Below are 60948 nucleotides of genomic sequence, written 5' to 3'. Positions count from 1 at the left end.
GAGGTTGTGACACATTGCCTGATATCCTTATTAGTATGAGGCTTGCATTTACACACAAACCCAGTCAATTTAAAGCCATCTTTGTTTTTTGTTAGGAGTCATAAATCATCCCGGACAGCAAATGTAATGAAACCACTCGCCTCACTGAATATGTAAAGCAGTGCTTGGCTTTTGTACCTGTTAGACAAAATGAGTTATTAGCTTTTGGGTTTAACACTTTAAAAATGCTAAATCATTGTGGTGACCTTATTGTTAAGGATTGGTCTAAAACAACCAAGTCATAACACCCACAAGTAGGCTACAGCAAGGTTTATATAACATGTAAAATTAATGTAAACTCAATTATTGCATAACACTGATTTGCATAAGCCCCTCCCTCTTGGCCTTTTTTTCTCCCTTTTCCAAGAACCATCAAAAGCTCTCTGGATTTTCCAAGAACTAAAAGTCTTTGTGAGACAACTTTCTTTAAAATCCCGTGGTAGGGAGTGTAACATTTTGCAAGTATTCATCACCTTGACACACCTTGCAACGTGCTCGCTTGTCGGCCAATACCAGAAATGTCAACATGGTCCTCCACACCCCCTCCTCACTGTATGACTATTGAATATCAGATCTGGCAGGACGGTACTGTGTGAAAGTGTTCAGTATAAACAAGCCTGGTGAGTTTCCTATAGAGGGATATGCTGAAATACTCTGTAGCTGTCACATTGAAATGTGTTGCTGTGGGAACACATAGTAACCATACTAAATTACCCATATAAGGATTTCCATATTACTTTCCTTTGTGTTTGTCTTAAAACTAAAAAATGTTCTGCTTTCTATTTCCCAGCAAGCTATCTCAGACTTCCTCTAGTGCATTTCTGAGTGATTATTGATGACATTTGAATCTGTGACATGCTCACCTACAGTGTAGTGCAGGATCAATGACTGCAGATGGGAATTCAATAAGACATCAACAGCTAGCTTGAGATGTAACATTAATCACTCTGGCTCTTCTTCTATTACTGTATATCAACATAGACAGCAGATGAACTCTTCAACCTTTGACTAAGGCTTAGCTTTCACGTCCTGACATGTTTTCGATTGGAGTGTTAAATGACATCATAAAATCCTTTTATTTCAGCACTGGTTAGTAATAAACTATCAAGCAATCCATGAATAATTCTTTTAGGTTAATGTAGTGTATTTGGGTTAATGTAACTAGGCTACATAATCACCACTTAGTCAATTCTATTAGCACAATGGCTTAGTACTGTTTAAAATAAGAGTAAATAAACCTATTGTTTTTTATTCACCTCAATGCTAGACAGGTCACCAAGGGGTCACTAAATTGGAGACCTTTTTGTTAAGAAATAAACCTGCCTTATCTTGCCTAATCTGACACACTATTATATTCTTGACCTTTATTAAATTATTGCTCATTGTCTATTAGAAATAAATAGGGTTATCTACATATTATAGATTGTTAAGCTATAGTAAATATAGACTTTTGACTCAATGTTATTCGTGGCTGATTATATTTTTACTCTGCAGCTTAAAATAAATGTATAAAACTCTGTGCAAGGCACAATGAATTAGAGTTAGAAAAAATCTGATTTGATGTGTCTTGATAACAACAAAGAAAAGTCAATGTGTCTTTAAAGATAACACGTCACTGGCATAGGTGGGGCTGTGCACATGGTCTCATTTATAATTACGCTGTATGAATAGGTCTTATTATAACATACTGTACAAAACATTCTATACTCAAGGTGACACCTGCACTAAACCCATGCCAAAGAGAATGAAAAAGTGATATCGTGAGATATGAGAGAGAGAGAGAGAGAGAGAGAGAGAGAGAGAGAGAGAGAGAGAGAGAGAGAGAGAGAGAGAGAGAGAGAGAGAGAGAGAGAGAGATTGCTGATGATAACCCATCCCTTACGAAAATTAACCATGGTTTTACTACAGTTAAAACCAAAAGACCATGGTTACTGTAGTAAAACCATAGTAACTACAAAATAACCATAGTTTTGACAATCATGGTTTTCAAAAACCATAGTTAAACCATAGTAAAACCATAGTAATCAATACACCAAAAAACCATGGTTACTACACTTTTACCACAATAAAACCATGGTTAATTTTCGTAAGGGATAGTCAGGCACTGGGGATTGTATGTATGTATGTATGTATGTATGTATGTATGTATGTATGTATGTACATACATATAATATGTTTATATATTACCTGTTGAAATTCGTACAAGAAAACTATTTACATGGTACTTACTAACTAACATCCTAAAACAAATAAATAAGACAAAACAGAACAAAATGTACTTAATTAAAATTATACTTAATTATAAAGTTAATTATTGTGATATTACTGTTGTAACCATGAATAAAAAATATATATATTTTCTAAATGGCCAAAATAATTTATGAAGTGAGCGCACGCCATCTAGCGTTAAAAACGAAAATATCCAAATGATTCGTCCTTTTAGTTACGTAAATATTTGTTATTTATGTTTAAAATCGTTAAATTATATGTTTAACGTTATATATAAATATAAGTATATATATTATAATTTTTTAATGTGTGTAATTTATACATACACGTTTATTTTAATCAGGCACATGTAGGACAGTCCTCACGTCTTTCCTCCATGTGTTCGAGGACCCCTTAAGATGTCCATGCTTGCCGAGCGTGAGTTAACAGTTTAAATAGTATTTTATTGTACAATGTAATTGTGTAATTGAACATATTTGTGATCGGATTTGTTATAATATCAATGGGAGTCAATGTTTGAATCGTATTAATGTAATTCTAGGATTCCTGAGTATGAGTTGTTTAGCATGTTTGCTAACAGGGTGCTATCATGGCTCTTTAAAATCAAGAAGACTCATGTTTCAAAAGCTTTCCTCTTATGCTGTACTATAGTTGAGACAAAACTTTAGTGAGCTCAAATTAAGCTTAATGTATTTAGAAAACTTAAAAATAAAAGCAGTCGTCTTATATATCAAGGACGTTAACTCAATTTACTTCTCATTGTTTTATATTTCGTTAGCTCGTCGTAAACAGAAGTGGTCTGTAGACCCCAGAAACAGTGCATGGAGCAACGATGAGTCGAAATTTGGGCAGAAGATGCTGGAACGCATGGGGTGGTCCAAAGGAAAGGTAAACAGACTTAAGTAACTTGCCTGTTTCTTGGCAGTAAACATGTTTACCCACACACCTACAGTTTAATTAGTCTACTTGTCAGCAAACCGTTAAAAAACTGGTGTTTCCATTACATTTGTGACATTTGCATATAATATTGACGAGTCCTTTCTGCATTGTTTACCTGCAAGGGTCTCGGCAAAAGTGAACAGGGGTCTACAGAACACATAAAGGTTAAAGTCAAAAACAACAGCCTGGGTCTGGGCACTTCAGTTAATAATGAGGTGAAGAACCATTCATAATTTTTCTGATTACTTATGCAGTTTCAAAATCCTAACATACATTGTTGATGATGGTATGGTTTGTGTTGTTAGGACAACTGGATTGCCCATCAGGATGATTTTAACCAGCTCCTTGCTGAGCTTAACAGCTGTCATGGACAGAACCACACTGACGGTAAGAATTTTATTTTGAAATTTAATTAAAAAAAACAATAGAGCATAGAAGTATTCATGACAGCTTTTAAATGTTTTAGTTCTTTTAATCTACACTAGGTGGTGCTGTAATGACATTTATGGTAAAATGACGTAAACCTAACTGGTCATGTTGTGGTTTTCATGTCTGTCATGAAAACAATTTAGTTGCATGTTTTGCACTGTAAATAATGTTTGAGAAAGAAAAAAAACTACTGAACATATTTCACTCCACTGCACCATTTTTAATATAAATAAATACGTTATATATTGTTTGCTAACTGCAGTTTTCCTTTTTGTTGACATGGTGTTATGATATTTAAAATTCTTATGCATCAAAATAATTTAATTGTGTGGTTGCCATTTTGCTTTGATTTTTTGTGACATGTCTTTGTTTGCATTCAGAGCCTGCGCAGGAACAAATACAGAGTTTCAGTTTGGAAGAAAAATCCAAGACATCCAAAAAAAGGGTCCATTACATGAAATTCACCAAGGGTGAGTTTACAGTGTCACCATCTGCAATGTGCATACTTACACTTACATTTATGCATTTGACAGACGCTTTTATCCAAAGTGACTAGTACGTTTTGTTAGTATGTGTTTCCTGGCAATCGCACCCACAACCTTTTGCGCTGCTAATGCAATGCTCTCCCAGTTGAGCTACAGGAACATTAGTACTCCAGTTGATCTCTACATGGTAAATCTTGTCAAAGTGCGATGGTGATTTATTTTTTTTGCATAAAGTACATGTTGTGTTCTGTAAAGGGTTTGTACAGCACAAAAACATTTTTGTTCTTGTGTATTTTTAAATTTCCTTTATAAATGAACCCCCACTCAGTCCCGATCCATCTCTTCCTGTGTTCAGTAACTGAACGTTGTATGCTTTGGCATATGTACCAGCAGCTCATGGGTCACTGCTGCAGTAGATCAACGTGATAAAATTGTTCGGTCAGCTTAACCAGAAGTCTGGGCTGCCCCCAAAACAGGGGGGAGTCACTCATAAAGCTAGCTTTTGGCATATTGTCTACATGTTAGTCACAAACCTGATCAAATAACCTGTTAAAGTAAAAGACTGCTGAGTTTGAGCTGATATTTATAGTATATATTTTTCAGTGCAGTTTCCCTTCTCTCCAGAATGAGAATCAGGGCAGCGTGATGTTGTTGATGGTCTCTTATGTAAAAGGAATTTATTAGGAATTATATCTAAACTTTAATAACTTTAATTTTCCATGTTGGATGTTTATAAAAAATGCCAGGAATGTGGGGCAAAAACCTTTCGTCTCTTATCACCTGAGAGGACAGCGTAGCATGCTGTTCCTAAAAGCTTGACTTCCTGTTTCCTGTGAGGAGCACAGCCATTGCGTTTACTTCTCGAAATGGCTTCAATCAGCACCTGATGAGTCCCAGAGATAACACAGCATCCAGAACAATGTTGTTGTCGTCTTTTTTAAAAAAAATGTTTAATCTTCACCTACAAAAGAGGCAATGCGCTATTGCATACATGAGCACGGATGTGTACAGATATCTTAAGGACATCCCACTCAAGATCTCTTTGGCACCTCCTTGGTAATTGGACAACCCCACTAACCCCATGTTCATGACCTCGGCTTAACTCTAATTGGTTATATGTTGCCCTCTGGCTCAATAAGTCACATTTTATGTCTTCCTGGGTTGAAAAGCCATTAGTCAAGCTCATTAATGGGAGAGATTTTTTCTGTTTTTGGTTTGAATGACATGACATTGTAAAACCTCGACCCTTTAGCCCATCACAGGTTTACATGTTGTGTTTGGTTAGTACTGTTTAGTATTTTTAGTGTTATTTAAGTGTTTCTGTATAGCTTAACTGTTGGAACATTGTATTACAGCAGCGCAAATACTGTGGATTTGAATTCCAGGGAAAAATACTTTGACTGTAATGATAACATTTTATGTTTCACTTTTTTAAAATTATGACAGTCGGGTTATAACCGTACCTATGAATTTTAGACAGATATATGATCTATGTAATTTGATCCAGAAGAAGATTGAAGGCTTGTGTTACCATGTCTGAAAGTGGAACTAAGCCGTGTAACCGTCTTTTAAATGTCAAACGTGACGTTAGTTGTTACAACTGCTAATGTGCTCGTGCTTTGTTGTCATGCCAATTGACTCGTCGTGTCGATGCATAAGGGTCCCGCCCATGTCCCCTGGGGCGGCTTTGCTGATTGGATCACCTTTTGCTGATTTTAGTTGCTGTGTAACCAACAGAAAGCCTCACCTTTTGTCCGTTTCCTGGGTACGCCCGACTAAAGCCGTTGCTAGGATAAGGCCTGTAATGGATTTAGTTTTATCACGTGTTTAAAAGTGAACGTCTTTACTAAAGCTAAAATATGTTATTTTTGTTGTTGGTAGGAAATACTAAGCATTCAGGGAGATAAACTTAAGTTTTATAAACTAATAATAAAGCATCTCAGGATTCACCTCATGAAGTTGGTTGAGCAAATACACAGATTATATCTTCGAAAAATCTTTGCAAAGTAGGGAACAACACACATTTTAATAAAATGCATCTTAAATGCAATGTAAAGAGCTGGTTTTTGCACGGTCTAACCAAGGGGCAATGTTCCGGTTTCTATTGTGAAGCCAATATGAAAGTAACTTAAACTTTAATTCAACATCTGGCCGCTAGAGACTGACTCCAAAAGAGACTCAATCCCACATAGACCACCCATGTTAAAATGCCCAACTTTACAGCAGAAATAAATAAGATCATTACAACCTGGTTGTATATCATCCATTTAAATTATATTAAAGGGGACATATCATGAGAATCTGACTCTTTCCATGTTTAAATGTTATTAATGGGTCCCCAGTGCTTTTATCAACATAGAAAATGAACAACCCAGTAATGTTGCTTTGGTAAACCATTCTTAGCAAGCATGTGAAAAATTAGGTAAATCAAATTTGGCTCCCTTTTGATGTCAGAAAGGGATAATACTGCCCCTTAAATTTTCCCCTACCAGTGTTTAAAAAAAAAAAAAGCTGCAAGCCAGTGACAGCATTTTTATGGTGTTCACAAAAGTTGAATGCCTTCCAGAAATTGTTCTTCTTTAAATATATAAACATCCAATATATCAAATGAAAGACTAAACCCTTTGCTTTCAAACAAAAAACCTTTTTTGTTCTCTTTTTATCACCCTGTGAAATATGGGGAGGTTTCTTCAAAAATGCAAAATTTTGTTCCTAAGGGAATACTTCCGGGTTTTATAAGTTGGGTATGAGTGCCACCAGATTGGAAAACTTGTCGTTGGCAGGGAAGGGGTTTCTCTTAATTGACGAGTTAACTTGTCAATGGCGGGGAAAGAGTTAATCTGCACTATCCAACCATGGCACTGGCATTTATTGCAGAGATCAGCTCATTTCAGCGCTGCCAAGATGGTGACAACAGGCTCCGCCAACTATTGGCTTCAAAAATGCTCTTCACAAACTTATGGGTGACATCACAGAAACTACGTCAATATTTTTTACTGTCTATGATTCAAGGTTCTCACAGGTCCTTGAAATCCTTGAAAGTTTGTGAATCTGGGCTGGGGGGAAAAATTCAAGGCTCTGGGAAGTTTTTGAAAATATATATATACATAGATTCAGGTCATTGAAAGTGCTTTTTTATGGCAGAAGTTTTCTGAAAAAAAAAAATCCATGTTATTCCCTGTGTAGTGTTGGATAAGAAATGCTTATATCTTCTGTATGCGAATGTTGATTCATACCAAAATGCTTTTTTGCATAGTTGTGTTTGACACATGAAAACATCTCTGGTTACGTATGTAACTGTTCTTCGCTGAGAAGGGAACGAGACGCTGCATCTCCCTTGCCATACTTCCTGCGTCCCTGTAGCATCGTCTTTGGCAATATTTCAGATAGCGAGATACTTTCTGGCTCCCATGTCACCCTGTCATTGTCATAAAGTCTCACCATTGGTTGAATTTGATGAACACATTCAGATGCACGTACCCCTGGAGGCGTCCCCAAAGTGTCACCGCAGTGATGCAGCGCGAGTTCCCTCGAAGGGGAACTGTAACAATGTATCTTAAAAGGTAAACTTAAAAGATGTAACCTTGCTCTCACTTGAAATGTGCCCCCACATTTAGTCGTTGAATTTGAGGTTATTGGACCTGGAAAGTCATTGAAAGGTCCTTGAATTTGAAGTTAACTAAGGTGTGGGAACCCTGATGATTCTAACGCATAGCCTTGCAAACCATAGTTTGACTATGTAGTATTCGTACACAAGGCGTTACATGCACATCTCCTGACCTACTTGCCACATACAAAGTAAGGGTGTTTACAAAAATCCGGCAGTATGCAGACCCTCACGTTCATTTTATAACTGAACTTTGTTTGGTTTGAATTCATATATGTAAATTTAGATGACCTTTAGTATAATAAATGTGAATGGTAATGAATGTAGAGAATGAGTATGTGTATTAAGGAAATTTGTCTGTATAGTATTTATTTAAACATTTTATATATTTTTAGATTGAGTTTGCTGTATAGTAGCTTGTTTTAAAGATTGATGATTTTTTAACCAGGAGAAAGGCACCAGCGTCTCCGATGCCCATCTTGCGCACAAGCAGTGTAAACCAGTAACCCAGATTTAATTGGCTGCCCATTTATCAACTGATCCAGGATTTTTTTGATATAAGTTTAACTGCAAGCACTACATCATGTGTGTGTAAATGAGTGGGTCAAGCTGTTATAGATACAGATTCATGAATAATTAACTATACTTCTTTTGAGAGACCAAACAAGCGTGATATTTCAGTTTTTTGCTCAGGCTGTTAAAAGATCATCTCCACTTACTGATCTGTTGTTTTTGTCCCTATTTGTTCCTGTACAAACAGAAAAGCTTATCCAGGTGTCTTGTGAGGCAGTCAGTTAGCATTTCGCCTGTCGGCTTAGCAAGCCAATCCGAGAAAGCTGCTGTGATTTAGAAATCTGGTTTGGCCAGAGTCCCATCGCATTCGTTGCCATCTCTACGGTGACGTTGCGGCATTTCATAACTCTGTGCATCAGCTGCTTTTAGACAAGTTTGAAAAGCTCAATCTTCAGAAGTATTTACAACCAAAGCCTCTGTTGGTTGATAGATCAGTGTGCCAAATGTGAAGAGGTCATTTTTGGGCTCCAATTGATGTCCACTGTGATCAGTTTTTTGTTTAGACTGCTTACAGGATACTTTAGTTACTTGAAGGCAAGGCCTCCCCTTTGAAAGCCACGCTGAAAAGAGCCTAGAGCAATAAATAAGTGAGCGTTATCAGGAGCGGCTTGGAGGAAGAGGATGCAGCTGGAAGAACAGGACTTAAGGCTGAGACGGGCGCCCAGGCGCTCCCGGAGCCTTTGAGCTGCTGGAAAACGGGAGGCGCAAGGCGGGGTCGCCCCTGCATCGTTTGTTTTTCCTCGCCTGTTTCATCCTCTTCATCCACGCAACGTGCCCTCTATTACCTTTCAACCTTTCCTCTCGGCAGGAGTTTAAAACTGTGACCTTTATCCTTTTAAATCAATAATTATAATAGTTCAGTGGTGCTGGAAAAATATCGGTTTGTCAACCGGTTACAACCAGAAGCCGTTTCTTTTCATCTCTCCGAAATTTTGCAAAATGCATGCTTCCCATCGTTTTAAGTTTTTCATACAGCAGGAGGATCGGTAAATGTTTATCAGGAAGCGCATGTGTTGGTTAGACAGTCTGCAGGTGACAATGCAAGCTAAAACGAACCCTGCTTCCCACATGGGGTTAAATTAAAGCACATCCTAAATTTATGTTTTATCTAAATGATCTATTGTGTGCTATAATCATGTCAGATCTATAAAAAGTCTATGGTTTTAACCTTTTCTTACAGGAAAGGACCTGTCCAGCCGCAGTGAAACAGACCTGGCTTGTATTTTTGGGAAGAGATCGAAACGAGAAGCAAAAGACCAAGATGAGGTATGCTGTGTAACCACCCCTAAACTTTATTAAATTCAAACTTCTAACATTTAAAAAATTGGCCATTTTTTTTATTTAATGGAGAAACCTGAGCCGACACGTAAAGCCGCTCAGCTGGTTACCTGACACATTACAGTTGATCCCACCTGTAAGCACAGCTGACCTCCGATGTCACCTGTGCACGGCAAGCCGCAGGCTGATTATCAGCCGTGTCACAGCGTGCAGTCTGACTCCACACATCAGTCACTGTAGGCTGGGATACCACGTAAATCCCCTAAACGGATTTGTACCCTCTCTCTCCACTTTCACCTTGTAGTCCTGACAGCCAGCACTGTGGTCAGATCAGGATGTGTATTTCTGATGGTGTGCCAGTGGGCACGATCAAAGTCCATTTATCCTCCATCACCCGGGTACAGGAAGCAGTAAAAAAGTCAAAAAGAGAAATTCTGATGACCCCTCAAATCTCAAAGAGTTGGTTTTGAAGCTTTTGGAGGATTATGTTGCAGTTTTTGGCTTACATGGCTCTAATAGTTGGCAGTTTTTAACTTTTTGTTTGAATGTGGCTCTGTTGCATATGTTTATTTCCTTTTGGAGTCCTTAATTTAACATCATTTGTTGTTTTGACATCTGTAATAATTCGTTAGTCTTATTTAAGGGTGTCACGATTTCGATTTTAAATCGATCGAAATTAAGTCACAACCTCGAACTTTGAATAAAAAAATGGAATCGTCGATGCTGCCATGCCCCCATGTCATGTCCGGTCTGCTTGCCAAGCGAAAAAAACACACCTGTTGAGTGCTGCGAGTTAACCTCCACTAACTTCTCTAGCTACAATCAGCTAAAAGATAGCATGGCAGATGCAGGAGACACCACGCGAGCTGCTCTTTATCCTTTACATGGGAAACAAAAAACAGCACACGCCTCCCGATTGAGTCCAGCTGATCTCAGAGCATGCATGTACAGCAGAGCAGCGTCTGTGCCAGGACCGGTCGTTTCTCTGAACTTAGATCCAGAACAACTTATTTTAGTTCTGAAAACAGCATTTAAACATGACTTATTGGGATATAGTCTCACAATCTCGTCAGACGTTCAGCTGACAGGAAGTTTCGTTTTATCAGGTATGTGCGTGTACCATATTTTTCCACTGGTAGCACGACTAACATGGCAGGGCATCTCCGGGTTCAAGGTCAGAAATAATATTTCATAAAAGTCAAGTCTAAAAATGGCATAGCAAGTCGAAAATCGAATCGTGACCTTAGAATCGAAAATGTAGTCTAATCGATCAGTTTAGATTATTATGGTGCTTAAAGGGATAGTTCACCACCCCACAATGACAATTCTGTCATCATTTACTCGCCCTCAAGATGTTCCAGACTTCTGTAAGTGTTTTTGTTCTGACACAGACAGAAAAGTGTGTGTCTTGTTTTTGCACACTGTCTAAATATCAACAATTTGACAAATATGAAGATTAAACTATTTTTTTTAGGTAAAGGCAAACATCAGATATCCGCCTGTATCGTGACGAGTAGTCCAATTTAATCCCCTAGTGTGTTCCCTAGAAACGAACCCTTGATCTTTCAGTAATCTACCAACTAAGCTACACGAACACATCAAACAGGTTTAGCCCTGTGTAAATGCAATTCTGCATTAGACCTGCTTAGCTTTTCTGACACTTGGCATGTGCACTGCGTTTTTGCAATATAATTTAGGATGCATTGCAAATAGATGCAAGAAGACCAATCACTATTCAGTAGGCTAATATTTCACAGCCGGGTGTTTTAATTGGATGATTTTTAATTAGGGGTGCACCCATAAATGCCGATATACACTAATAATACGTGGCTGATAACTATTCTGAATCACACGGACGATATTATTCACAGCTATTTCATGTACCAAGGCTTTTGATCAGTAAGTCCTTATTAATCTGAAATCACTGTTAGTCGAAGTCGTTTATAACATGCATTTGAAAAAGCAACACTCATCAAACATAATCATTATACATATTCTTTATTATCATGAAAATACCTGAAAAGGTTTGAAGAACAGCAATATAAATATATCCTTAAGACATTTACTGGAGCTGCGTGTGTATGGTTCTTCATCTACAGCGCATATTGAGTTTCTGCACGAGAGCGCCCTCTGGCTTTTGAATGTAGCGGCATTTCACCGTAATTCATTGAGAAGCATAGCAAGCATCATCAGGCGATATATAGGTGCACCCCTATTTTTAATGACATGTTCTAACAATGTTAAAATATAACTCTTATTTTTACAAAAATATAATCTGCACCTGTGGAATATTTGTTATGTTAAGCACGCAGTTAAATTGAGCCAAATAAATTAAGACTTAAGTGAAGTATCAATATAGTACTGCCTCACAAGAACTATAATTAAATCCCTTCATCATTTCTTTGTGTGTTTGACAACAAACAGGTACACGCAGAGATGTGTGTCCTCACCAGTGGCTTATTTTTCTGTTTTGGTTTTAGTGAATTAGTTGCTAAGCACCATATTGTATGACATTGCAGTTAGATGAGCTCATAGATATTGTGAGAATTTTTGCTCCATGTTGACTGGTTAAGACTTTAACATCAGTGATATTTATATAGATAGGATCAATTAAATAGTTGATACCTGTGGCTAATCCTGTGCATGCTTACTTAACTCATCAAAACTATGGAATAACAACACATGTAATTTGGGGATTTTTGTTGTGAATAGACTAAACTAAACTCAAATTAGGTTATATTGTAGCATCTTCAAACTAGCAACCCTTTGCCCCTGTGATGATACTTAAATGATATTAAAGGAGCTCCTATATATTTTGTGCTTTTAACCGCTGCTTGGTTTCTAAGGGGAAGATTACACCAAAGCGCTTAAAATGCCTGTAAACACAAGCTGCACTCCACTGCCTTTTTTGTCACTGTAAAGGAGCATTTCACCCATAGAAACATGAATCTTTATTGAAAGTGTGTCATATTTGTAGTCGAAATGTAAAATACGTTAGGATTTGGTGCCTATCTGACCGAGAAAAGGGGTGTTTGTAGTGTCACCCCCTCAACAAAGATATTGGACTTCCTTCTTTCAATGATGCAAACTGATGATTTTTACATCATTGAAAGAAGGAAATGCAACACTGAAATCTGTATTTCTCCTGTCTCAGCGGCAACTAAGGAAATGATGCATGACCATTCAAAAACATGACTGGGGTTCTAACTATACAAAGCTTAATGCAAATGGGTGAAGTGTCCCTTTAAACTAGGGCTGGACGATTTAACCTAAAATCAAAACCTTGGTTAATTTAACATTTGACATCAATTACAATTAATGAACGATTATTATTATTTGCCTCATAATTGATTTAACATTCAGAATAGAAAGTTATGAACCAAATAATCACACAACCCCCTTGACTAATTCAAGGCATAAGATACATATACAATAAGTTATATCTAGATAGCACATCCCTCAGCACTTTTTAGTTCGGGCGGCCCGCCTAAGCTGGGAAACTCTGCCGCCTTAACTAGGTCTTCCAAAAAAAAAGATTGCTGCAAAAAAGGCAGAAATGAGAGAAAGACGTGGTCCAGGCCGTCACTGTCTAGTATGGAGCATAACTAGTCAGTTGATAAAACATCTCGGACGCGCTTCACACCGCGAGCGTTCACACGTGCCACATGGACAAAATTGTCCATCACATTGACTGTCTGGAGGATAGCCAGTTGATAAGTTGATAAAACACGTGTGGACTTATGTTTTGGGTTTATTTAAGCCTGTTATTGTATTAGTCTATAGTTCTTGCAAATTTAAAGTAAGTTAGCTTAAGTTAAGCTTAAATTATTATTTTTAAGTGTTTTAAATAAAAATATAAAAATTTTCATAATGACGCGTAAGCCCGCCCCTTTGATTGCCACGCCCCCCCTGCCCAACCCTACCTTAACTAACCAATTCTCTGGGGGAAACCCTGTAGCATATTGTAATGAGATCTGTGGCATGGCAGAATACAAACTTTTACATACATCATTTACATGTTTCTCATCTTCTATCCAGTTTTCCTTAATTGGGCACTGATGTCTAAAACTTTTTTCTAATCTATAATGTTTTTGTTGTTAATGTAGGCTAGAATTTCTTCCGTTCTCTCTCATCTCTGCATTATCTCATTTTAAATCCACGATGGCGCATCTCGCAGTTCAGAGTGAGATGTGCTGACTTTACCTGGGCTTCGTAAACCCATCTGTAGATTCAGCTGAGCGTATGTTGACATAAAACGATTGACCCATCGTTTAAATGTGCTGTAAAAACTTGATCACGCTTTCCGTATTTTTGTCACATACGCGAGAACTTGTAAAAAATGTATTGCTAGTGCTCAGCTAACACAGTGTTTGAGTTTTCCTCCATGTTTCTCTATGCCTGACTGACGTGGTGCGGGAGGCTGCTAAAATGTAAGGTGTTTGCCGTGGATCAACAGCACGCATAATGCTCAAAAAAGGTGTGGAAATCCATTCAAAAAAGGCGCCCATCACTGCCAAAACATGTTCTGTGTGATGGGCCCCTAACTCAGTCCATTTAATCCATTAAAAAACTTTTTTAACATGGTTTTAGTTTTCTAATTAAAGAAATCAATATGTTATATTAATACATTAACATGCACAGCTATAATTTTGTCTACAAAAATATGCTTCAGGTAAAAAGTTTAGTAAGATCATAAGAAACACCCATCGAACCCAGTCAAACGTTTGACTGCAGTATCTTCTATTCCAGGGGTTCTCAAAGTTTACATTCAAAGGTCCAAATCTGAATTCCCATAATTTTCATAGGTCCGGAAAAACTTTATGTAAATCATTTGTTTATATAACAAATCAACACAAATAGTTTGGGAAAAACATAAGTGTATTTTGCATTTAAAGTAAATAAAAAAAATAAACACAAGAAATATGCCAAAAGTAATCAGGTGCAAAATACAGAGCAACCTAACTAGAGAAAGGGCACAGTTTGTTCTCCATCATATGCATAAACCATGGCAAAAAAAGTGTGGTTGGTAGGCAGAGACACTGACCAAAATTAGGGGTGCACCTATAAATTGGCTTATGATTCTTGCAATGCTTCTCAATGAATTACTGTGAAATGCCGCTACATCCAAAAGCCAGGGGGCGCTCTCGGGCAGAAACTTAATATGCGCTGCAGACGAAGAACCAGACACACGGAGCTCCAGGAAATGGCTTAAGGATATATTTATATTACTGTTCTTCAAACCTTTTCAGGTATTTTCATGATAATAAAGAATATGTTTAAGATTATGTTTGATGAGTGGTGCTTTTTTAAAAGCATGTTTTAAACGACTCAAACCAACAGTGATTTCAGATTGATAAGGACTTAATGATCAAAAGCCGTAGTACATGAAGTAAGTTAGCTGTGCATAATATCTGGGTGTGATGGCTACAGCGTCACACAGGACATTTTTAAATAACTCGTTTTATTTTATGACCAGGAATACTCTTAAATCTAAAAAGAAAAAAACACTAAACGAATGGTTTACAAGTTTAATATGCATTTGTAAAATAGCACATGCACACATTTAATCAATCACATAGAAATTAATGCACTTGTAATATGAAGTGGACGCGGGTCCGGATCAAGTTGCCGTCGGGTCCGGATCCGGACCGGAGTCCGGACTTTGAGAACCCCTGTTCTATTCTATGCACCTTATAATCCATTGCGCCCTATTTATGAAAACAGTTCTAAAATAGGTCATTAAATGAAGGTGCGCCTTATTATTCGGTCCGCCTTATAGTGCGGAAAATACGGGTAAGTGTTGTTTGAACGTAGTTAGTGCAGATGTAGTTTGAATGGCCAGGCAGGTATGGCAAAAAGTTAGTTTATGGCCCTGTGTGTATGTGTTAAAGGTAATGTGTGTAAACTTTAGCGTCATCTAGTTCACACCTCAATTTCAAAACGCATATGGTAACCGCAAAAGGACAATCATGTCGTCGTCTGAGACAATGTAGGGATGAAACACGTTCTATAGAACAGTTTGTCCGTTTAGGGCTACTGTAGAAAACATGATGGCAACTTCCATGTAAGAGGATTTGTGATGTATGTAGATAAAAATGGCTCATTTTAAGGTAATAAAAACAATACAGTTCATCATGTAAGGTCTTTAAATAATTATGCATATTATATTGCATTCCTGTCAAGAGATCCTTCTAAAAGTTACACAATGCACCTTTCACCAGTGTACCTTCCCGTCTTTGTGGCAATGTTTGCCGTAGTGTTTTGTGATATAGCATTTTCATATCCAGCTAATGTACGTGCTGCAGGTCTGAAACCCCCAAATCTGTACCCCCGCTGAACAACCCATTTACCGAGAAACCACAACACAATAGCAAAGCTTCATGGTTTGCTTAAAATTGGAACTGCCGTCAGCGTGTTATTTTTATTTTTTTCTTCTGCTAATCGTTTTGTTGCAGTTTGTTATTGTCCTGCTCTGGAGGGACTCCATTGACCGGATTGAAAACCAATCTGAACAGGCTCACAATGGCATCCCAGGAGGCCATGCGACGAAGGGCTGGTGGCAAGCCCTGTAAAAGAGGGGCATTTAGACCTGCATAGGAAGGCAGTGAGGAGGCGGTTGTTTGCGCGTATTGTGTGCTTGTGAAGCGATATAGGCAATGTAAGATTTTTTTTCACCTAGGTTAATAGGTGCATCCTGGGTTCATAACACAAGACATGAGCCCTGATGTCTAATGTACACAGAACGGTAAAAGCATAAGTCTTAAGCACACATGGATTATACATCGTCCATTAATTGATTCTGTATAATGGGTGATGTAAGTAGCTAGCTGGAGATACTAAGGGTTGTGTCACTGTCAAATCATTATTGCAGTAAGTGTCCATCTCAAAGTCCGCTCGAGTGTTCTGTTTCTTGGCCGACCTCTCTCTCTCCCCCACCTCTTGCTCCAGGGGTTTTCCTTCTTTCCCTCAGAGCTTCCTGCTAGTCTCTTATCTCCTGTCACAGTGTTCAGACATACACACATGTATAGGAGTGGCTGTTTCAAGACACCCCGTCCTGCAGAAGTCTTATTACCTTGATTTAACGAGAGTTACATAGAGATGTTTGTGAGATTTACATAAAGTTCAAAGTTAGACTTTTGATTTGATGTGAATTTAGTTATTGGATGCTAGTTGGCTACACTGTCATAAATAAGGTACAAAAGCTGTCACTGGGGCAGAACCCTTCAAAAAAGGTCCTAATATGAACAATTTAGGTACAAATATGTATCTTTTTGAACTATCAATATGTACCTTTTGAAGTACTAATATGCACACTTTGGGTACAAAGCAGTACCTTTTTAAAGCGTACTGTCCCAGGGACAACTTTTGTACGTTTATGTCTGAGAGTGTATTAAAACATCGCGGTTTTGTTGTCCACTTTTTTTATTTTTGTATTGGTCAATACAGATCGCAGCAGTGTCTTAATGAAATAAAAATTAGGGCCACAAAACGATTAATCGTAACTAAGCGTTTGCAAAATAAAAGTTTTTGTTTGCATCACATATGTGTGTACTGTGCATAATATTTATGTGTTTATAAATACACACACATGCATGTGTTATTTTAAAGCAACACTATGTAGTTTCCATGTAAAAATGACTTACAGCTCCCCCATGTGGTTGAAAAGAGCAACACTGCCTGGTATCAGACACTCTTCTGCAGGCAGGGGGAGGGGCGGGGCTGTGTTTCCTACCCTCCACCGCCACTTTCAGAGTGTGCTTGTAGCAGCTAGGAGGCTGCTCAGGTTGCAGCAACAGTACAATTCATCCAGTTAAGAGTTGTTCTATCACTGAAATAATTTTAGAGACATTATTTAAAGGTAAAAAAACTACATAGTGTTGCTTTAAGAAAAAACTATTTAAATATTGTTTATAGTTATATAGAATTTAAATTATACATGAATATAAAAAATTTACATACACACGTAAACATATCTTAAATATATACTTGCATTTATATATAACAACTCACATTACGTCCTGTGTCAAAAATATTAAGAAATATATGGGGGTAAGAAAGGTCCCAGACAGGGTTAAGATTAATCCAGGACTGCGCCTTAATCATATTAAGACATTTAAGAAAATTTTTACAAACATACTTTACAAATAAACTGTACTGATTTGCATCTTGAGACAAAATAATGACACCAATATATGTTAAAAATGTCAGTGCAAGATGTTTTCAAATTAAGGTAGCTTAAACAAAAATTTTAGTTTGGGACTATTATAAGCCTTGTCCAGGAAACCGCCCTTAAAAGTTTTTATTTAAAGCGATTTAAAGAAGAACGAAGCTTCATGAGTTAAACGTGAACAACCGTTGGTGAGGTTGCATGGCATCCTCTGCGGTCGGCTTGTCAGTAGCGTGGTAACATGGGATTGCGGTTACCCGAACAGCCCTAATAAAAAAAATCAATCTGTCTCTGCGTCATATGCAGTGTTTCATATTTTCTTGAACACACTTGAAAAATCTTGAAAGATTATGATCGACACTATAATGAATGGCTTTTTTAAAGTGACAGCCATGTCCAAGCAGATCCCCTCTTGGAGGCCTGACCGTCATCCATCACCTCCTTTCACTTTTCCAACAGAATGTGGGAACATCTCAATGGCTGGAAGTGTGATGTCCATGATCAGCATTCGCAGATGTTGTTTTCACAACATTTCCTTCCTCATGCCTTGTTTTAACTCCTCTCTCGATCACATTTTTGTAGCTTTCAGTATTTATTCTTGATGTCTCCTCTATTATTTCTCCCTCTACCCACCTTTCTCTCTTTCGTTGACTCGTTCTCTTCTCGTGGGCCTTAGTTAGGTTGTATGGTAGTGTCTATGGAGTCGCAAGGAGTGGGTGTGATTTATCTCCCTCGGCCCCTTTGTAGCCCCCTCCAATGCGGCAGGCCCAAAGGAAAGAGCCGAGTTTGCTCGAACGTGGCTGGGTTTGCCAGGCCCCAGCATTAGCTGAAATAAACCCTCCTGCTGCTGGTGAAAAATGTCCTGTGATTGGCTAATTAATCAGTCAAAAGGGGAGCGTCGCGGCCTGTGACTTGAGGGACCCGAGCAGGCGACCGCTGAGGGCCCGCTGATAAATGGATTCCCGACTGCTTCATACATCAGTGAAACTTAGTCATTTTTTACCACTGCTCTTTGCGTCAATGGTGGATCGCTAAGGCCTATGCTTATATATTTCCTGTGAAAACTCCATCTGTATGCGTGGAGTGTTTCAAAGTATCATCTGATATGGTCTGCCCACTTACATTTTTCCATATATTGTCTGTTACGTTAACAATCAAGGTGTAACCATAATGTTTACATCAAATCTTTGCATGTTATGCTATATTACGCCCTAGATTTTTCATTTGAGAGGCGAATGGATGACTATCAGTAAAGGCATCATGAAATACGGTTTAATATTTTATTCAACTTGTTGCCATTTTATATATAATTTAATATTTCTCTTTATGCTATGCATAAAACTTTAGGGTGCTACCTGTTGCTAAAGTTTTTGAACAGCAAGCACTAAAAATAATTTTTACTTGACCTTTCCAGTGTTCCTTTGGTTGGGCATATTGGGTAGTTAGATGCATATCTACATAAAAGTCTTTGTTAAATGTTTTTATGAACGTAATAAATTGTGGATTCCTAAATTAAACTAAGAAGCGAGACAGTTTGTCTCCATGGTTTCTTTCAGTCGATCGGGCATCTCCCCTCGCTGTGCTTACAGGGGTTGGCGTGACCCCGTGGCCTCTCTCACTCCCACACTGGCTCAAACACAAAGCTGCCGACTAGAGGGTGGTACCTGTAGCTGTACTAAATCAGCCCACGCCCGTCCTCATGAAGGATCGCTGGCCAGTTGATTTGCCCGTTCCCCCAGCGCCACCCTCTCATCAAATGAGAAGAAGAGGCTCCACCGTTTGGCAGATGTGGTGAACGGGCAAGAGGCAGGGCTGCCATTGGTCGCATGGGAGCTGGATAGTGGGCGGGGCTGAATGGACAGAAATGCTGCTGATGATGCAAAAACTTAGGCCCAAGTATGCCAGCAGACCAGTAGAGCTCCCATAACAGAACTGCTGATTTGCATTCACAATTAATTATTATGTGAATTTCTATTGACACAGATATTTGACAAGTGAGGATTTTTAAAGAGTTTTAAACTATTAAACTATACAGACCCTTATTGAGCATGGGTGATTCTCACGAAATCCAGATTTTGAAGGTGTCCTGCATCAGAATTTTAAAAAGCCCTTAAAGACAATTTTTTGCACATATAAGATTAAGGTCTGAACTTACTATAACCATTATTTTTAGAGGATTTAAAAATATTTCCTATATAATTATTTTAATTTTTTTAGATTATCATTATAAAAAATTATCATTACTGCAACATGATATTACATTAAATATATGCATTTACAAACTCATGTTTTGGTAATGAGAACTAAAAAGTTGTCTAGGTACCATGACAAACAAAATTTCAACTTTTATCTGGAGAGAAAAAATAAGAACTGTTTACCTGGTAGCCATCTTGAGTGTCACAGTCAATTATGTCCCTTCCAACTATTTAAAAAAAAAAATGTTAGTTAGTTCCTTGAGGGCTTAAACAATGATTGAAATCATTGTCTTTACATTTACCAATGATCACCAAATACCACATGTTTCTTTACGGTAAATGTTTATAGTATAACATGCACTGAAGCTTTTTATTTTTTTAGATTTTTTTATTATAAGTATTTCCATGTCAAAGAACCCAAATCCAGTCATGGACACGTTGCGGTAATGAAATTTTTCCCTTTAAATGTGGAAAAAACAACAAAATTTGTTTGTATGATGTCATTTGAAATTATGTGCAAACTGCAAAATTGTACATGAAGAGATGTTTGTAACTGTATGCTTCTAATTTTGATACTCTTACTTTGCATTTCCTTTTTTTATCAAAATCTTTCATGACACCTCATAAGTCTAATTTCGCGAGAATCACCCACATGAACATGGGTTGCTTAGAAATTAGATTACACCTCTTTACAAGTTTTAATGTTTGAGGTTTTTTGTTTGAACCTTGATTCAGCCCTTTAAGGAAGCTTCACCCAAAAGGAAGATATTTTGGTATGTAATTTGATATGTTTGAACCAAAGAGTTTTGAAGCACCATTTACTTCAATAGTATTTGTTCCCTATTATGGAAGTTAATGGTGCTCCAAAACTGCTTGATTACGAACATTGCTCAAAATGTCTTCATTTGTTAAAAATACATTTTAAACAGGTTTGGAAAAGCTGGAAAATGTTATTCCTTCTATGGAAGTCAATGATCCGCTGTGTATTTACCATCATTTCTCAAAATATCTTCTTTTGTGTTTATCAGAAAAAAGAAATTCATACAGGTTTAGAATAACATTAAGACGAGTAAATGTTGACACAATTTTCATTTTAAGGTGAACTATCCCTTTAATCTGGCTTGCAATACACCCAAACTCCCTCTACCATTTTTAATTGTTTAACAAAAATGAGCAAAAGACTAAAATAAAGTTCATTTGAAAAGTTTTAATATTTCTATTTCAAGATTGTTACATCATAATCTCAACACAGCTACTTTAAGAAATCTCTACTCAGTCGGGACCAGATTGCAGTGCAAAATGTCACGTTGTGACCATGTGGTCCAGCATGTTTGGCTTCACGACTAATTCAGTAACCAACGCCTTTGCGCCGGCTTTCAAAGACATGTTTGTTTTCAAGTGCGGGAGCCCTAATATGTTCTCAGATAACATCTAATTGCCTCAAACAAAAGCACGGCCTCCCTCGCGCTGTTGACAGGTTGCGTTGCTGCCGCTACAGAATAATAACGGATGGCCTTGAAATGACTGCTTGCTACGTACCCTCTGGCAACTGGCTTCAAGCCCATACAACCTATTGACACCTACAAATGAGTGTGAAAATGAAAACGACATTAACAAAAATAGGTAAACGAAACTGCCCAGCAGTCATTATTGGCTAGGCAGGACTGCCCCGGCATGGTGATTACAGCACCGCCTGATGCTTTTAAGAGTCGCCGCCACCACTGTTTTCACGGGACCCGGCTTGCATTTAATCACCGCCGGTTTAATCTAATAAATCACAGCAGGGCAGAGAATAAACGGTGCGTCCTCCATCTTAAGGCTGACACATCAGCTCCTCGGAGGGCACGGAGAGGCAAGCACTTTACATTGTAAAGCAAGCATAGTTTAGTGTTGATGCCCTATGCAGAGTGTTGTCGCCATTTGTTACACGTGATAAGTAATGAAGGTCTTAGGTTGGTGGAGAGGTTTGCATCACTCTTACTTACTGTTTGCATTTGGTGGTTTTTGGATAGCTCTGCATTTTCATTTAGCACCTTCAGTTGACCTATTTTATGTTGTCAGTCTAATTGTTTTTAGGCATAAATTCTTAAGTATCTATATTAAATTAGTTTCTGTCCATCATTATGACTGAAATGTTGTAGCAGGAAATAAAATAATGTGATGTGATTTTTTTAAACTTTTGATTTGAAGTAGGGATGCTTAACGATTAATCGCGATTAATCGTTAGCAGAATAAAAGTTTTTGTTTACATCATATATGTGTGTGAACTGTGTATAATAACTTTGTTTAAATAAACACATGCATGCATATGTTTTTGAAATGTTTACATGTGTATATACATTTGTATATTTATGTATAATTTATATTTTTTTTTCTTAAAATTATACATGAATGTGTTCATATTTATATATATATACATATTTATTATACACAGTTTACACACATATATGATGTAAACAAAAACTTTTATTCTGCTAGCTATTAATCGCGATTAATCGTTAAGCATCCCTACTTCAAATCAAAAGTAAAAAAAAAACTTTTATTCTGCTAACGATTAATCGCGATTAATTGTTTAGCATCCCTAATTTGAAGCCCATACAGCTGTTCATCATGCATATTAACATGCTCTTTAAAAGTGGTAGTTCACCCAATTTTTTTCTCTAAAAATAAAAACAAGTCTTATCCTCATGTCTACTAAACTAGTATAACTTGCTTTCATTGAAAATAGATATTTAGCAGAAATGGTGCAAGCAATATTTTAACCTTTACAAAGTGGCACAAAAGACAACTGCATTCTAATTTTTTACTTTCTCTTAAAATAATTATTTATTATTTTAAACTTAAGTTCTTTAAAGTTGAAGTATTTTAGTATCATGAAACAAATGATGGCATGTAATTGGTCTATTTGCTTCGTTTTGCTTCATTACATTACGATCACGTAATGTCTTGTATTACGATACATTTTAAAATGCTCATTAAACAATGCAAAGCAGTGCATTGCGTGGGTGCCACCTGTTTCGCTGTCCACCTACGTGAATGGTATGAAGGATGGTGCGGCGGGTCCTTTCTCCTCATCAGGGAGGGACAGCTGGGTAGTCTGGGTCTCGATCCATAAGCCCAGGCCACCACCAAATTTATAATAGTGGCAGGACAATGAAAACACATTCTCACAACCGGCCCTCTTCCCGATATCATCTCGATAATATCCATCGGCGCGCTACCGTAATGGGCTGGATGCGGTTTGTTTAGAATATAGTTTAACTTGGAAGCCTCGGAGGAGTAAATTATCCTCAATGCTTCTAGATTAAGTAGAAAAAACATTTTGAGATTTTCTTAAAAATGCTCGGTCAACTTCAGCAACATTTTAGGTCTTGCGCCTACAAATTTAAACTTGACTTTGCTTATCCTGTTTGTTGTGTATGTACACATTATTAATAAATCTTTATTTGACTCTTTAACATCCTCAACTGGGATTATTGTTTAGGTATTGCAAAATATTCCTCCCAAAAAATAATCATAACTTTATATATAGCACTGTGTTATTGTGCCATATTGCAGTCTTTAATCCCCGGACACAAAGTTCTCATTGCTGACGCTGCATTTGCGGTGCTAAACTAACATAGACATAGTGCTGTGTCTCTATGCAGGAGGAATATTGGGTTATAAATTAAGGACTATCTGACATAGCACGGAGTGGGACAAATTAGTTGCAGTTTTCAGCAGCAAATTCCAAAGTGTCGTCACGATTTGGGTTTGGATAACACACTCGAAGACATTTCGACAACATTTTTTTTTCACGTTCCACGCCTGGCTCAGACTGTCTGCTGCGGTGTGTTGGCGTCAACCCCGATGTCTTATTCCTCAGTTTCCTCATCGCAGCCTTCTAAATGCCCCCCTCCCAATCCCAGACCCTTTACAGGACCAACCCTAACCCCCCCATCTCAAACCGCCTATGCCTGGGGAGAACAGAGCAGGAAGGAGCCCGTAGCTGCTGCAGCAGCGGCCCTTATCTGAACACTGCACACAGTTCAGGGAACGCATCCTCTTCCTGGGGCCTCCCATCTGCCAGGAGGAGAGCGAGCAAGAGAAAAAAAGAGCAGGAATGGAGAAAAGGTTGTTTTTTCTCGTGCTTTTGTACGTAGCACTTGCGTCAAGTCTGAGTCTGCTCTCCAGGTTGCCTTGTTTGTTTGCGACGGCATGCGTGTGGTATAACCCGATCCGTGCTCAGCACTGTTGAGGGATTGCTTCTAGCAGCGTTTCTCTCGGCACATTAGAGAGATAAGCCTAATGGAGGTCCCCAGGCGGCGAGACATCGCACCACACACACTATCATCACCTCTCTGATGAAGAGGATTTCCCCACTCACTCCATCCCTCTTCTTGTGCACTCTTTCTCTCCAGAGAGTCATTTCACAGTTCACTATTAAATGCCCCCCAGTCGCACGACTTCTGAACGACTCTCGCGGCTCTTCGAAGCTGAAGGAAAGCTGAATTCTGCTTCTTTTGCGGGTCTTTGGGTTTTCCTCTGGGCATCTTTTTAACTTTTCTAGAGACCTGTAGCAACAAATTGTATCCACTGCGACCACCTACTCTGTTTGAGAAAATAGTTAAAATAGCTGTCACTGGGATTGGGACAGTACCCTTTAAAACGGTCCAAATAAAGTACAGATATGTATACGTTTGTTACTAATATATATCTCTTTGAGGTGCTACACTGCAAAAAATGACTTTCTTACTTCGTATTTTTGTCTTTTTTCCTGTACAAATATCTAATAATTCTTAAATTTAAGATGCTTTTTCTTGATGAGCCAAAGAAAATAAATCTAGTTTATAGACAAAAAAATATACAATTTAAGTGAATTTGTGCTTAAAACAAACAAAAATATCTGCCAATATCTTAAACACTAAATTTTCTCACCCCATTGGCAGATAATTTTGTTTTTTTTAAGCACAAATTCACTTAAATTGTATATTTTTTTGTCTAAAAACTAGACTTATTTTCTTGGGTCATTTTGCTCATCAAGAAAAGCATCTTAATTTAATTTTCAGATATTTCGTCTGAAAACAAGACAAAAATACTAAGTTAGAAAGTCATTTTTTGCCGTGAAATAGGCTTGCTGTGGTAGTAAAATGTACCTCTGAGGTATTTAACATGATCTTTTTAGTTACAAAGGTGAACTTTTGGAAAGGGTATAAACCCAGTGACAGCTAGGGTACATATTTAGGGTACTGGTTTTAAAGGAATAGTCTACCCTTTTGCCATATTAAACTATGTGATTACCTCAACTTAGACGAATTAATAAATATCTATCTTTTTTCAATGTGTGCACTGTACAGCGCGTCGTGAATGTGTTAGCATTTAGCCTAGCCCCATTCATTCCTATGGTACCAAACAGGGAAGCCACCAAACACTTCCGTGTTTTCCCTATTTAAAGACTGTTACATGAGGAGTTATACCAGTAAGTATGGTGCCACAAAATAAAACTTTTTTTGGTACCATACGAATGAATGGGGCTAGGCTAAATGCTAACACACTCACAACGCGCTGTACAGTGCACGCATTGAAAAAAGATAGGTATGTATTAATTCGTCTAGGTTGAGGTAAAAACATAGTTTAATATGACAAAAGAGTAGACTATTCCTTTAACAGCAACCAAATTTGTCATTTATTGGTTATCTATTTATAAACATTATACCATGTTTACGGTAAACTCTTAAAATGCTGGGTCGGTTTTAAACCATGCCTACAGACAATATGGACAAACCCAACCGATGGGTTTAATTTAATTTATGCTAGGTTCTTTTTCTTTCAACCCATGGCTGGGTCACATGGGCATTTTCTAATTAATGGACATTTGTTTAATATAAATGGTTGGGTTTGTCCATATTTTACCCAAGGTAACAAAATAGTTCAAAACAATATTTAATGCTCCTTAAGAGATAAATAGCAGTGTAATAGGCGTGATAATGTACGGGGAGCAGGTTGTTATTGCGAAATAACCCACTTTAGTGTGATACAAGATATGCGATAACAACCTGGTGCCTATACATTATTCAGATTAATGAGGATCCAGGCTTAAATCTGGTCTGGGTTCTGTCCTGATCCCATTCCTCCTTATATCCAGTTAGTTCTCTGTTTTTCTCCACTTGTTAAAACACAGCCCTTTTTTGAGTGGGGGTGAAAAGGTGATGTGCCCCTTCAAATTAATATAGCTTTTTTGATCTAGAAGCCTAATTTTGGTCTTGTTTTAAAGAAGACACTTTTTAAAGTTTTTTTTTATGGAAAATAAGTGTCTGGAGGTGAAATAAATTAAATAAGAAAAAATTGTTATAGCAGTTTAAATTTATTTTAATAAATAAAAATAATGCAATATAGTATTATTTTTTACATAAAATTATAAAAACAAAATGAGCTTTGTGTGTGAGGTTTGCTGCATACTCTTGTCACAAATTAATAAATTACAGTCACTGCATTATTATTACTGTAAAATATTTTGAAATATAAAAACTGCATTCATAGACATTTCCAACAAAATATTGAAGTAAACTCTGGTGTCCTGCTCACAGGACAGTGCAAGTAACGGGTAAAAAAATAAAATGAAGCTATGCTGAAGAACCTCTACAGCATTGCAGACAGTAATAAAATGCATTTTATTCTCTGCTTGCTCAAAACTATTGCAACCTGTGTATATTTTATCGAAGATGAGCCCAAACACTGTGAATTTTTTCTTCGCCTTAGTCCCTTGATACATCTTTTGAAAAATGCCGTTTTCAGCGGCGTCACCTGCGTAACGTAGAGCAGCCGTGTGTGTTAGCGTGGGTATTCTTCACCGCAAATCATTATGCATTGAGGAGGCCATTAGCCCAATGAAGATGAATGAGAGAGAGTGTCGCTTTGATAAAGTATTGCAGGACGACGCTTTAATCCAAAGCGTTCCTCTGTGGTCTTTCAACATAGTCACTGTGTCTTGCCATCTTGTGGCCTGTTATGATTAAGCTGTATGTTGTGCTAGCAGGTTCTTTCTCTCCCTTAATACTTCCCTAATAACCATCGCAGTTTGCCTTGCACAAGCAGTGACATTTACTCATCCGGCGAGTTTTTCAGGAGATTGCTGTGGAATTCAGCCGTTTACGCAGTAGATCGGTTGACGTGGCTCAATTTTTAAAGGGACAGTTCACCCAAAAATATATATATATATTTTGTCCTTGTTTACGGACCCTTATGTTGATTTAACCCTTTAAGAGTTTTTTCTGTTGAAGATATATTGATGAATTAGGGCGAGCACTCAGTTGACAATACCCATTTATTTTTCACATAGTAGGAAAAATAAATACTATGGAAGTCAATGAGGATGAGAAACTGATGACAGAATATTCAACCTTTAATCTAAAGTTGTGTTAAATTGCAAGACTGTGTTTATTTATAAAGAAATAAATTATATAAACAATATATCAGACCACATTATATATATAAGCTTGTTTATATACAAAGTGGAATTCGGTAGACACTTTTATCCAAAGCCAATACAAGGTGCTGTATACACTTTATCATTATGTGTTCCTTGGGATTGAACCCATGATGTTTTGTACTGCTTACACAAGGCTATCATTTGAGCTACAGGAGCATAGTGTGGTTTATTGTTTTTAAACAATTACATATTTTTTATAGTATATAATTTTTTTGTGCTTTGTAAATGTCTCTTACATGATTAGCAGCTCACACTTCACACGCTGTTTCATGATGTCATTAGATACATGGGACAAGTCTAAGCATGGCAAGACATGTTGATTGACAGCTACCGTTCAAGTATTTAAAGACCCACGCACTCCGGGTGGAGTCGTGTTTGGGTGTGTACATGACGGTGCATTTGGATTAAGCAGTTGGCCTGTTTCTAACAACACTACTTTTGGAAGATGCTTTTATCCAAAGCACTGCACATTCCAGATATACATTTTATTATCTCCCTGGGAATTAAATCCTTGACTTTGGTTGCGCTAGTTATATTCTCTACCAATTATTAAAGCTTTCCTCCTCATAATCTTAAATTTTTCTATGATTCACATTGTACAAATTCATGCAAATGATTGTTATGTCTTTGCGTATTACTGTTCTCACATTTTTCATTTCTCATTACTTAGGGAAGCAGTGGACCTGACTCTCAGGAAGAGAGGGAGGATGCAAATGACACAGAAAAGAACCCAGAGGAACAACTAAAAACAGTGACCAGCACACTGTCCATGCAAGAGTACTTTGCTCAGCGCATGGCCCAGCTCAAGAGATCTCAGCTGGGAAACGGCTCTGCGGCATCTTCACCTGGGGTCAGCAGCAATGCACCATCTCCACCTGCCTCTACAGAGGACTCCAGCGACATGGAACAGTCCAAGAAGAAGAAGAAGAAAAAGAAAAGGAAGCAGGAAAACGCTGAAGATGACGGAGAGACTGCAGATAATGTTCCATTGACCTCAGTAACAGAAGAGAGCTTGGAAGAGCCGAGTCGCTCGAAGAAAAAGCAAAAGAAGAAGAAGAGGGAAAGAGAGGAGAAGGGTGAGGAGTCCAATGCCCCTACAGTAATAGATGCTGCCATTGAGGAAGAAGCTCAGATCCCGAAGAAGAGGAGTAAGAAGAATAAAACATCTATGGAGTCTCATACAGAGACGGTCAATGAATATGAAACTGTAGAAAATGTAGACACGGATGTTTCACATAAAAAGAAAAAGAAACGGCGAAAGCAGGCAGAGATGATGAAAGATGATTGATTTTCTAGAACTGATTACTTTTTAATATTTACATCACAAAAGTGAGCCCATGAATTTCATCGCTATATTCAAACTACATGACAAAACAAAATAAAAATATTTAAGCTATTTTTGCAGCTGTGTTTTTTTATAGAAAAAAAATGCATTTAAAACACTTCGTGGAAAGTTTTCTTAATGTTGTGGCTTTAATTGTTTTTAAAGGAAGGATTGTTAGAGAGAGTTTAAACCGTTTAATCAGTTGATTTGCATTTTAGAGAATAAACAGGCGACATTATCAGATCTAAAATAATTTTTGTTTTGCCTAAAAGCTTCTTTTGGACTAATGGAATTCCCCCTGTTCTGTGACATGAATTGCGATTCAAGAAATTCCTCATCCTGTCATTCCAATTGCTTGCATCCTGTGGGGGCGTGGCCTATTCAGTTACAATCTCCTTTTCCAACATAAAGTTTTCCAACATGAATTTTTTCTTAATATATGAATTTTGCCTAACCCTGGTTAATAGTACAATTAAATGTGAAATATATTGCTACATTATCGCTTGGCATCACATGCACTTGTTTAAACTGATTTTACATTAATAGTCTCATCATCTAATTAGAAAGTTTGTTTTTACTCCTCAAATTCAATCTTTGACATGACCTTAGTCAATATTAAAGTCTCACTGTAGTCAAGAATTTAATTCTTTAAAATGCATCTTTGATTATTATGATAGCATATATAAAAGTTTTACCTGTCGCAGTAATTTCTTTGCTTTAAAACATCTTGAATCTGATGCATTGTTCACACCGGACACGGTGGCAAGCGTGAGTGATTTACATGTCAAGTCATTGCAAAGACCCGATTAGGCATCCTGCGGCGCGGAAGACGTGGCGCGTTTCCGCGCGAATTGAGCGTTGCAGCAGGAAACGCGTGAGTTGAAAAATCTGAACTTCGGCGGATTTCTGCGCCGCGTTAACCAATCAGGGACTTGCTGTAGTAGTGATGTGATTACAGGAAGTAAGTGGAGTCGCAGAAGCCCCTCCCATGATGCAAATTTCCCATGAATTTCTCAAATGATTAGAATTTCATGCACGAATGAAGCAATAAACTCAGGCTGCGATCCCACTAGCCGCTGTATGGGCATCAAGTGCGAGTGATTCCAATTTTAAGTCAATGTGAAGGCGCGTTGACGTGTGTCTGGAGGTCTTGTGGTGCGAATAAGGCATTTATCACACCGGGATAGACACGATTCCGCCTCATTCACTTGTGTAGTTTGCGCGAATTGAGCGTTGCCACGGCAAACGCGCGAGTTCAAAAATTTGAACTTTGGCGGAAAATAGCGCGTTTTTGCCGCCTTTACTGCGGCTGGTGTGAATGCACCATAACTCTACACCCTTGCCTCATTTGGTATACACGGATTATGAATATGCAAATTAGTTTGCACCTCTACTCAATCGCACAGCTCGTACCATAGATTTGAATATGCAAATTAGTCCCCGCCTCCATTCTTTCGCACCACCTCTGACCAAAGATATATATGTAAATAGATGCTACATTCATTAGTTTAAGACGCATAACTGCTAATTTTGGTTTCATACAATGCACACATGAACTGCCTGTTTGCAGCACTAATCTTTAAGTGCTGATGTTAACAGGTTACAGCACTCACCCTGCATGTGTGAGCAGCACAGAAGTAGAGCTGAAGCAGCAGTGCTGTGTTCGTTTCAGTGCCGCAAGCATAATGTCTAAGACTTAAATTACTAATGCACGTGTTCAAGTGTGTTGATATGATTGGTTACATGTTTGTAACGATGGATACCTAGGCGATTTTAAACCGTGAGAATGAGACTCCAATTATGGAGAAAATATGGTGTTGAAATGATGAAGTTGCACATGGCTTGTCTTAAAGTATAATTAAAACACCATATAGATAAATAAAACCCAATTTCCCTCCCAGGGGAACTTTAAGATATCAAGGTTATATTTTCACAGAATGTGCTTTGCATTAGGATTTTGTGTCACATTTGTGTAAAGCATATATTACGTTTTTATATAATCTGTGTCCCATGTTGTGAAAACAGTGGCAAGTTGCGGTAGCCACCTTAAGCTCTCCATTACACCAGAATGTCATTTTTCACATGCGTTACTTAAACATTAACAGATCAACTCTACTAAAATATTGCTTTTTAAAGTGTCTGTCATTTTTCACTGTAATGAAACAATATGTCTTTTACAAGAAACACTAGTATATAATTGTTTTTCTTTCAATTAAAAATAGTAAGTGTCATATCCTTTATGATTCAGCATTTGCATGTTTTTAGGAACAAGTCAATGAAAAATCTGCCGTTTGCCCATGACCCAAAGTGTCAGTAATATTTACAGACTATATGATTCATACAAATAGACAGTTTTGGAACATGGAGCACGTGGCTTAATTTTAATCTCACCTATTATGCGCATATCCTCAACGATGACGCTTAATAAATAAGCTTTCTTTGTTTCGGTGTGATTGATGATACACCGCTGAGTGTATCCCTGCTTTTCTTTGTTACACCAGTGTGTTTATCTTAATGGTAATGTTGTTCATTGGGCCAAGCTTACTCTAATGTATGTTAAGTATATATGTCTGAAGTCTCGAGTTGGTGCAGAATAACTGGCAACAAATAAGATGCTTTTGTTTAAAATCCTAATGACTTTGTCACATGGTCAATATTGATCCTCTGGAAATCTGCAACACCAGAGGATGTCCTGTTTCATGAGATTAATCAAATCCAATGGAACTGACGTTCTCCTGCTGCACTGTTTGTTCACCTTTGTGTGAATTCACGAAAATAGCAGCATGGCTCCAGCATAAGGGTAACATCTTCAAGCTGTTTTGAGAGGACATCAGGACCTCGACAATATAATCTTTGGATTATGAGTGGGTGTATGGAGCAAAATAGGAGAAAAAAGAAAATTGCTTATGTTACTCAAAAATTGAAACAAAAAATGGCAGCGGATTAGTCAGTTTACTTCTTATGATTGTCTCTAGAAATGCGCTTCTGAAAGTAAATCTGAAAGCAATTGTGATGATGAAATAATAAAGCTACATCCCACATATGCTCACAGTGTATGTCCAAAATCGAAAGGAGAGATGATTGTTTACAAAATAATCTAAAAAACTGAATGATGGAAATACAGTTATTTAATTTCTTAAAAATAACATTTTATAGCACAACTACAGTACCATTTGCATTACCATTGCAATAAATATAGTATAATGCTTTGATTCTTACGCTTACAATAGCTCTAGGATGTGCTTGGGACAAATAAGCAGGCCTGTTTATCCCCACTATGATTTAATGAAATAAGAAACTATGCTTCAAAATGCAAAACAAGAAACTTTTGCTTATTATGCAAACGTACATTTCTGTCTCTTCACACAATGAGTAAAGTTAATTTGTCACCTCCAGTTTGTCACACCCAAACACTGTTGCAGGTAGGGCAATGAAAGCAGGAAGTGTAGTGTCATATTCTGTGTATGTTTTTGCAATCTGGGGCATCAAGATCCTCTTCCTGTTCCTGTAAATAATGAATCCTATACGTTTTAATGGTGTTCATCCTCTGCTTCTGGTCTTCTGGAATTGCCCAGCGCTTCTAAACACTTTACATCATTTAATAGCAAATAATAATTCAGGTCAATCACAAAATGAAATTACCTCTAACAGTTATTAAACTCAGATAATGGGAGTGATTTTCTGTTCATATTCTCTTGAGCAGAGCAATGGTTTATTCCGAACTCTTCCTGTCTTTCCTGCAGCTTTTATGTAGGGCCACCCGTAAAACTGTCAACAGGAACTTCTTGTCTGATAGTGTCCAGTCTGCTGACTGTGGGGAACAATCAATATCACTATGAAAATTACCTCTACATTGCATTTTACTCATCATCTGTGCTGGCCGGACCAAATTTGAAAAGATCCGATCATATTGTCACCAAAATATATCTAGAGCAGTGGTTCCCAACTCCAGTCCTCCCAGAATGTTTTAGATGTCTCCATATATAAAACACCTGACTCAGTTCATCATGCCTATTCGTGTGTTAATTAAGGAAATGTTTCAAACATTCTGGAATGAGCTAGATGAGTGAAAAATAGGTTTCATATAAGGAGATATCTAAAACATTATGGGAGGGGGGCACCCTGAGGACTAGAATTGGGAATCACTGCATCTAGAGCATGTGACATGGCATTTTTGAATGATTTTTGTTTTCTACATAAATTCAGAATCATCCCACATAATCTGGGAAAATATAACCTTGATATCCTGAGTAAGGTCAAGTCATTGAAATCAGTGATTGACATCCAACTTGGATGCTTAATTAGATTAAAACTTTAGCCTGCATGGATTACACAGATGGGGTCACACTTGATAAAGGTGCTAACAAACCATCTAAGTCAGTGTGGTGCAGCTGAAGTAAACAAGGAGACTGAACTTTTTGAGATGTGAATCATCAAACGACTGGTTTTGATGATTAAGTGATGTAGATCCTGTGCGGGTGAAAATTCGTATGCGTCACTCGCGATGGAAATGAAATAACAGTTAGGCCTACCTTCATTACAGCTCATTGAGTTATGAGATGTCAACAGTTTGGTTTAACCTGCTTAATAACCATGTCAACATGAACTGGCCATATCAGAACAGGTTTGAACCTTTGCTAAAAATAGCACTCTTTTCAGACACTCTTTTACAGCATTGATCCCTCAGTGTTGAGTTAACCACTGAGAATAACACGCACTAATGATAACATATTAACAAATATTTTTATGTTAAGTTAACTTAAAAAATAAGTTAAACCATTTCAACTTGTTTTTCTAAGTTATGTCAACTAATCACAAGTCAAAACTTTAAAAACTAGGTTGAATTGACTTGCATTAAGTTGTGTAAAATTACAGTGTATGAGCTTGTTTTCTTTAAAGCTGATGTTTAAATACTTAAAAATAAAGGGGCTAAAATGGGGTCTCTGCAATGTCATGAATCATTTTTGTTTCCCAGCGAATCTTTAAGACACCTTTTTCACTGCAGACTATGTATAGTGCACTTTCATGGCTTGTTTACCTTTTTGGTAATCTTTTTTGCAGCAAAAAGCTTCTGTGGGTGTTAACTGTTCTTTACAGCTGACAAAGTAGCTATTTTATTTAAATATTAGTTTACATTTTATTTATTGAAAATGTAAACTTTAAAATTATTTAAAAGTAAAAACACATCAAATTATTATAAATTAAACTCAAATTATAACAATCTGTAACATTTAAAACGTGTCGACCCGCACCATCCAAATAACCCAACCAAAATCTAATGACGTGATTTTGTAGTAAAGCGTGTTGAAATATTTCTGTCACGGTTTTTTTTCTGTCTTGGATCTCAGGTTGCAGTCAAGGAGGAGCTGAAATCCTCCCGTGGGCCTCTGCTGGAAGCTGCAGCTCATATAAAGCGCTTCCCCATGCCGGAGGAAACAGTGCACACGCAGCTTCAGATGCGCAATATACGGTCTCATCGAAACTGAAGTCTTTTCAGAGGTCTCATCTTCGCCATCAGCTGCTCGTTCACATCTCTTATTGCTTAATTACTTTTCTTTAGATTTTTAACAGCGAGAGTAAAGCGCTAGGTCAAGCTCGCACCTGAGGAACAAAGTTTGAGAGTACAGTTTTGCTAAAGTTTGCAGTGCGCACATGGCTGCTCTGATAAGCGCGTACTCGTCCTGGCCGGAGAGCTTTGAGTGCTCCGCGGGAAACGGAGACTTACCTGACGGACACGCCTCCCACAGGGCTCCTGCGGACAAGGTGTCGGAGCCGCGCATCAGGAGACCCATGAACGCCTTTATGGTTTGGGCCAAAGATGAGAGAAAGAGACTCGCAGTCCAGAACCCAGATCTACACAATGCAGAGCTGAGCAAGATGCTGGGTAAGAAGAATTATTATTATACATAATATTATGTTGTTGTTGTTGTTATTATTATTATTATTATTATTATATAGAATTTTAATGGGTTTATGAGAGGTCGACGTATTTTAAAAGCTGTCCCGTATTTTTCTGGAATAATTAGGCTATTAGAAACGTAAGTTTTTAATTGCTTTAAAATTAACTGTAAAATTAAGAACACATTTTTATTGAGAGGTTACATTTAAGCTACATGGAGAAGCGTAAACCTGTCCGAAACAAACTTTTTAAACATGTTTGAACAACTCAACTTGAATAAACCCGTCAGTTAGGCTACTGTGAGTTAAAAAACAATATTTGATTAAATCACGATCAGACATTTATCATCATACACATTGATCATTAAATATCATTTTATTCATTTAAAATTTAATCATATTCTTTTTATTATTTGCTTTGTTACGTCTCATTTTCAAGTTTGTTAAAAAAGTTACTTTGGAATAAAAAAAACAATACGCCTCATTTTTATGTGTTATTAACAACATTTTATAAAATGATTTGTTTGTGTGAAAATAATTCCCGTTTATTCATTTTAAGTATTTTGGCAAGGTTTGCAGGCCGATCTTTTGTAGTTACGCATTTACAGGAAATTTATTTTAATTTATTAAACCTTTCCCTCTATATTTGTTTTAGACAAATTATTGCAAATATATACAATCCGCAAAAACAGAAAACAAAACAACGCTAATAACCAAATACAAATAAATTTTGAGCCTTCTATACGGGCAAGTATTTTACTTCAAAGTATTTTAAAGTCAAAATAAATTAAATAAAACTTTATTATTTTTATTGTATGATTTAAATTTTATATTTAGGTACATTAAAAAGTAATGAAAACATTTAAACAAGTTGAGGATGTCTACAAGAAATAAATGTCTGCTTCAGAGTCTTAGCAGACAAACTAAAGATCTGCAGTTATTTATAGTAAAATAATTTTATGCTGATGTTAATATGATTGTTAATAAAACGATCTGTAATTGGTCAGTCCTTAACATCATAAAACCATCAATACTCCTTACCAATAACCATTTATTTAAAACTTAACAATTTAAAATTAAATATAAACTCTCATGCATTTTTTGTCACTCTAAACAGGAAAGTCATGGAAAGCTTTAACTCCACCGCAGAAGCGACCATACGTGGAGGAAGCGGAGCGGCTGAGGGTTCAGCACATGCAGGACTACCCCAATTACAAGTACCGTCCCCGCAGAAAGAAGCAGCTGAAACGCATCTGTAAACGCGAGCACCCCGGTTTCCTCCTGACCACCCTCGGTCCCGACCAGAATTCCTTACCAGACCCCCGTTGCTGTCACCCCCTTGACAAAGATGATGAGGGTGTTGTAGGTGGCAGCGGTGGTTTCGGTTCTCCTAATGCAACTCTACCTGGCGTGAGGGTCTTCAGAGATCCCGCAAGCTCCAACAGCAGCTTTGATACCTACCCGTACGGCTTGCCCACACCACCAGAGATGTCACCTCTGGACGCCGTAGACCACGAGCACCAGTACTACTCGTCCTCCAGTTCGGTTTCCACCAGCTCCTGTTCGTCCTCCACCTCTTGCCCAGAAGATAGGCGACACACCCCGGTCCACATGAGCAGTCCACCTCCCTACCATCCTGACTACTCGCAACAGGTGACTCTACACTGTGGGAGCTCACATTTGGGCCACATCTCAATGTCTCACCAGGGAAGTGGGGCGACCCTTATCCCCGCTCCTCCGCTTTCCTATTACAGCCCATCGTTCCCACAAGTTCAGATTCACCACGGGCATCAGGGGCACATGGGCCAGCTGTCACCTCCTCCAGAACAGGGACACCTGGAGAGTTTGGACCAACTGAGCCAGGCTGAATTGCTAGGTGAAGTAGATCGAGATGAGTTTGACCAGTACCTAAATTCCACAAGCTATCACCCCGAGCAGGGTGGGATGACAGTCACAGGACACATCCAGGTAACGCCGGCTTCAGTTTGCTCTAGCAGTAATACAGAAACCAGCCTCATCTCCGTATTGGCCGATGCTACGGCGGCCTACTATAACAATTACAGCATTTCATAAATAGACTTTGACACAGACTCTCTTTTGCCGTGTGACTGACAAAAGGGCCGGAATGGAGAAGCTACAGGAAGTAAACGGACACCTCAGGGATGCATAGATAAAAAACTAAAGTTCATTCCCATCTTTGTTTCCAAAAGAAGAACGGAAGTAAAAAAACAAACAAAAATGGACAGAAATGCTCTCATATCTTGCCACAGAAGCATGTATATATGCTATAAAGCTTATTTATATACCTAATTGCTTTGCATTAAAGCTTATTGTATTGCTTTTTCACTCCAAATATATTTCTTTTTCCCAACCTCATGTTGTTTTACCTCAATAATTATTATTTAAGTGAGGCTGGTCTCTTTCGTAAATCCTTAACAGGACATAATTTTGAAGGAATTGCCCTCTCTTTTTACATTAATTTCGAATGTACTCATAAACAGTTAAGAAAATAGCTATGATGAATACTACTGTATGCCAGGTTTGGTTTGCCATGCTTATTTAATTCAAATATAATATTGAGTTTTTATATTTAGCATTCGTTTTTTGATGTCCTCACAGATGTCAATAAGAGGCGAATGACTCTGAAACAATGTTGTTGTCGAACCCCTTTCTGTTTGATGATCGTATAGAGCTGTCAGATTTTATGATGAATTGCATTGTGTATGCTTATATGAATACATCACAGTGATTCTGTTTGTACATCTGGTCGTGAGAAAAAGGTGTTGCATATGCTCTGTAAAATATTAAAAATGAATGCTCTGAAGTCACTTCTGAACTAGACTCAGCTAAATAAAAATACAATGTAAATACAGGTCAAAAGACTCATGCATACTTATTGATGTCTATATGGATGTTTTATGTAATCACTACTTTTGATAATTTGTGCTTTATGTACAATTAGAGATTAATATTAGTATTATTACTAATGCATTTTATTTTAATAACTTTATTTTTAAATGACATGTCAAATTTGGTTGTGCACGCCAATGTGTTGCTATAACCACGGCACTGGAAACTTGCGGTAACCACCCTGTGCTCCCAGTTTGCTATCACCAACACCCATTACGCACTCAGTTTCACTCCTCTGCGGATCAGAGGATTAGTGTAAAACAGGCTTTGCTGTTTTTTTCCCCGCCTCCATCTCTACGGGCCTTTGTTTCTCCGACTTATTCTGGGTGCGTGTCTTAAGCAGAATTTTGGAACTACCCTATACCTTCACCCCCCCTCCTGCCTGTTCTATCTTGCTGATGCAGACTTTCATAATCTCCGCGAAATAAATAAATACACCTCGTCCCCGTCAACTGTTTTACACATTTGTCGTTTCTCTCGCCGTCTATTTACAAATTCCTTCTCTTTTTTGATAAAAGGAATCTGAAGTGTGGGGGATTTCGGAGGGGAGAGAGCAGCGGCGGGCATTTGACAAATCCTGGAGTCTGGCTTGGTCTTCCTGCGTTTTTCGGGAACGTTTGAGTCGTGTTTCTTGTAAAAAGGATGTGGCGGAGAAGCAGTGTTTCCTGCCTGATAAGAGTAAAGCCTTTCTCCGTCAGGATGTTTGGGCCCCGGCCGGTCCCCGCATTAATAGAGCCTGTGGCGAGGGAAAGGGAACCTGCTGTTCGTTTAAGCAGGGAGGAAACATGGTTCACGTTGATTAATATCTCACACCGTGTTTTTTTTAGGGTTTTGATTTGACCCTCCTCTGGTCTGACCACACACCGGGCTCAGCACAGATTTTCCTAATCAGTCTCTGTCACTCGCTCCAAAGACAAGTGGAGGCAGCTCATGGTTATGATGTGCCTTGAGTTGGAAAACAAATCGTTGTATTCATTTTTAAGAAGCATTTTTATTGAAGCACATTCATCAAATGTATTTGGGAAAAAGGGGTGAACGGGGCCACCAGCCCTAGGCCGTGGCCTGCCTTATATGACCCAGACACCTTTGGGGATGGGGTAAGGCCCCATTCAAACTATTCCACTGCCCTGGAGGAAGGGCACTGTGTCATAAAATGCATTAGTAAGTGTTTTAGAGGAGCAAGATAGGAAAAGTGTTAAAAATGTAATTTTAAATTCTAAACATATCAACCATTTAAACTGAAACATGTAAATAAACTATATAGCACTATTTAAAGTACATTAAGTGGTTAGGCTTTTACTACAATATTTCACAGTTCTCACAAACAGCACAACACATTGCAGCCACTGTGGAGACTGCTGACTTTCAGGAAGCCGGGCCAAACAATCAGCTCATCTGCTACAATCTTTTCCTGTGTGAAACTTGAATAATTCACCATGCAACAAACTAAGAATACATCGCTCTCAGTATCACACAAAGAGTGACCTCTAGTTCCATCTTCCATATTTAGGCCATAGAATTCTGCTGCTCTCAGTACAGCACATTAGAATTAGAATTACAGAAAAAAATAAAATTATAATATCTGTAATATCAGCAAAATTATGTAATTTTTTTGCAACATTTTAAGAGGACATTCTACCCTTGAAGAAATTAACATAAAATAAATCACCTAAATTTAAATTCCTAAATAGTTTAGAGTTATACTTTATTATCTTTTGACAGGAAATTTGTCTTGGACTCAAGGGCTGCAACACACCATACAACATATTACACACATAAAAAAACATTAAAATGTCAGAACAATTACATCTCTTACTATTTAAAAATATTTATGGATACAAGTATAAATAAGTTTTTGTAAATGATAATTTAGTTAAAATTGTTACATTTTGATACACTCTTAAAAATAAATGTATGATAGCTCAGTTAGTTGAGCATTGCATCAGCAATGTAAAGATCACTGGTTTAAACCAAGTGATCACAAATGGTCTACAAATGTATACCTTGAAAAGCATCTGCTTAAATTACTGTATAAATTAAAAAGTATTAACATTATTTAACGTGTGTTACATGATTTAAAATGTATAAAATTATTTAATTATACAATATTATTTATATTCATCTTACAATAATAATTTATAGTACTCTTTTTTCCCAGTATAATATTTTTTGTTCTATAAATTGTTTGGTGCGAAGGTTCTTTAAAGGTAGGGTAACACATTTTGAAAAATGCTAACGTTAGCCGCCTAGCAATAAAATTCCGATCCCACCCTCAAGTCAAATCGCCATCCAAAGTCACGCCTCTTTCCAAACACATGAACACGCACAGATCAGACGGTCACGTCTCATTCACCAGTGAGAAAACTTTGCAGTACAAAGTGAATAACACTTCCAAAATAACCAACATAAACAACTGGTTTACATCAGAATTAGTTTAAGCACACGTTCGATTGTGTAGATGTAGTAACTATATCGTTATGCTAATCCGGAAAACGAACACAAATTTCATAAGCAACACAACGTTTCATCAAAGTAGAATATCTGAATCCATCTCAATACAAACATATCGCGTACCTACCTTACCAAAATAAACAGTGCAACGACCCTTTCAGACCCTTTGCCTCCTGTAGCTGTTTGCATCTCGTGGTAAAGCAGTAAAGTTAACGATGTTAATTTGGATTTTTGCTCTTGCTGATCCAGCCAGTTTTTGCTGTTGTTGTTATAAAAGATGCATTTAGTTTTGTTGCTCCTGTGTAGGTTGTCAATTCAGCAGAAAAGTTTGCTGTTCTTGCTGTTTACAGACAGAGCGCACGTGAACGCGCCGATGACGTATGGTATCTGCGTGGACTCGCTGCGTGGTGGGAGTTCAAATTACGCTTACGTATGAGGGACATAAAAGGAAACGTCCGTTCGGACCGAAATCTATGATTTGTTGAACATTTTTTGGTCCTACGCCTTTCACAGATGACATAAATTTTTACAAATACATTTAAACAACTTAACACAGTGATTGCTATCAGAATGTGAGGAGACTTTTAACCAGCATAACTAAAAATGTTTCAGGATCAAATCTGTTACCCTACCTTTAATGCTGTAAATAAATAGTGCTAAATAGCACTAAAAGTTCATAATCAAAGGGCAACCATTTTTGTGCTATATAGCACCTATAAACCACCTATGAAGAACCATCCGTGGGTGATATAGCACCAGATATGGTTCTATATAGCACAATATGGTTTTACACAGGTGCTACATACTGTAGGTACAACATAGGTGCTATATGGTACTTAAAATGGTTCCCTATGATTTCGGGCCAGTGAACCACTTTTAGTGCTATATTGTAACACCGTTTGTTTTTAGAGTGTACCGTAAAGAAATTTTAAGATCAGCAGAACCTTTCTGTTGCACAAAAGGTTTTTTTTAGTGGAAGAAGGTTCTTTAGACTATCAAACGGTAAGAAAGTAATGGTTCTTCCCTTGACTTATAGTGATAGATTACTAAAAAATGGAATAATCTTGTTATCATTTTCAGTTATAACCCTTAAGTTGTACCAAACCCCGTAAATTACTTTGTTCTGGTGAGCACAAAGGAAGATATTTTGAAGAATGTTTGTAACCAAACAGATCATAGTCTGGAGGTGCATGGTGCCCCTGATCTGTTTGGTTACAAACGTTACTCAAAATATCTGTTTTTTGCTAACTATCTTGTCTTCAGCAGAACAAAATAATTTGGATACAGGTTTGTACAACTTAAAGGGTGAGTTAATGAGACAGAATTTTTATTTTTGGGTAACCTATCCCTTTAAAGGTTATTTGAAGAAAATGGTTCTTTTATGGGATTGCATTGAAGAACTCTTTGTAGCATTTACATTACATTACAATTACATGTATGCATTTAACAGATGCGTTTATCCAAAGTAACTTGCATTCACGGTACACATTTTGATCACAATTTGTGATCACCCATAAACTTTAATTTGCAAATGCAATGCTCAAACAACTGAACTATTAGCCTAAACCTCTTTATTTAAGAGTGTAATGACAGCAGTAGCAAGGATTGGGATTCTTGGTATCAAAATTTTTCCTTTTAAAAACTAAAATATATATATATTTTAAATAGCAGGAAAAGTAATTACAAAGCACAATATAATATGAATATACTTTTATTTTACACTTTAAAACCAAAATTACAGTTTTTAATTTAAACATTTAGTTCTTGGCACAAAAACAACCCCACCTGTCTCAAATGTTAATTTCCCATTTTTAATGACCTTTTCTTGTTTTTTCTTCCTGATTGCTGGATCGGCTCCATTCCCAGGTCAGACCTATGGAACGTGTATGTCAGGTAGTCTCAGCAGCTTCCTGTTTCCCCAGCAGTGACGTCACATCACTGGGCAAATATGCAAAAGAGCGCTGCAGCACGCGCCATCTTCCTCACAGCGGGTATTTGATGGTGTGACACTGGGTGGACGGCCTTGCTGAACACATCTGGGTAAAGTATTAGATGTCCTGAGGGAAGGGGGTCATGCTTATTGACGCCTCTGTTGGAGACATGCTGGCTCGAGCTTCCATCATAAACCCTACAGGGTGTGGACAAAAGCCACCTGACAACGTCAGCCCTAAAATAAGCATGTTACATGCATACTGTAAACTGTAAAATATTGACAGGATTTAAAAATATTTAAATAATAAAATTGTGAATTTTACTCTAAAACTAATATTTAACACACACACACACACACACACACACACACACACACACACACACACACACACACACACACACACACACACACACACACACACACACACACACACACACACACACACACACACACACACACACACACACACACACACACACACACACACACACACACACACAGAATAATATATATAAAAGATTGATAATATTACTAATATAAAGATAATAATACAAATAGATGTGTTTCATTTAAAGTAACCAATATGGTGATTAATGTTCTACTGCACTGTGGTAGTATTAGGCCAAATTATCCAGCAAATAGTAAAAAAACGCATAATTTTTTGTGTCATAATGCATGCTGGGAACCTAAGTTGAAACTAAGTACTGTAAACATTTGACGTTTACAGGTAATCCTGAAATATACAAGAGATTACTGCTATGCAGACACAGCAAATGATTGTGATTCATTGTGAAAGCTCAAAGCCACTACATCAGTCATTTCCCAGTCCGGTTTACTGTGTGAGTAACTGTATGGGGATATCGTTTGGTTTAAATATAGAAAATTACTTAGTAGAATCAGAAAATAATACGAATGGTAACTATTTTTTTGTAAATGAAATGGTAATTTTTTTCATTCTCAAGCTGTGACCAGGGTAGTAGGCTAGGTCCTAATATGTACCACTTGGGTACAGATATGTATGTGGTACCAATATATACCTTTGAGTTATTTGCTTACGTCTAAAACACAAAAATGCTAAAACACAACATTTGCTTTCATTCAAAACTGGTAAACAATCTATTAAACAATCAATTATTAGAAGTGAAAATTAAATGTTATGTGGCTCAATATTTTTTTAATATTATACATACAATAAAAATTATTGTATAAATTTGTCACTAACATATAAAATCAGATTGTAAAAATGAATTTAAAAATACATTACTTTTTTGCCATATGTTGAGGCATTAAAACAATCTGCCTTATCACTCCAATAGCCATGTTATATACTCATGTCAAGCCTTCCAAACAGAACAAGATTATGTGTCTGTCAATTTTGGTCATGGCATATACCTGCATGCGGATCCAGAAGCATAATAACCTGCTTACTATTCATATTTGGCATCTATTACTGGTGGCTGGGGATTACAGGTCTAGCAGTTCTCCTGCATTCCTGCTTATTGTGGTAAAACAACAGACTCGGCAAGCAGATGTGGTGCAGGCGTGGTGCAAGGCCAGCTAAAGAATGGACCAGACCCGGCCCAGGGCCCTGTGCCATGCGGTGAAGCCAGCGCACGGGTACAGATGGGAACCCCTGGAAAACTTGAGGGATGCTGCACGCGGCCGGCAGCCAGCCACCTGTACCTGCAAGTGAATACGCCAGACGTTCGTCCAGCACCTGTTTAGTGCAGATACTGGTGCCATTAGCTGAGAAAATGAGGATGGAGTTTTACTGCCAACCATGAGAGAGAGAGAGAGAATACAGCTCCTTGTTTCTTTTTAAATGATTCCAATATCAATATTTTATGCTTTGTCTCCACCCGCTTAGTATTGTGAGGATAGGTTACTATAAATACTAATTGCGAGATGTTTCGGAAAGGAATGTTGCAAGTATTGTATGAAATAGTTTAAACAATTTTATCAAGATGTAAAAAATCTGCATATCATTAACATGCATTAATGCATTTGGCAGATGCATCAAGCAAAGCGACTTAAAGGAAAACATCACCGTTTTTCAATATTTTACTACGTTCTTAACTCAACTTAGATGAATTATTACATACCTTTTTTCAATGCATGCACTTTTAATCTTTGTACAGCACTTCATGAATGTGTTAGCATTTAGCCTAGCCCCATTCATTCATATGGCTCCAAACAAAAGTTTTATTTTTTTGCCACCATACTTACTTGTGTAACTACTCATGTAACAGTCTTTAAATAGGGAAAACATGGAAGTGTTTGTTGGGTTCTAAATTCATCCCTGTTTGGAGCCATAGGAATGAATGGGGCTAGGCTAAATGCTAACACATTTACTGTACAAAGATTAAGGGCCCTATTTTAACGATCTAAGCGTATTGTCTAAATCGCACAGCGCAACTTCTAAATGGGCGTGTCCGAATCCACTTTTGCTAATTTAACGACAGGAAAAAGGGTTTGTGCGCCGAGCGCATGGTCGAAAAGGGTTGGTCCTATTTTTTTAATGAGTAATGGGTGTGTTTTGGGCGTAACATGCAATAAACCAATGAGAGTCTCGGCTCTCATCCCCTTTAAAAGCCAGATGAGCTGGGGCTATGTCTAATCCCTATTTAGATGACGGACTTTGTAAACTGAAAAGACTTAGCGGAGGAAAAAGATCCCCAGTTTAAGATTAATGTTAAATAATTAATGTTAATTAATTAATGTTAAATAATTGTGTTCTTTTTCACTTTTGTATTGAAATTGTTATTTTTTTATTAAAACCTTTAAAACCCGTTTTCTTTTAGTCATGGAAGTAAAAAAGCAGGCTTTTAAATGCTTTAAATGTATGGCTATCCAATATCATCAAAAAATTATTAACAAGTATGTAAGAAAAAGGTTTGTACTCTAAAAAATACTTTATTTGTAACAAACAGGAGATAAAGAATTTACAAACGGCTCTCCGCACGTTTCAGCACTTGGACAGCGTCATGAGTTTTTTGTAAGCATTACTTAAAAAAGTTTCTCATTCCACCATATCCACAGGTACAGAGTCATCATATACAATACATCCGTGAGGTAGCATTAAAAAAAAAAAACAGATGCATTTGTTCAAAGCAAAGCATTTATTTACTTACCAGGCTGCAGGTGAAGCAGCTCTTTGTGCCTTTTAACGTCTCATAATCGGTCCTCATTTATGTCCAAGAGATTCAATAATAATCTTTTACGTTCAATTCTTTAATCTTTCATATTTAAAAGCCTTTTTGTGCTGCTGAGCATTCATGTGTGTGATAAGCAAACCCGCGTTGTCGTCCCGTTTATAGGCGCATATTACTAATGCGCTCTTTAAATAAAATAAAAAAACATATTGCGCCATTGACTTAAGACTTTAGACCAGGTTTTAGTTGGTCAATGGCCACAAAGTTGCCACAAAATAGCAACGCGCCAACAATGCGCCTGAACACACCTCGTTTTCAGACCAGAACGCCCATGGGCGCCAAAGGAGGCGCAAATGCATTTGCTATTTATATAATGTGGCCCTAAACGTGAAAATGATAATTGCGCAGGGTGGAAACTAGCAAAAGACACTTGCATTGCGCTGCATTGCGCCGGGTGTAAGATAGAGCCCTAAATGTGCACGCATTGAAAAAAGATAGGTATGTATCAATTCATCTAAGTTGAGGTAAGAACATAATAAAATATTGAAAAACGGTGGTGTTTTCCTTTAAGCGTGATTTGTACTTCTGCATAGGACCTACGCCAAAGCCTATGCGTCAGTTTTCAGGGGTTGTGCAGACCAATCACAGCGCTTGTGGTTTGAGTCGAATTGACACGTTTTACATTTTTGGAGAGGTGCACGCCAGGCTAAGCTGATAACACTCGACGCAGAAGTAAAAACTGGACTTTACAGTGAATTCAATCAATACATTATTATTACAAAATAGGTTTGATACCCAAGGAACACACATATTAATAAAATGTGTGTTCCTTGTGAATCAAACGCACAATTTTTTGCACAGCTATCATTATTCCCTAACAGTTGAGCCACATGGAACTAGAAAACACGTAACACATTCTGACAAAACAATTTTTCAAAGCTAAAAATAGATGATCAGCGGTTTACGTGACATTTGTGTCAGGAACTTCCTCGCTTGTGACCTACAATACCCATTAGAAGCTGACATGTAGCTCTAATCACTGTTCCAGAGTCAGATTCACAGCTCACCCACCGCTATGCTGATGCAGATTGTGTACATCCCATCAGGGTCAGTGCGAGTAGGCTGCACGGTCTAACAGGCTTGTTTTTGTAAAGCACAGGAGCTCCCAGGAGTGTCATAACTCTTAACCCCAATGTGGAGAAGGATGTTCCTATTGTGCTTCCTAATTGCAATGTGGATCTTTCATTTAGTCTGTGTAAAAGTGACGTCTTTTCCTGTCCTGCTGCTGGCAGTAGTGTTGGGTGACAACACAACATTTAGGAATTTTTTGTTCCAGTGAACTATTCAAACCGCAAAAATATAGTTTTTAATCGACGCACATATTCATAAAAGTAAAAGTGCTTCACGATGCCATAGAAGAATGATTTTTGTCATCATTAAATCCTTAAAAGTGTAAATAATAAATACAATAATGCTCAAGCTCTTTACTTCGGTTTTGACAGTAGTTTGTTTTGCTTGTTTTGCACAATGTGATACTTGCGACTGATCATTGCTTGATGTCTTTAACTATTGCTTCGTGTTTACTCAACTAATTTCCTGAAACCACAGTAATGATTACGGTGAGTGATGCTTTAAACTGTTTCATCCTGTTACGGCTGCCGCAGTCTTTATACCTGCTCTGTAGACAAATCATATGAGTAAGAATGCAAAGTTATTCTCTGAATTTGCCTCTGAAGACAAATTTAAGTGAATACGTAGCACCTAAATAATTTTTTATTAGTGCCAAAAGCATTACGTTTTTCCTCAAATATGTTTTTCTGGCAAGAGAGAATTTCCGATGCCTTGATCTCATGTGTTTACAATGTGATAACATGGGGAGGATCAGTAGCAGCTGACCTTGGCCACCACACAAAGTAATATCATTTCCCCACATGTGAGCAAACATTATGGGGGTGATGTTGTTTATGAGTTTGCAAGAATCTTTTCCTGGTGGATAGTCCTGTCTGTTTCCTTAAGACTTGACTTCAAATGAAAATCATGGAAATGAGTCATACTGCCCCTGATGTCTGACACTTCGCTGTGACGCATCTTGACAGGTGCATAACAGGATGTCTGCATAGATCGTCATATGAGGGTGGAAACAAAATGGCTGATGTTAAAATGATGGGGATTAGAAGAACCCTCAACAAATAAAACGATGTTATAGATCTTGGCAGAGAGACAGACAGACAGACAGACTGTGTACATGTATAAACATTCTTTTACAAGAAAATGGCTGAAATCACTGTTTTATGCATATCAGTCCAGTAGTTGGCGATGTCACATGACATTTAATGTAATATGCATGCCCACAATACCATCATCATTCTCACAAATTCATGCTTTGTCCATGGAGACAACGTTACCATTAAAGGGGACAGAGAATGAAAAAACATTTTTAACTTGTGTTTGTTGAATAATGGTAGTCTACCCGCATTCATGAACATACAAAAAGTGCTAAACATGCTAAACATCTCAGTCTCATAGAAATTCCTCTTTTAGAATTGTCAGCCAGAAAACGGCCCAATCTGAAAAACTGATGCTTATGACATCACAGGCATCTAACTGCACTTTAAAATAATTGGCTACATTTTTTGAGTATCAACAAAGTCAGCCAATCAGTAATGAGATTGTAAGTTAAGCCAGTAGGGGGAGCCAAATAGGTGCAAAACCACTTGTTTAAAATCCCCCACCCTAATAGAGCTATCTGAGAGAGGTTTTCAGGAAGCTTCTAAGGCATTACAGACCCAAACAAATTTTTTTTGTCTAAATGTCACATCACAGAACAAGGATAAATACTCCGTTCAATCATTCTATGTCACCTTTAATACATTTTTTTTTTTTTTTTTGCATTTTCAGGCACTCAAAACACAGTTTTTGTGGAAATGAATGGTTAAAAAAAATAAAAAGTTTTTAGTTTTAAAGTTAAAAAACTTAAAACGGACACAGATAGACAGGCGTACAGATGTATATCCATATCTTTTACAAATGTACAACATTCATTTGTTGCTGGACTTAGAATCCCTTTTTGGATGAATTTTTCTTTGGTTTATTATTGGAAAGTGTCTTAATACACGTGGAAACATCAGGAAACTATTAGGAAATCTAATTTTCTATTAGTATTTCACAACTTGTCAAGTCCTATGACTCAATTTCAGTGGCAATGAGGGGAAATTTGAGAAAATTACAGCTCCAGAAACGAATGAAAAAGTATAAACAACACAACGAGAGCCAGCAATAAAAAGATGATCTTGTCCAGATTTTTCTTTCTTCTTTCCATGTACGATTTGTCCTTCTATAATATCATGTGACGATGTATTGTAAAGTTAAACTGTAGTGAAAATGAAAAGTGCAAAATTCGACTACACAGAAAAAAAGGTACAAAAGCTCCCTTAGTTTAAAGGGTCCTAATAAGTACCATTCATGTACTGACCTTTGAGATCCTAATATGCACCCTTTAGGTACACATATGTACTTTTTGAAGGGTATTGTCCTAGCGACAGCTTTTACATTTATCTTTGAGTGCACACATTTATGTACTGTATGAGGTTGTATGAAAAGCCGTGAGTTTGGGTGCTTCAACAGTCAGATATGAGTAAAAAAGCAAGAGAAATATTGTATAGATATAGTGCATTAAGAAAACAGTACAATTTAAATGTCTACACAATGTCAATGACAGTAGCAAGAGCACAGTATTGAAAAGACATGTGACTGGATTTTATATCTGCTGCAGGTACAGTAAAGCACATAGGTGTGAATGCAACCTTGCATATGTGTCAGAATTAATTCAGCTGCTTCCTTATGCAAGTAAGGTTGATTATGGAAAAAAATCCGAAATTAGCATTTGATAAAGTAAGTGTCCAATGTTCACAAAGACCTCTGGTGATGCGCACCTTCTTCTATGCCATGGATGTTCCCTCTCTCCCTCTCTCTCTCTCTCTCGGTCGCTCGCTCGCTCTCCCCCACTTTGTAATCACTCTCTCTTACATACAACCATAAACTATTTTTTCACTTAATAAACTGCAATTCTGTTGTTTGAGGATACAGGTTATGGATATCATCTTTTCAGTTTGACACCTATATGTGTCTTATTTACAGGTAAATGTAAGTACCAGTAAGCCCAGCTGTCAAAAGTCACGTGTGGGCCAGACAAACTGGACTCATGCTGAAATAAGGTACGTGTACACGACAACAATGTACTAAAGACAAATCATTTGCATTATTAAAAATATCCCCAGGGTTTAAATTGGGCCGGGGCCGTCCGGAGCTAAGCCCCGGCACATAGGCTGAAGGTCGCGCTCTGCTCTTGCCAGTGTACCCGCTGCGCTCGTGCGTGTGCACTGACGCGAAGGGAATAATGCGTTTTCATTCATTATGGGGCATACTCACCAACGCAAGTTCAACGATTTGCGCGAGCAGATTACATACAAAGTCTATGCAAAGACGAAACCAGGCACGTCCTTGCACGGGGCGATGACAATGATGCAAATTGGGCGCCGCAATTGCCGCGAAAACACGCGCTTTTCCCTTTAAATGCGTCTTCGCACAAGTTATGCAACTCAAGCGAAAAAACTCAGAACTTCAATCATTTGACGAGAGAGAGAGAGAGAGAGAGAGAGAGAGAGAGAGAGAGAGAGAGAGAGAGAGAGAGAGAGAGAGAGAGAGAGAGAGAGAGAGAGAGAGAGAGAGAGAGAGAGAGAGAGAGAGAGAGGTAAGAATGGTGCCCACGTCGAGAAAACTTCATAGAAGACTAGAAACGTGTAAAGGATTCAAGTATGTATGTCACTCATCTAATTACGTTATGTTAAGGATAACACTGGATAGAATTGTATAGTTTAATAAAATAATGTATTTTGAATATACAAATCAAACCTAACTATATGATTGTTTTAGCTGCTGACCAGCATAGGGAATCTCTATGGCTAATTTATAAGACATGTTGATGATGTACCTTTTCTTTTTAATTGAGTCTTTTTAGCCTATCTTATGCCTAGAATTATTCAAGGAGGTTGATTCTTTTAACTTTCTTTAAAGTTTGATCAATTGTGCATAATGACATGTGCAACAAATGGATATAGGGTGTCAAACTCATAGATTTGCATCATTTAAAATTCAGAAGCTCTTTTTTAAATATTTTGGGTCAACCTCTGGCACAGCTTTAAAGCTGAAACGTATCTAATCCTATCAGAGGTCCAGAATGTCATTGAAACACACCAGTGGCTTTGCTATCATCAGTATTAAACATGTTACCCCTTGAAGTACCCCTCCCCGCAGAGCCCCCCCACATAACAAATCCCAATTTAACCCCTGAATATCCCCATTCACAGGGATCCACGAAAACAGCTGAAAACACTGTATTATGCATGCCAGGCCAGTAGTTGAACATGTAATATGCATGGCATGATGTCACTATTGTCACAAATTCGTGCTTTGTCCATGGAGATAATGGTATCCTTTTCAAAAACTTGCACTTTTTCCTATTTAAGGACCCTTAAAAGCTGTTGTTGTGTAAATGAATGGCCAAAAAGAATAAAAAGCCTTCAGTTTTTAGTTAAAAACAGTGTTGAGTAAATGGCCCCATAATGTCACTTCAAAGGAGCTGCACAAGTGATCTTAGTATACAAGAGATCTGCACAAGATGGCTTAGTATAAGGTATTATCACTTAAAAACAACCAAAGACCTTTACTAATTTGTGAAATCAACACAAATTATCATTCAGTTATATAATAGATAATTAATAATTATAGATAATTATAGATATATAATTTATTTGTGTCCATGGCATGAAATTCAGCTTTTTTGTGCACAAATTTTTTGCGTGTCATTTTATGTATTTTTTTCTCTCTTTTTTTTTAATCATTGTCGCTTGGGGTTTGATTTAGGGTTTGAGTTAGGATGTACTTTTTTAGATGTACTTTTATGTATTGGTTTCTACGCCTAGTTTGCCGCTTGAACAGTTTGAATGCATTCTTGCGTGTAGAGCGAAGTAGACGCGCAGATAAAGCAAGCATTTGGCGCACAACGGAGGCATACTCCGCTTCTTGTGGGAGGGACAAGTGCTATGCAGTTGTCTGTTTGCAGGATGGCTGATGTTGATTGTGCTTTTATCGAGAGAGTTACCAGTTTTTATTTGGAAACCTTACTAAAGGGGGAAAATAAACGGCGCGGGTCGATAAACGTCACATGACTCAAAAGTGAAATGTGTATTACAACTTACCAGGTTGCCCAATGTCCTCACTGCCACTCATCCATGTGAGGTCCTTTTTATTCCTGTCTCTATAGAAATAAGAACTTGTGTCGTATAGCTCCAGAAGACTGCTTACGGACAATATCAAGCCTTAATGCTGAATGAGTGACTCCGGGCGGGGCTGCTAGCAGGCTCCTGATTGGTTAACGCGGCGCGACATTCAGCCAAAGTACACATTTTTCAACTCGGGCGTCAGCCGCAAATTCGCGTGAAACAAAAAATGCACAAATGACGCCCCATTCAGACAGCCAACGACAAGTAGTAGCAGAGCGACGCGATCTCATTCATATCAATGGAAACCTGGCGACTTCCGGCGACACGAGCGAAAGTGACCGTTGGCGACCGTATGCGTGTCCAGCGACCCAAGAAAGTTAAGAAAAGTTTAACTTTATGCAAATGTCGAGCGACTTTCGGGAGCGACTACCAATGAGAACAAAGCAGTGGAGTTCACGTCATCCTTCTCTCGTCAGTTACTGGCGTGGATGGAACTCATTTATTTATGACAAGAAGATTTAGAAACACCTCATTGAAAGAGACAGTTGCGACACACAGCGATAACGTCGCTGGATGTCTAAACGAGGGGTGAGGCGGAAACGCGTCTACCGCGCCACGCTACGCGCCTCATCCGCGCCGTGGGACCTCCAGACGAGCATCAACACATCTTCACATTGACTTAACATTGAAATCACTCGCGCTTGCCGCTATTGGTGTAAACGCAGCATAAACCCAACCCCAAGCGACAATGGTAAATAAAAAAAAGAGAACAATACATAAAATGACACAAAAAAGAAAGTTGCGCAACGGACACGAAAAACTATTTCTAGAAATTCTTGCGACTGACACGAAAAAGACATTCGTGCTCAAGGCACAAATAAAGCTGAATTTCGTGCCATGGACACAAATAAATTAATAAAATGTTTCGTGACTATAACACGACTTTCCGTGAGATCATTCTACTTAATTCAGGATAGACCCAGATGGTGGAGTCAAGGGTGAATCGTCAATATGGGGTGGGGGGAACATCAAGACGTTAGCCCTGATTGACTGACTCACACAGGGGTTCTGCAGTACATGAGTCAGGAGAAATAAATAGTCTGTCCTCACTTAACCATCCGCTCGGCCAAGCTTCTTATGACACACAGATGGCTGGAAAGGCAAGTTCACCTTTAGAGTATATGACTGTATCTGCAGGAAGACATAGTCTCAAGTGAATAGTCATTTTTACTCACATAATGACCAAAATATATGTGGTAACAGGGCTTTTGCTATGTATTTACAAGGTGCAGTTTCTGATAAGACAGTCATTAGTAAATGACTAGCATTCTTTATATGCAAGCTGTTTCCTATGGTAAAGAACTTGATGTTTGTATACGCCAATTCCCGAAAGGCTAAGCCTGTGTTCATGATTTTTATCAGTGATTATCAACCTGACGTACACATACATTAAAAGTAAAGGTGCTGTTTAGTTCCATAAAGAATCGAAAGAACCTTTCTGTATCACAAAAGGTTTTTGTACTAAAAAAGGTACTTTAGGCTATTAAAAGATAGAAAATAAATGTTTCTTTTATGAACCTTTGACTAAAAGGTTCTTCTTGGTTTAAAGCACCTTTGTGTACCCTGAAGAAGTAAAAAAAGTTCAGAAACAGTGAATGGCAACCACATTAATATTTTTAGTTGAAAATAAATTGTTAAGACACACATTTAATTACTTAATTTAACAATGAATAAATGTACATGAATCCCATATAAGCACTGTTGCATTACCGGCTGGTGGACCCTCTTCATATGCCAGTTGGCTTGACAGCCCTGTGCAGACAGAGGACCTGGGGAACTTTTAGGGATGTAGCATATATGTGTGTGATGGTTTTAGAATATTTTTTGCTATACAGATGATTAATTTAATTTTTTTGCTTGCAGGCCCTCAAATAATCTTAGTTCAGACCAGAACTGCCTCAGGATCGCAATGTGATATTCACTACTGCTGAATAAGAGAGCCATTAATCCATTTTCCATCTGGGCCACCCATTAACTTAACTGGATCATCCAAGATATCTTTCTTGGTCCTGTTCATAGCTTTTCAGTAGATGTCTTAATATCTTGTCAAGCAACTTGCTTTATACTGTTTATATATAGGGTCTTACTTGAAAGCACAGATGTAGCAGAAGAGACCTGTGGTTCCCCCTCCTTTGGACTGAAAATACAATCGTTGTCCGAGTAGCCCACATGTTTAACAATATCTCTACTTACACACTTGTTAAAATGTTGGTTATCTAGCTTATTTACTTTAACTGTAAAATGTATTAAATTGAACGTAATCTCACAACCATTCGTAGCTATTTTGCAAGGTGGATAGTTGTATTCATTTTTATGATCTGCTTACGCCAGAATGACATTGTGTTTAAGGATGGGGCATCATTTATGTATTTTTTTAATAAATGTACGTTGTTGTACAATTGGAAAGTTCTCTAAAATTGTTACTCAAAATTCCAGTTGATGTTACACTCCTGGCTATTTTCAACATGGGACAGACCCAACGTGTTGGGTTGTAATTTAAAGGAACAGTATGTAAGAAATGTATATAAATTTATCATAAAATGTCCCTGATATGTCACTAGACATTAAGAAATCATTTTCAATTCAAATACTTATATAACGCACAACAGTGGACCGGCCAGGATATTGTCACTTATAAAGTGGAGTTGCAGCCCTCAACTGATGTTTATGTTGTCATGTTGTGTATTGGCCACCAGTTGTGTGATTGCAGTACCAGTTTTAGCCACAAGTTTTGTGATTGCAGTACCAGTTTTTGCCACAATCCTACATACTGTTCCTTTAACCTATGTTGGGTTGCTTTTAAATCAAAATGCTGGGTTGTTTTTACCCATTGTTGGTTCAGACACTGTAGAAAAATTTTCTGGGTTATTTTTACTGAAGTAAAAAAATATGAGGGTGTATAACGGACAACAGGTAAACTATGCCACATAGTACATTATTGCATCTGAACCTTTTGACACATTAAAGCCTGAAAACTTGCTATCTAATCCTTCTTTACCTTTAGCCAAATATGCAACATTTTTTGTGTGGTTGTTTGGGTCTTTGCTAACAGTGTACAGAGTCTTTGTGCTATTTTATGCAGTGGACAAGTTCTAGTCATGTGTCCAAAGCCTCAGCAGGTCTCAGGGTGATTAGAAAGGCTTTTCTTTCTATCCTTAGCATCACACGGAGCGATTAGCAGACACGTCTCCATTGGGAGAAGAGTTTCTCAGCTGACAGTTCATAGCAACTCCTGCTCCAAAACTCAAATTGTGTAGAAAGAACTTAAGAAATTACAGTGCTAAGGATGATTTTCACAGCATTTGGAAAATGGTTCTCAAGGTGAGTTTTTTTGCTTTTTGTAATTGTATTATTTCTGGCTTTTATTTAGAAGACAGAAGCAGAAAGGAAAGTTTAGAAGAAATACAGGAGAAAAAGTATATACAGGATGAATTCAAATTCGTATGAGACATGTTATGTGTTCCCTTTGTAACACACATCGGACTGCAAGGGACAATTTGATGCTAGGTTGACAGGACTGCAGTTAATTGAAACTGTTATTAAGATTTTTATGATTTTTCTCAAAGAGGAGAGTTAAACATATTCATAATCATTGTTCACATTGTTGATGTTTGAGATGGGCTTGGGATTCTGTTTAATAAGTTTAATAATTATTGATACACCGGTGAGGCACCTGTATAGCACCTGTGTAGAACCATATAGGGGCCATATAGCACCACATATGGTTCTACATAGCACTGTATGGTTCTACACAGGTGCTTCACTGGTGCTTTACCGGTGCTATATGGCACTAAAAATGGTTCTTCTATGATTACGAGCAAAGAACCACATTTGGTGCTATATAGCACTGTTTGTTTTTAGAGTGTATGTTAACCATAAGCTCTGTAGAATTGTTCAATAATTCTGCCATATAACCTTACAGATCACCAGCAACAGTAATTTACTTTTTTTTTTTTTTTGGAAATCATAATTGATATCATATAAAATTATTTGATTTCTTTATAAGCTTACATTAAAAGCAGATTTGAAACAGGCCTCTGCGGTTTGGAATCTATCAGATGTTTTTTATTTTACAGAAGGTTTTGGCAGTCATTAGGCCTTAAGGTGATATCAGAATTTATTTTGGGATTTTTTTTAGGTATTGAAAATGTTATCAGACATTCTGTGATCAAGGGAAACAATTTTTATCATTTCACTGAGCCAATTAGTTTTTGTTTACACAAACGGTACTGTAATGACACAGTGTTTTGCAAGTCTATTTTTTATCTTGTCTTACACTGTTAGAAAAAAGGTCAAAATATGTACCATTACAGTAGGTACAGATATCTGTACATTTGATGTTTATCTGAGGTACTAAAATGTGACCCTGTACCACAAAACCAGTAGCAAAGGTATACATGTAGCAATAGCCACAAATACATTGCATGGGTCAAACATATCATTTTTAATTCCAAAATCATTAGGATTTTGTAAATTTCAGAATATCGTATACTGGTAAACACATAAAAATTTATTTTTTCATTAATAATATGTGTTACTAAGGACTTCATTTGGACAGATTTTCAAATAGTTCTCGCCCAAATATTGTCCTATCCTAACAAACCATACATCAATGGAAAGCTTTTAAAATAAAAAACAAACCCTTATGACTGGTTTTGTAGCCTGTTTCACATATGGGCTCTTTAAGTCCAAAGCTGTATTTTTGAAAGGGGACTGCTCCAATGCAGTGGTGGAACTAGAATTTTATAAATGGAGAGGCCAGGGGGTGGCCAAGGGGTCCATAGTCCATGAAAGAAAACAAATGCGTAACCCTGTATCAAAAAGCATGAATGAATCCCATGATTTCTGATTACTTAACACCCACATTAGATAAATATTCCTATAGTGCGCTGCATGCATTACTAGCACAGATGTAAACATAATGGGGCGGTTTCCCGGACAGGGATTAGAGTAGTCCTAGACTAAAATAAATGTAAGAGCTGTCCAAACTGAAAACAACTTCCACTGACATATCTTAAAATACACCAGTGCCCTTTGTTTTGACTAGTCCTAGCTTAAGCTAATCCTTGTCCGGGAAACCACCCCAATGTAGCCCAAGGCAGAATTTTCTAATGAAATGTCTGTTAATGAAGCAAAAGATCTGTTAACTGCAGAAACTTTCATTAAAGTTCAGGAAATCTAAACTCCATGATAAGCCTTAAAGTTACTTCAAATAGCACCTCAACTCTAAAGATTTTTGGCAAATAAATAAATAAATAAAAATAATAATTTAAAACTAAAATAAATATGGATAAGTCTTTGTTGCAAAGTTACAGGAGTTAATCAGTCAGTAGTGAGTAATTTTCTCTTCTTGTTTTGTTATTTAATTAATTTTAATGATGACAGAGATTTTACTGTTTATTCGGCTTATAAGACCGGATGCAATAAAATGTTTATATTCGTTAAGACATAACCAATTGTTTAGTGCGACACTTTCTAAGAGAACTATTTAAGAAGTGTTAATGTGTATTTCCGTGTAAAGTCCCTTTAAGCCAAAAAAACGCAAACATGAACTGATTTAATCCCTGGGCTATCGTTGGGTATGCAGTAGTCCAGTCCAACACAGTGAATCTAATCATAGGCTATGTTAATATTCTCTTAATATTTGTTTTTAACAATTTGCTGCTCTGCAAATTGTGAATTATGTAAGTGAATTATGGAGGGAGTGAAAGTAGCGCATACAATTTGGGGTGGCACCCCTCTAGCTCCGCCACTGTTCCAGAGACAGCTGTGGCACATATTTTGACCTTTTTTCTAACACACTCGAATGTGTTAAAAACAACAGAATCAGTGTTAGTTTTGGGACACATTTTTATGATACACCAAAACAGACACATTTTTGTGTTGTTATTATTGGAACGACACATTTAGTGTAATTTGATAAACAGATGAAAACTTGTGTTGACTCATATTAAAACTATTAAACTATAGCTTTGCAGAAATTCTGATTAGGTCCAATTATGCAAAAAAACTTCTCAGACTGTAATTTCCTTGTTATTGTTTCGATAAGAGTCAATTTTTAAGAGCCCACGTCTTTATTTTCTTTTATATCTGGATCAGAATATCAGGCAGCACATTGACTTAAACTAAAATCAAAAATCTTGTTTTGTGTTTAGTTTTACTTTGCCTTTAACAAACCAGCAAAACTCTATTTCTCATCCGATCCCTTTGCTTTCTTAATTCACATGAATCAAAAATAACCATAGGCTTCTACTTCAGTCTTATCCTCTCACATGTTGCTTCACTTTCTCCCTGCGCTTGTAGATAAGCTCTTTATAGTCTAATTTAGGCAAACCTTGTCTTACGTCTGCTCTTTTTATCCTGGCTTAGTCTCTGATATCTGTCCATCATTTTTCCCTGGCTCTATACACTTTCAGTCATACAGCCTGCCAGACACGAATGTGCTGTCATGGTTTTCCAGTGGGATACCTGCAGATGTGCCTGTTTAGGATAATACATCAATTATGTAAACGATATTAACTTTGTTTTGGACATTTGCAGTGGTCAAACAGCACTTGGGCTCCGTGTACATTTCCATTCAGTCAGTCATGCATGGTCTCTTATGTAAAGAGTGTTTGATTATGTAAGGACCTGCCAGATTGGGAAAAGACTTCTCCTAATATATGTATTATTATAATGTATATAAAATGTACATTTTTAAAATTATTACATTTTCATCACTGTTGTTCCCTAGGGCAAATGCATTGGTCTTATTGGGCATGTGTTTTCTGTCTTTCTAACAAGGAGGGGATGAATGAGTGTGGACTGCTGAGTCACAAAGCACTGCTGTATTCTCCTATGTTCACCTTATTCTCTGAGTGAAACCCGTCACCAATCATTGGATGAAGCTAAAATGGGCTCCCACAGGCGAAGCTTTCAATGCTTTGATGCAATCCTGGATGATCCATCCCACAAGCCTTCTTTATTCTATGGACAACGGCCTGAAGCGGCACACTTGGGCTCCCCTGATTCGAATAGAACGATACTGCTAGAGGACCGCAGATGCTATCTGTGTGCCGATCAACAGCAGGCCACATCGACGACCTCAGGAGCTTACATGACCCCACGGTATCACATCCAGACACATCCACATGCTCACCAGTATGTGACCAGGAGACCCACTCAACCAGAGGAAGCGTCTGGAGAGGTTGAAGATCATCACTACCACCATCACAGACACTCCAGGAGAATTGTACTTGTGAAGAACAGTGACCCGTCATTCAGGAGGACCATTGTGCTGCATCGCAGGAGTTTGCGCAGTTTGGGACTCTTCATGGACGAGGTTTCTGAACTCATGCACTGTCATATCAGAAAGCTCTACACACTGGAAGGCCGCAAGGTGAGACTACTATTGAATGTAAATGTTAACCCCTTATTGACTGGTTTTCATGTTTTGGTTGACAATGTTTTTACGTTCCCAACTAACCTAATTTTATGTGTGTACAAATGTGTACATAAAGTATGAAATTAATTTTAATTTTTTTTAGTTTTTTTTAACTATTTTAGTTATATTACCTAATAAAACTGAAACTGATACTGATACAGATGAAAAACAAATACTGAAACTTTATTATAAGGCTTACAAAAATAGACATGCAGGTTTCAGATATATGACTGCAATCCATTTATCTACCATTATTTTTGTTTAGTTTGAAAAAGATAATAAAAGACATCAAAACAAAACTGCCAGGCGTTTATTGCACCATTGTGTACACCAGTAAGGAAATCTTAACAATCCATTTATTTATGTTTTATCTCTGAGATGCCAACACAACAATCAATAGCCGTCCTTTCACCATCTAGGTTAACTGTAGACTCACCCAATACAGTCCGGCTATGAGTAACCCACTTCTAGCCAAAATAAACTTGAATTTGGTTACATGCCATTTTTTTCCGAACTAACTTGTGAGATTTATGATATTTCATCACGTAAGCATGGTTTCATTTATTTTTGAGCTACGGTTAGACGTCAATTAAATTTGCACTGACAGCCCAAATGTTGCCTGGTTTTTAAAGCAATTGTTTTTAGAGTGACTAATAAAATAACACAATCTGTTTTATTTTAGGGAGAACACACAAAATGTGTTGTTCCAAACAAGACACAATTTTATGGATTTTAATTATTATTATTGTTATTATTATTATTGAATGATTGATTTTATTTGTTAAACACATTGAGGAACTTAAAAAAAAAACATGAACTGAAGAATATTCACTTCATTACATTTTAAAGACAAACTCAATTTGTATCACTAGTAAAAATTGTCAGTTATGTTGTCTTGGTTATGTAAATTTTTCATGACAAGTTATGATGTATTGGTTAATTTCAAGTTGTCATAACGAAGACATCTCAAACAATGCCATCTTTGCATTAAAAATGACATAATTTAATGAATGAAACATAACAACAGTTGTCATAAACATGCATAAAATCTCCTTTAGGTTAATAGCACGTGTCATTATGAATGTGTCATGTCTTATGAACACCACTTCAAGTAAAGTGTTGCCAAAAAGGATATCTTTTTCAGAGTATAGACACCTGGGATGGGTTTGGACGGCTATTAGATGTCATTTAAATGCAAAATTGCTTGCTAAGAAGCATAAGCAATGCATTTCTTAATGACTGAAGCTTGTTTTTAACAAGTTGACAATCTGTTCTTTTAAGTTTATAAATCATCAACCAGATTTCATAATAAGTATCAACCACAGTATAATTTTCCTTTAAATTATTATTATTTTTTCAAATATAAGATTAGATTTCAAACAATTGTATTACTGTAATTATTGTAGTGATCCATTTATTTGAGGAGCTGAGTCTTAGCAATTATACAATGTTCACATCCTGTGTATTTTAGCCAGAGTTCAGGTTTGGTCTCTTGCCGGGTCACATGGTGTTTTTGAGACTTTTTTTAGGATTATGCAAGAAGTAAATTATAATTGATGAACATGTATCATCATTCATTTACACTGTTATTTATATTTCCTAAAGAAGTCCTGCTGCTGGTTTGCATGAAGAACAAATCTTCTAAGGACCTCTAGTGGCTGAAATTGGAAAATATCACAGGAAATACCTCAAATCTTCTGTTTCTTCAGTTGTAGCTCTGTCTTTAGTTAAAAAATTTAACTATGTGTAAGAGAGTCCACATTTACAGTGCAAGGCTCCAAAACCACAAGACTTTCAAGATCTTAAAAATTATAGCTTTGTTTTTTGACAGATAACACTATGATGATATAAACATTATTATTATTATCATTAAAGTCTTACCAACAGTTTAAGTAAGTACAGACTGAGAGTACAGACTGAGTTGTATATGTATATTAGTCATATTGAGACCAAGATAGTTGAAGGAGGTCAGTAAGCATAAAGTTCATTATAGACACTATCACTCCTACTACTGTTAAGGGCAAATGCCACAGACCACGGAAGAGGAAAAAATAAAGAATTAGAGTCTGCAGGTGGTTTGGCCAGATAAGAGGCGGACAGGGTGGCC

At 37.4% G+C, this 60948-nt stretch overlaps 3 protein-coding genes across 3 annotated transcripts in view; all 3 read left to right on the top strand.

The window, feature by feature from the left end:
- The first annotated feature begins 2611 nt into the window (after positions 1 to 2611).
- Positions 2612 to 28805, top strand: pinx1 (PIN2 (TERF1) interacting telomerase inhibitor 1). Its single transcript, XM_065257240.1, has 7 exons — positions 2612 to 2685; positions 3047 to 3156; positions 3330 to 3422; positions 3513 to 3594; positions 4017 to 4106; positions 9482 to 9567; positions 28080 to 28805. The coding sequence occupies exons 1-7, from the start codon at positions 2667 to 2669 to the stop codon at positions 28695 to 28697; spliced, it is 1098 nt and encodes a 365-aa protein (XP_065113312.1). The 5' UTR covers positions 2612 to 2666; the 3' UTR covers positions 28698 to 28805.
- Positions 28806 to 34157: 5352 nt separating this feature from the next.
- Positions 34158 to 36722, top strand: sox7 (SRY-box transcription factor 7). Its single transcript, XM_065257239.1, has 2 exons — positions 34158 to 34617; positions 35749 to 36722. The coding sequence occupies exons 1-2, from the start codon at positions 34386 to 34388 to the stop codon at positions 36702 to 36704; spliced, it is 1188 nt and encodes a 395-aa protein (XP_065113311.1). The 5' UTR covers positions 34158 to 34385; the 3' UTR covers positions 36705 to 36722.
- A 21531-nt stretch (positions 36723 to 58253) lies between these two features.
- Positions 58254 to 60948, top strand: part of rp1l1b (rp1 like 1b) — a 23241-nt gene continuing 20546 nt past the window's right edge. The window contains exon 1 of the mRNA XM_073816309.1: positions 58254 to 58796. Coding sequence (XP_073672410.1) covers positions 58311 to 58796 — 486 coding nt within the window. The 5' untranslated portion in view covers positions 58254 to 58310. The remainder of the gene's footprint in view (positions 58797 to 60948) is intronic.

Source organism: Paramisgurnus dabryanus, chromosome 12, assembly GCF_030506205.2.
Source record: "Paramisgurnus dabryanus chromosome 12, PD_genome_1.1, whole genome shotgun sequence".
NCBI lineage: Eukaryota > Metazoa > Chordata > Actinopteri > Cypriniformes > Cobitidae > Paramisgurnus > Paramisgurnus dabryanus.
Note: the sequence above shows the minus strand (reverse complement) of the source record. Positions and strands in the feature narration are given on the sequence as shown.

What these genes read in the sequence shown, in the direction of transcription:
- sox7 (XM_065257239.1), top strand. Translation starts at nt 34,386, where the DNA reads ATGGCTGCTCTGATAAGCGCGTACTCGTCCTGGCCGGAGAGCTTTGAG. An exon ending in AGAGCTGAGCAAGATGCTGG is followed by an intron (nt 34,618 to 35,748) that starts GTAAGAAGAATT and finishes CACTCTAAACAG; the next exon opens with GAAAGTCATGGAAAGCTTTA.
- pinx1 (XM_065257240.1), top strand. An exon ending in TGGGGTGGTCCAAAGGAAAG is followed by an intron (nt 3,157 to 3,329) that starts GTAAACAGACTT and finishes TTTACCTGCAAG; the next exon opens with GGTCTCGGCAAAAGTGAACA. An exon ending in AAGCAAAAGACCAAGATGAG is followed by an intron (nt 9,568 to 28,079) that starts GTATGCTGTGTA and finishes CTCATTACTTAG; the next exon opens with GGAAGCAGTGGACCTGACTC.